Raw genomic sequence first — 72,089 nt, forward strand, 5'->3', positions numbered from 1 at the left:
TATTCTTAGCATTTGTCATGTGTGCCACTAAGTTTGTTGCACCCTGTGGGAGAGTACACATGTGTACTAACCCCAAAGGAGTCTTCATGGTTGTGATATCCCTACTTTCAATTGCAAGCTGAAACTGATCATAACCCGAGTAAAGATCACCCAAATAATAGATCGCTCTCTGCTTACAAAAGCCTTTGCAAATTCATCAACCACAGAATCTGCACCCACATTTCTTTTGGTCACTTTATTGACCGGTTGCATGTCTTGAATAAATCTCAAAGTCCCGTTCTTTCTCGGCACAGTAAACCAACGATTTGAGTAGGGGACTGAAGAAGGCTCCAAGATCTTCATGTGAATCTTTTCATTTAGCAAATCCATCAACTTTGGCAAGTAAGCTTTAGGCACTGGAATAGGCCTCAAGTTCCATGGTACATTGTTGAGAGTGGAAAAAGACTGAATTTTTGACTGATTTTTGTTGTTTTTGAGGTCTGAATGATTGATTTTTGATGGATTTAGAGTGATATATGGTTGTTAGTGGAAGTATTTGAGAGTGTTTTGGATGATATTGATTATGTTTTGGAAGTTCATGATGATTTTTAATGGAGATATGAAGCTCTATGACGTTCTGTTGAGGTTTTGATTAGTTTTGTATAGCTTCTGTTTTGTTCTGATTGTCTTCTGTATGAAGCATGGATTGATGATTGATGAAGATTGAGATCTTTTGGAATCTTATTGAATAGTTTTTGATAGTTTGGAATGGTTTGAGTATGAGTTATGAGGTTTTGATGACCTTCTGTAACCCTCTATAGAGCCTTTGTCTCTGCTCTGTCTCTGTACTGTAACTGTACTGTAGCTGCTCTGGTGTTGTACTGTAACTGTTCTATAGACCTTCTGTAAGTCTTCTGTAGAATGTATGTGTGAATTTGGGAAATTTTTCTAACTTTTGGAAAGGATGAATCTAAGTTCAAAAGAGCTAAAACAAGTGGAAGAAACAGCTTCTAAAGACTGAAGAGAAGACTAAGTGACAGTGACAGTAGTGAGCTGTGAAAAGACACTATAGTAGCTTTGGTGACTCTTCATATCAGACATACCTCTTAGGAGGTGCATCCACGACCTAAGGAGGATTATTGAGAGTTATTATGAGAGTATTGTAGTGAGGAGATGATGTACTATTGATAGAGAGAGAGAGAGCCAGAGATAGTCAATTCTATCAAAATAGTGTAACTGTATATGAGAGATTGAGAGAGAGAACTATGAAGACATTGAAGATGAATAATATGTGATTGATTTCCATTCAAATATGGTGTATTATTCTATGTTCTTTGTTCTATTGAAGTATTTTATGAAGATGTTGAAGATTATGGTTGATTCTATCAAATCCGTGGGAGAAATCTACTATGATGTCGCGTGAAGATTTGTTGTTTTCTTTGTTTTGGTTATCAAAACAATGAAATAAAAGATTGTTGATGTTACAAGATAGATTTTCTTGCAAGAGAATTCCCTTTTCCTTGGTGTTCCTCTTGGGTCTCCATGTTTTTGGTGCGCAGCCGGGGAAACTTGCCATCAACAAGCACCAAAAGAGGCTGAAAATGAAGGAAATGGCATTATCAAGAAAACGAGAATTCAATGGATGTTTGCAAAGTTCCTTCTTCCACTGAAGAGTTGGAATTTATCATAATCAAAGCCACTTTCCATAAGAATTTCATCCCACAATGGCGGAAACATATCATCATCATGATGCATGCTCTATGTGGTGGACTGTTTCCTCTTCCTGTTGAAGTAGCAGAAACTTGCATCTTGGTGGCAAACTGTTTGGGAACAAACCGAAGAGTAGAAGCAGAGAGAATGACCATCCATGGAAGATTTGGCATTCATTGAGAGTTTTCCAGACATCATCAAGTGGGATATTGTGAAGAAGCCTCAGGAGTCTTGGTCTGTGGAGGTTCACGAAAACAAGAATGAAAAGAGTTGAAATTTGTTTGTGGATGCTCAACAGCAAGATACATGGGATGCTTGGTGCACTTTTGTTTGTCCAATTAGCAACCCACTGGAAGTTGGTAGACAGAGTGTTTTTCATAACATACATTGTTGAAACCCTCTGAAGCTGGCATTATTATAATGACGCAACAACGATCCTAAGAAGAATGAGTTTTGATACTTTTAGAATAGAATATCTTCCCCTCTGTAGTGGTTTAAAAGCTGAATTCAGAGATGTTGAAAAGAAGGAAGTAGAGGAGATGTTGGCCAGAGAATCCATCAGAGAGATTGAAGCCCTCTCTGATACTATCCTCTTGAGTCCAGTCCAACTGGTTGAAGCCAACCCCCTGATGAATGATGCAATAAAGAGACAAGCGTTAGAATGAGTCCAGAGGTACGTGAGAAGAGAGAAGGCAAAAATCAAAACTGAGAATGAGCTCGCAAAACAGAAGCCTCCTTTGACGCCCTAAAAGCACTCTTTAGAGAAGTTCCCATGGCAACTCAAGGTCCCCTTCCTAATCAAATTCGTCCTAGAAATATTGATGACAGGCCAGCAAATGTAGTCCCATTGCCAGTTTTTAAGGGAGAGTACAATGAAGACCCTGATCTTCATGTAGTAAAATTAATGGTAGAATATGTGGCTAACAATGCCAAAACCCCTGAGCATTGGTTAGCAATCTTCCTCGCCACTTTCAAGGGTGCGGCATTTCAGTGGTATGAGAGACAAGCAACAAGAACTTTTGGCACATGGGACGACTTGAAATTGGCCTTCCTCACTAAATTCAGGCGTGAAGGTTTTGAAGAGCGGATGCGAGAGGAGTTCATGAACCTAAGTTAGTCCTCTGGAGAAAGAGTAGAAGCTTATGTCTCGCGAATGGAATCCATCCTAAAGAGATGGACTAACCATCATTTGGACGAAGGAATCCAAAAAGGAGTAGTTCTCAGAGGCCTACAACCAGAAGTTCACAAGTTCGTGGAATTGAGAAGACCAGTCAATCTGCAAGCTGTAGTAGTGGAAGGTGCAAGATTGTACGATGAAGTTGAAGCAAGGCTGTCAATGACTCCAGGAAGAGGAGTCTTACTTCCTCCCATGCCTGGAATGATATACCCACCAAATGCAGTCCCAAGGACAGTTTCCTATCCCTATCCCCAGATGCAAACAGTACCGCACTATAATGCACCTAATCCAGTGTGGGCACCGCAGACAACAATGCCTCAAATGATGGTTCAACCACAACAACAGTGGCCTCAAACAGTTCCTCCAATGGTGATTCAACAACAGTGGAACCCTACTAACTAGAATCAACAGCCCCAGGTCTCAACAGGAGCTCTGAGTCAGAGCCAGAATAGAGGACCTTCTAGATCGACCCAACGAGTTTATGCAGTAATTACAGAAGCTTCCCAAAACCCTACCACAAGTACTTCCAGAGGTGAAAATCTGAAGGACTAGTTATCCAACTCAATTGCAAGTATCAAGAAAGAGCTTCTAGATGTGATTATAGAACAGCTACAGACGCTGAAGGTAAATATTGCCAATATATCCACTCATGTGGGAGCGAGAAGAGATGTGATACATTCTAATACATGGTGTGGAAAGTGTCATCAAGCGGGACATTTAGCCACTAGATGTACCCGAAAATCAACCATTCCTGGAGCCTTCTGTTCCTACTGTTTGCGAAAGAACTATACAAAGGATATTTGCTCTTTGAAAGAGATGCATGAACGAAAACAGAAGGATGAAAATGTAAGATTCAACTTGCTAGAATCCAAAATGACAACACATGATATTGGACGAAAGCCTAGGGAATTTGGTCCTAATTTTGGTCCAAGGAGGTTTCCCTCTCAAAGTTATAGAGGACGACAGTGGCGGTGGTCAGAGATCAGAGGTGGAATGTTACAGGTGTGGAGAAAGGGACATATCTCCCCGAATCACCCAAACCCTATACGATCTGTGGATTACAAGCCCTTATGCAGCCGATGCAAAGGTGAAGGCCACACTCCAAAGGACTGTCCAAGTCTAGCCCCTGTAAAGGCCAATGCCACTGATAGCCAACAGAAGGTACAAGAGCCTGCTTCCAATTTGGTCGAGTTGGAAGTTGTCGCTATTACGCACACCAAGAAGAAAGAACCAGTGGTTCAGAATGAACATAAATCTCTTGCCAAGATTGTGAAGTTCAACCTACCTATAGAAAGACAGAGCAATACAGAACAGAACAGTACAGTACAGAGCACTACAGTACCACAAAGAGTTATAGAGACAGTCCCAGAGACAGGACCAGAGGCTGAGGAGATAGATGATACAAAAGCACTTCCAAAAATAAAAGAAGTGCCGATGCAGCAATTGTTAGCAGAAAGAGGAAAGATGAAAATGGGTATAGCCCCCTTCCCCAGCCGGCTAGAGAAGCCTATGGATCCTATCAAAGATTATGACTTGGTCAAGGACCTAGACACTTTTAAACCAAACTTAACATTTCGACAGTTGCTAATGTTGTCTCCCAACTATGGAAAGAAATTTAAAAGCATTTTGACAAGAAAACGTGGACTAAGGATCGCTCCTTCAACAGCGACCAAGACCAATAAGGCCCCGGAGCCTATAAAGGAAGTCGATGTGGCTAATGCCTTCCTAGATCCTGGAACCCCAGAGATTAGTGTATGGATAGAAGGATGCTTTATTTCAGATGCATTGATTGATGGAGGCTCATTAGTAAACATAATGACGGATGTGACAATGAAGAACTTCAACCTACACAGTGGCTTATCAAATTGGCAGACCAAAGTAGAGTCAAACCATTGGGCATCCTCCCATACGTAAAAACAACCCTTGCAGGAAGAGACTATTGGCTGACATACTTGGTGGTCAAAACAAATCCTTATGGGACCTCATACCCTTTGCTGTTGGGAAGACCTTGGCTTTTTGAAGCAAGAGCCAAGATGGACTTGTTCAAAGAAACCCTAACCCTAGGCAGAGGACCCAATAAAGCGGTGTTAAAGCTGTATGGATCGCAAAAAGGCAATGGATCCACATCCATTGAAGTCATAACCGACTTCTCCAATGAGGTAACAGATGGTACATCAGGAGATGAAGAGGCTGTTAAGCAACTCTTTCCTAAGAAAACAGAGACACGGTCCTTAACAATGGGCACTGTAAGCCAACTGCCACGGGATGTAAAGTCCTTGTCCATGGGTGAATACCTCCTGCCTCAACTAGAATCAACTTCTGAAATCACCTCTGACAGTGAAATAGAAGCATGGATGTACTGTTCTCCGTGTTACATGACAATTGCATAGACAGAGCAGAGACAGTACAATTATAGTACAGAGACAGTACAGAGGCAGAGCAAATACAGAGCGGCTACAGAACAGAGACATAGCGAGTACAGAGATAGTCACAGAGATAGAGCCAGAGCCAAAGCTAGAGCCAAAGGTAGAAGTAGAGTCAGAAATGGTGACAGAAGCAGAAGCAGATGCAGAGGCAGAATATCTGTTCTTCTCCTACAGAGCCTCTACAGAAGCAGAGATAGAGCCTCTAGAGGAAGAAGATGAAAATGATGAGGAAGAAAATGAAGTGGGCTATGAAAGTGCAGATGAAGAATTCCCTCTGATAGAGGATGGTCTTGTTGATGTCCCTACTACAGAGACCTCAGAAGCTGAAGATATCCGGTGCAGGATGGAATGACCATGGTGCCATTTGGGTTGACCAATGGGCCACAAAGTATGCAAAATCTGTATAAGCAATGGATTAAAGGCATAAAAATTAACTTCAACAGTGGCTCTTGTCACCCTGACCGTTCAGTCTAAAGAAAAGATGATGATGATGCCCCTTGTCAGCAGAAGCCAAAGCCCTCAGAGCCACGACCTCTAGAAGGTCCGTGCTATGTGACATTCCTAGACGTATCCTCTGAAGATGAATCCCTAAGTCCAGAAGAAATCACTACTCGCACAGAAGCAAATAAAGCTCTGATACCCTTCCAGCAACCTAAACAGACGAATGAGTCATCTGTTCAAAAGGAGGACACTGGTTCTAGTGAAACATCAGACGAGGATACTACTCTCTTGAAAGAGTCAGACCTCTATCAAGAAGCAATCCGTGGGACGTTTATCTGTGAAGTGGAAGGTGATAGACAAGTAATGTTCCTGGATACTGACGGTACTGAACGTCACCTGAACGTGGGTCTCAATCTTCCAAAAGAAGAACCAGTGGTCCTGCAAGACCTATCAAAGAGAACTTAGACGTGTTTGCTTGGTCGTACAAAGACCTAAAGGGGATTGATCCCATAGTATGTCAAAATCACATTGACCTAGAGCCCGATGCCAAAATTATAAGGCAAAGACAAAGGCGTATGAATCCTAATTACTCTGCTATGGTGAAGGCCGAATTATTGAAACTTCTTGAAGCAGAGTTCATTTATCCCGTGGCTAACAGTGAATGGGTTTCGCCCATTGTGGTAGTACCCAAGAAGAACGGGAAACTTCGAATATGGGTCGACTTTTGGAAGCTCAATTCGAAGACGAAGAAGGATCATTTCCCCATCCTTTTTATAGACCAACTGTTGGACACAATGGGGCAGGCTATGAGTTGTATTCCCTCTTGGATGGATTCAGCGGATATAACCAAGTCCAAATTGTAGAAGAGGACCAATCTAAAACAACCTTCACCTTAGAATGGGGGACCTATGCCTATAGAGTGATGCCATTTGGGCCCTATAATTCTCTTGCCACCTTCCAATGAGTAATGATGGCTGCCTTCTAGAATCATCTGCATGATTTCATTGAGGTGTATCTTGATGACTTTTGTGTCTATAGCTTGATTTGAGAGCACTGGAGACACCTAGAACAATGTTTTGACAAATGCCAAGAGTATGGGATTTCTCTCAACCCCGACAAATGTGTCTTTGGTGTCTCGTCAGGAATTTTATTGGGCCATATTGTCTCTGCACAAGGGATTGTAACAGACCTGGCGAAGAGTGAGAAGATTGCCGCCTTAACAGCACCAACAAACCTCAAGCAATTGAGAGGATTTCTTGGCCATGTGGGCTATTACAGAAGATTTATTGCACATTTTGCAACTAAGGCAGCCCCTCTGCACAAGCTCCCAAGGACAGAAGCTGATTTCCTTTGGACTAATGACTGTGAAGAGGCCTTTAATATCCTAAAACAGTGCCTTATCCAAGCACCTATTTTACAGCCTCCTGATTGGACGAAGGAGTTCCATGTGCACACAGATGCATCAATTGAAGGGCTAGGTGTTGTCCTATGTCAAAAGGGCCCCTCTAACTTAGATCAACCAATATATTATGCAAGGCAAAAGGTCACTGATAGGGAATGGAACTATACAGTGAGATAGATCTTGAGCGCTTGGCAATAGTGTTTGCACTGGAGAAGTTTCGACACTATCTACTGTCAACACATTTCAAGTTCTATATGGATCATGAAGCCCTATCCTTCTTGATGAACAAAGCAGATGTTAAAGGAGGACTGATGAGATGGTTGCTCTTTTTCCAGGAGTTTGACTTTGAAGTGGTCACTAAGCCTGGCCGTTTCCATGTCTTAGCCAATCATCTATCATGGATCCCTCAAACAGAAGAAGAGGAACAGGATGATCCAGACCTTCTTGATGCTTCCTTGTTTCTAGTTGAAACAGTTACTCCCTGGTATGTAAATATAGCCAATTTCCTGGCAACTCAACTATTGGGATAAAGGCGCCTCTGCCATGCTGCCCCGTGTATTACTACACTGACAGTACCCGCCACTGCACACTGCAGGTGGCGAGCACCCGTCACGTCACTTTATTCTTTACATTCAAGGAAATAAAGGAAGGCCCGGTCACACATTGTGACTGTTGGAGTTCCCATTTCTTGTTTCTCTCTTTCTTGCTCTTGCTCTCCCGCCATAGCTCGCGTGCAAGCTTCGATCCTTCTCACATTTCAACTGGTATCAGAGCTTGGCTTCCTCTTGCTCGAGCTCAACTCGGTGCTTCTCTACCTTCACATTGACTCCCTTCACGCATTGGGTCTCCATCCCGGCAGCCATAGCCGATCTCCCGAGCTTCCGACACTCCTCGGCTTCCCGAGCTCCCTTCTGGCATTGTTGGGCTTCTTCAGGGCCTTGCCCTTGAGGTATTGCATCAGAGTTTGAAGGGTTTTACTTCAGTTCTCAATTCTAAACAGGTGGAAGAAGAGGGGCAGCCATCATTTGAAGCTTCCCCGGGCAGCCCATCAACAGTTCCCCCTTGTGCTCCATGTGGTTTGAGCCAACTCAAGGATTCTTGGAGCACTACTAGTGCCTATCTACCCTCCCCATTTGTCTTCCCCAGCACATGTGGAAGTCCAGGCCTGATCTGAGATCATGCAGGCTGTGCCCTGCTGTGGCAACACTTTACACACGTGGCATTCCTCTTCCTCCAGCTCCCACTTCCTCCTAGAGCTCATTGGGCACTCAATAACAACCTTGGCCTTGCTCTATGCCCTTTGGTACCGATCTATGGCACTTAACCTTTGAACTTTGAGCTCCACATTTTCAGATAGGCTAAAAATCACAGGTCTACATGCTGTAATACAGGGTAGCCCCTTGCTTCTCATGCTTGAGATCAGTGGTGATGGTCCGATGATGCCCCTTTTGTGCTCGGTAAATGCCTATATGGTTGGGGATGATGTGCCATTGTTTGGATAGGATTTTGGAGCTGTATTGACCCCTTGTTTGCTCAGATTTTTACTATTATACAGTGTTGGAAATAGGGCAGCCACACTTGGCATTGGCATTTGATGCTTATACTCTACTCCGGTTACCTTGTTTGATGCCCGTATGTGGCCTACATGATGCCTAGTGCCTTGGGAATGTATGCACATGATTATGCCATGATTTTGGCCTGAAATATTGGCTGAAATTTCTCAGTTTTGACACTCAAACTTGGCTGTAATAACAGTGGGCTGAAGGTACTTTGGATGCTTTGTCACTTACCTATTGGTACCGGATGTATGCTTTGGGATTTGCCATCATGTATCTGACATTTGGGGACGACTTTGAGCTCATGTTTGAATCTATGGAATGTATTTGAGCTACGCATAAGCTCCACCTTGGTTGGTATTCACTGGCATTTGGACCGACTTGGCATGCTCTTGGACCGCTTATGCCTCATGTCTATGCTTGATAGTTAGGCTTCATACATTACATGCTTTAGTTCGTGATATATGCTGCTTGGTTCGTCTATGCTTTACCGACATTGGGAGCTTTGCCTTGGATGTATTTGAGCATTTCCGACTCAGTTTGATCATTTACTTGGTTGCTATCAGATGTCATTGAGTTGACAGAGATCTTATTTTGGAATTATGTATTGCTCGTTGGTTGCTTCCATCAATTGCTTCATGTATGTCATGCTCTTGGGATGTGTATGATGCATTGACTTGGTCACTTGTCACTGGTACTTTTTCTTGGGTTGCTTGAGCCCTTGAGCTTGTTTGTACGCCTTTTATGCCAGTGGGAGCATCTTGCATGCTTACTTGACCTTGAGCAAAGATTACATGCTATTGGAGCAGTCTATGTCATTGAGCAGTTACAGATGTATTGAGACTTTGGGATTATACTCCGACAATTGGATGTTGCATTGAGTATATGTCTTGGTTCACAGGATGCTTATGAGTTGAGTCTCAATTTTGGATCCGCTTTCTTTTGAGCAAACACCTATTTGTGTCAGGTTTTGGCAGTGCAGGTACATTTTGCCTAGATTGTCTGGGGGTGTGCCTCTTACTGGTAGATGCTATTTGACATCTCTCGGTGTTATGCTCATGCATTTTCACTATCATTTGGCTTTTCTTTGCCCTCTTTATGTCGGCTTTGGACCTAGCATTGTTTAGTTGACATTAGATCCAATTTTGGAATAGTTTGCTCTCATTATTACAGTTCTGAAATTTATTACAGCAAGCATTTATTGGTGGACTGAGCAGTATTTTTTATGCTGAAATATCCTGATTTGGTGTACTGCACCTATTACTAAGTGGGCAGTATCTTTTGGCACACTTTTCTCGCCATTTGGAGCTCATTTCAGTGGATTTTGGGCATTTTCTGCAGTAAAACAGCCAGCAGTTTTACATTATCTGTGCATTTCCAGCCTGCATTATGGCATCCTCTTCGACTAATAATGCCATATGTAACATCACAAAGTTGGATGGTACCAACTACTCTTATTGGAAGAGTCAAATTTGGCAGGTCTTGGTGCAGAAATCTCAGATTAAGCCACTTCGATTGAGCGGGGAGCAGCCTAAAACTCTCGGGGGGGTCACTCATGAATATATGTATATATAACGTGAGTTCAAAATAAGGGGTTTTTAAAACACCATTTTTATACATTTTTTACATATAGAAGGGTGTCATATAAAGGGGTTACTTACACATTGAATAGAAAAGGGTTGTGTTTTATTCAAGAAAAATTCATAGATTAGGATATTTATAAATAGGCCATGAATGCACGTTATATAGAGAATCTATATATAGTGAACCCCCCGAGCTTTGGACGTGGAGGTGAGAGTGGTATGCTTACACTTGAGATATCATCGATCTCATCTTCCAATATGGGCTCAGCATCCTTTAGGTGCTCTTGGGCTTCTTTTACCCATTCCTTGACCTTTTCAATGGCCTTTATTTGGTGCTTTCGGTTGGGGTATTCCCCAACCTTTGCACTCCTCTTCTCGGCCGTCTTTGGAGTGGACGTTTCTACCTCTGCATCTATCACCTTTTTTTCACCAGGCAGCGTCGTGGCACTCTTCATTTTTAATATGACCTTTGCAACAAATTTCTTTCTCCTTTGCACAACTTTTCTTTCCAATTGAGGTTGCATCTAAGTTGTTAGGTCCAGGTAGTGATATGCTGGGCTGTTTTGTTTGTGTGTGTGTCATGACATGCAACGAGATGGGTGTATCCTCTCCGTTAAATGTATCAACTCTAAACAGCCCCAAATGTACAGATGGCTCATTTTCCACACTAGGGGCTGGATTTCATCTAGGGCATTTGGTAAACAAGTAAGTGATTCCACACTCTGGGCATCTAAGATCGGTCTTTTCCCGATTAGCCTGCTCTCATTTGGGGCAATGTGAGGAGATATGTCTTGGGTATCCACAAGTCCAACACAAGATTGGTTTCTCAGTCTTGCCCTCCCAAGCCTCTACCTCTACCTCTGCCTAATGCCATCACTGGTATAGGTTGGTAATCCATAAGGATTGCATTGCCCTCTTTGTCATACGATACATAGGGGTGCATGTAAGGCTCTTTATCGTTCGGCTCCTCCACACAGTGGATTGGAGCATTGCTCAGTGGATGGGTTATGTTGGGTCCAGGTGGTCTAGGTATGCCTATGGGGTTTATCTCCATCCTAAGAATGGCTAGTTGGGCATCATTAGGTGCCAGAAGAGCCAATGGGACTCCCCTTTTATAGAAGTTATGCGGCCTATTCGCTAGGTAAGGTTGTTCGTATGGTTGCGAGTACGAGAGTCTCCTCAGTAGTCAGCAATGAATGACATCCAGATTGAACCTACCGCAATCGGCACACAATCGGGACCTCACGTTCTGACACTCGGCTAGTAGGTGATTTCTGCCACAATACATACATTGGACGTGAGGATGTATTGGTCCTCTTATCATTTCTTGTAATTTGACTAGCTCCCTCTTCATCTCCGCTAGCTCCTGATTTGCATCCGTGCCCTTTCGTTTATCCTGAGTGCTTGGGCTTGATCTTTCACTTGACATTGAAACTCTCTCAGAGTTTCTAGCATTTATCTCCTCGCAAGTCAAGCTCTTGGAGCTTCTCTATTTAAGCTAATCGTCCACTCTGATTGCCTCGTCAAAGACCCTAGCTAGCACATCTCGTTGCAAGCTTGAATTGCCTACCAAGGTCTTATAGGGTTCCTCACTTCATATTCCATTGATAAAGACTGTGGAGACTCCTCTTTCAGTAGGTCGCTCACCAGTTGGGATCCTCTTGAAAAGACTCCACATGTGGGTGATGTAGTCTTTGATGTCCTTGTGTTTCTGCTTGACATTCATTAGCCACACCAGAAGGTTATCGGAGTACTCAAGCTCAGAGAATCTCTTAATGAAGAGACTCTTGAGGTTGTTGAAGTCAATCCGCTCACAGCATCCACAGCCATGTACCAGGTCCTACCCTTAACTCCTAAGCATAGAGCGAAAGCTTGTGAGTGCAAAGTAAGATCTGTGAGGCCATTTGTCTCACAGACTTGCTCGAATTGATCTACGAAGCTATATGTATCATCGTTTGGCTAGTACTTGTCTAGCTACTTAGCCACAACAGGGATTCTCGATTGGCTCTCAGAGCCCTGGTTAACCCCTAATCATGCAAGCAATGAGGTTGCCATTGCAGTAGTGCTCTACTCACCCGACACATTGTCTAGTAGTCACTTCATAAGAAGCTCACTCAATGTGAGATCGCCTTCCAGCGCTCTTTTCCTTTCTGCATCAGGTCCGGTCCTATTTCTACTTGCTAGGGATAGCATTCTCGCTTAATCTCGTGCATTTTTATTTCTGTTGCAAGCTTCTAGCTTGTTGTTCGTGATTGTATGACAGTATGCCTTACAAAGCTTCCCACGCTAGTTTCCTCTCCTCTTTGAGGTCTGCTATGATATCCTTGGATGGCCTACCGTGGTGGTCCATCTGGGTTCACAATTTGTACTTTCTCACCATCTATTGGATTTCATCTAGAAAATCCCTCAAATTGAGCTCATCATTACGTCTATAGTTCGTGCTAGTCTCTACCATATCTGTGGTCTCTTGTTCCACCAGGGTGTCAATGAGGCTGATTAAATCGGGTAGATTCACACCTACAAGGATGTCAGGGCTCCGATTCGTCTAGCTCTTGTGTCACATCTTCATCTTAGACCTATCACTGGGGGTTCTCAATCACCCGTCCAAGTTCCAAGGTCTTCTTCTACTAGTAGGTTCGTTCAGTTTCCTAAGTCTGAGTGAGTTCCTTGTTATTTACAGACAATCCTCAATTTAAGTTCACTTAGTGTGTGTGGTGCTCTTTTCTGTCACTCTATGAAATCAAGCTTTTGGCTTTTCAATGCACTTCAAGTGATAAAATCAATGTGGGGTGCAAATGTAGAATGGAAAATACAGCTCATGCTATTCTCCTTCTCATTCCCAGCCTAATGTGGCTCTAAGAAAATTCTTTGGTTGCTCCTAAGAATTGTCTAGGGTCTTTACTGCTCCTCTATGCTCTATCAGGGTGGAATTGGGGTCTATGAGTTGGTTTTGGCTCTAAGTGGGGTTGGACTCTTGACTAGCTAACTAGAGGTTGCCTCTAGGCCGTAGGTCACAATTTCCCGTGATCTCGGCTTCTATAAGCCCCATCGTTTATCTTTGGGGTTTCTGGAGTTTGGTTCAATTGGTTCTGGAGGGTTCGGATTGAGGAATACAACATAATGTATTTGTTGATTCTCAAGTTTTTGCATGAGTATGGCATTAAAAATTGCAATCATCTTGCAAGCATCATATTAAAACTTGCATGGTGATTTGGTGGTTCAAAATATGATAATCAGTCCAATAACTTATTGGCCTCAGGTTTATACTTGGATTTATTTGGTGCTTCATGGACATCTTGAGGCATTAAATTTATTGAGCATTGCACTGGCTAAAAGCTATGATAGATGCTTTCAATAGAATCCTATCTATTTTACATTTGGGCTATGGCTAAAAGCTATGATTGGCAATTTTATTAGAATCTTCTCTAGTGATTTAATTGGGATAAGCTTTGCACAATTTAGTGGGTCCACCTTTGGCATGATGTTGCGATCCATCTTTGCATGGATTTGTTGAAAATAGACTTAAATAATAAAGCTTCTATCTATGAAGAATGATATACCATATGGTGATACAAGCCTCTTCAGCTAATGCCTACATAATGAATGATTCAAAAGTGGAATTGAAGCACATGTATAGTTTTTGTTTAGGATACACAAAATCCTTGTATAGTAAATCATCTTATGGACCCCTTTATATATATCTATTGGTTAACCCAAATCCATGTTGTATGTTTTTCCAATCCAATCCATGCTAATTAGTCCCACAAATAATGTTAATCATTGCATTGTTGAGTGTCGTGTGTAGATATGTTAATCATTGTGTAGTTGTTAAGCATTATTAGTAGGACCCATGACCCACATATTTGAATTCGATCCATTATGTCATGATAGAAAGAATCTTTGAATATATGTGCAAGCATACTCTTGATATAATGATGTATATCCCATATAAGCACAATTAGGTAGATACTTACACATATAACTACTTCATAGTAGTAATTTGTTACCTTGACACATAAAAGCATTACACATACACACACACACATCCCCCCCCCCCCACCCAAACACACACACACACACAAGCATACACACACGGCTAGTATGTACCTAGACATGCATCTAATAATAAGAGGTTGGGTATGAATGTTGTATTTCTCTTTAATTGATTAACTAGATTTGTGATTTTCTTTACTTTTATGAGAAAATTTGTTAAGGCTTCCTAGATGTCTTGGTATATGAGGATCTACTTTGGATTCTCATGGGGAGTTATAGTTGGATATTACAAACATAATGGCACTCGAGGTATTGGTAGTGTCGCAAATGTTTTGACTTACAATTATCCCAAAGGAAGTTAATAGTTAAGAGACATTGACTGCTTGCATACACTAGACTACTATTTTTTTTGGGTTTACTAGAAAGATACTATAGTAGGGGGATCTCAAATGTTCTTTTATACCATAATTCTTAGCATAATTTGCAAGCATGCATATAATCATTATTTTCATTTTATGATCAACTACTACAAAATAAATTAGTTACCTAGAAATTTACTTGAATTCATCAAAATATAATTACAATATTAGTCAACTAGTTGGGATTAGGGTTGTTTATTCTAGTGTCTTTGTAGGTGTGACTAGGATAACAATCGGGTCATGCATTGACATCTGTAATACGCATTAGATGGAAATGTTCTTATCTTCTTCTTTTGTATGGATACATGTAACACCTGGATTCTTCACCCACATAGGCTTGAAAAGAGCTACTCCTAGGGACTACCTTCAAGGGGTTACAATAATTTGGTATACTTAGAGTTGTTTCAATGGCAACTTATCCTATAGGAGCTGTGTGAGATTACAATTTCCAAATACTTTTTAGATTCGTTTTTTAGCTTTATCCTTTTTATCTATTTCTAATTTATCATTTGATGTGTTTGATTTAGTTTCTTAATTATATATTCAAAACCTTATGTATTTTTATTTTGAAAATTTAAGAACATATTTTATTGTACTCAAATTGATCACTACTTAATAGTATAATTTGTCTAATTTTGTGTGGTATTTTTCTTATAATGATGTAGATATATTCTTTAGTTTATTTCTAATGTATTGAATTACTTATTTAAGGTAATCTATTAACCTTTTAATTATCTATATGATTCAAGTTTTTGTTGAAGGAAAATGTTACTCAAAAAAACACACACACACAGATATATATATATATATATATATATATATATATGTATGTGTGTGTGTGTGTGTGTGTGTGTGTGTGTGTGTGTGTGTGTATCTCCATGCTAGTTAGCATGTGAGTGAGGTGGGAGGCGCGAAAAACAAATCATGACTGTAGGTTGGGGGCACAAGAAAACAAAAAACACACACACACACACACACACACACACTCTCTCTCTCTCTCTCTCTCTCTCTCTCTCTCTCTCTCTCTCTCAAAGAAACCATGCTAGTGAGCAAGCTAGCCTCGTGAGAGCCTTGGGCAGCTGGATTGTGATGGTAGATTAGGGGCATAGGTGACGAGTGGTAGGTGGAAGGAGTAGTTGATGGTATATAGTCGGGGCAGCCAATGGTACGGAGTTAAGTTACATACCGCAAGATGTTGGGAGGCATGCGATACCTTTTTTACAAGGTTATTGCTTATTCTCTCTTTCTCTCTACATGTGTCTTGATTTGGCAAGGTATTGGAGAAGGGGTCCTTTAAAAGGTTGATAACATTGCCTCATTTGTATTGTCTTAGAGGCTATTTATTGTCATCATGATTGTTATGATGATCATGAAGGTTCTCTTTCCACCCTATATGGTGGTCAAAATGATGATTCACCCTTTTCATAAAAGGGTGGTCTGGATTATTGAAGTTGTAACATGGTAGTCATAGCGGAACCTATGGGGCTAGAGGGATTCTTCTAGAAAGATGAAGATACAAGCTAAAAAGCTCATTTATGCATTGTGTATTTATGTTTTGTAATATTGTGTTCAAATAATATATAATATGGTGTCTATATAAGGTTTATTGTAGTAAATTGATAGAAATGGTTGTCTATCTAAGCCATATTCGTAAAAGGATGTGTATGTTACCCAAAATGATTACCTAATATGTGCTTGGATAAGTGTGTGTATGTACATGAAGTAGTTGCATATCTTCATAATTAGATTTTTCTAAATGAAAATTTTTTAGGCTAACTACTCGAAAAATTTTAGGCTAAGTCTCAGGCTAGCGCAAAAAGCATCTTTGATGTGGAGTTGGGCGTCTCGGATGTGCCGAATGGATTCTCCCTCAGGCGGACAAACTTAAATAGCATATCTCATGTTGGGCCACATCAGAATTCACATCAGAACGTGCAGGCAAGTCGTCAGGACTTATCTGAAACCTGCCTTGTACACCGACGTGAAGCGCAAGAACTTGACAGGCGGCTCACGTTAAATATCGGCCTGCCTGGTGATGTGGCCGATATTTAACGTGAGCCTTGACAGGCGACGGACTTTTGATGTGAAACACCAAGGACTTGACGGGCCATCAGGCTTACTTCGAGGGACTTGTGATGTGAGACGCCTCGTGTAAGGGCCATCGGACAAAGATAACAGCTTGAAATCTATCGTCACCACACACACACAGAGAGAGAGAGAGAGAGAGAGAGAGAGAGAGAGAGAGAGAGAGATGGCTTTCTTGCAGCTTGAAACATCTAGGCATGTCTGCATACTACTGTGGGTAGCTGCAAGTTCCAGCTTGATGATCACACCTAGATGTGGTGTTGCATGCCGGCCAGCAGACCAACCGGTCGTGAGGCAGGTGCAAGGACCTTACTGGTTGGAGGCAGAGGGGCTGGAGAGGTCGGACTTGACGGAGGGGCTGACCGAATACGGGCTGCCGTTGGAGCTCACCATGCAGCTGATCATGGCGCCTCCCACCAAGAAGAACATTCTTAATTTTAGCGCCAGCGATGACGATCCCATGATTCCTTCCCAGCTATGCAAGCCCATCAGCAGCAATCATCCTGTGAGTACTAATGCTGATTTTTCGAGTAGTGATGATGAGGAATATGACGATGGCATCATGATTATCCGTCCTTATAACGATGATGGCATGATTATCCCTCCTCACGAGGATGGCTTGAGTCATGATGATGGCAAGATGATCCCTCCTAATTCCTGTCCAACCCGTAATATAATTCCCCCTCTCCAGCCCCTTGTGAACGCCCAGGTGGACATTTGGCAGTGCAGCGTCAATGGCGTCTATAGCGGCAGCGCTCTCGACTCCACTCATGGCGTCAGCTGGCTCCGCGGATACCAAATGACTGACACACACGGCCGCGTCACTTTCCACACCATCTACCCAGGTATGTTCCTGCTCAAAGAAGTGCTGATATAAGCGTCGAAGTGAACATCACCTTCCACACGACATGACCTTAAAATACCCAATTAGCATTTGCCCAATTCCATGCATGGCGCACATTCAGTCGGTCGGTCTTTATTTATCTGCTTATAATTCAGGCTGTGAGTTAATGAGCTAACTTGCCTAAGGATCTCGTTGCCTAGTGCAAAGATAAATTCCAACATATTCAAAGAAGTTCGTGTTGTGATGAATATGGTCCCGCTTTTATATTAATCTTGTGCCAAATATAAATTCTAACATATTCAAACAAGTTCATCTTGTGATGAATATGGTCCTACTAATTTTATATTTATCCAATTATTTTTAAAGTTTGAGAAAGAGTAAATTACAATCAACTTTTGGATTTCAAAGTACACTAATAATTCTATGTATTTCATTCGTACTTACATTATCAGAAACTTTAACACAATCATAAGACACACATGTGCTTTGTACTAATATACACCCAAATAGTATACAATTTCATTACTTCTCAATACAATGATGAGTTTTACCTTGTAAAGGAATAGTGTCTCTCATTTATATTTAGGTTGATATAACTATAAAACAAAGAGGTGCTCTAATGTTATATACCGAATTATTGTGTAATTTCATCACCTATTAATACAATGACAAGTTTGACCATTGTAATCTCATTACAGGTGTGTTATTATATATATATATATATATATTCATATTGTTTAGTTACATAGAAAAGAATATTTGAAATATCGTTATTGTACAAGGGTATTCTGATGTTGAGAACCTTGGAGTCTAGATGTACTCATATATAGTGGCAAGAAAAATGGAGTTATAATAGTATTTGACACTTGGATGGACAGAATGCTTAGAGTGCTTCTACATGAGATGCAACAAGTTTATCTTTTTTCGTGAATGACACAAATTTATTCGTACATAAATTTAGAGGTTGAGTCAAGGTGCGAGATACTAGTACAAGATACTTCCTATATTTAGAGTTTGTATTGGATTAGAGACCACCAATAATTGAACCAAGTAGTCCTTAACACATTATCATGATAAAGGAACCTAAAGTGTTGTCTGAAACATTATAAAATGAGTCAAGACAATTGCATAAATCAGCATCTCGATCTTATAATCAATGATCTCTATGACATACTTTAGTCCACATTGTTATAAAATGAGTCAAAATGCTTACGTAAATCCACATCCCAATCTTCAATCAAGAATCTCTTAAATACTTTTCATCCACATGGACACCCCTTGAAAATCTCCATGTGTGTGCACTTGAATATCTAAGTTGCTTGTGTGGAATATTTTCTATACATAAAAAACTTATGAAACCTTGCTTGTAATTAGTCCCATAATCTATTTGGTATGGATGTTCCTTTCACAATTTCTAAAATAGATCTTAAACTCAAGACTTGCATACCTTAAATCTAAGTAGCCTTAGATTTCTTAAGGTGATATAATTTTATAACAAATTATATTGCAATATACCAAACAAATGAGTTAAATTGATCTTTGCGCGGGCCACATGTAATGCCAAAAAACCTTTGCATAGCACACTTCATTTAGAAATGTATGTTTCTGGATTTTCAAAACTTGATTGGCATTTCCTTCTCTAAAGAGCAAGACCAAAAACTACTGCATCAGTTTTTGTTGACAACTGGACACCTCACGAGACTTCCAACTTGCTTCAAGGAACTCTTGAGATCTAGTTTCCTTTGACTAGTTGGCTTCTGTTGACTCCGTTGACCTTTGACTTTGACCGGAATCTTTTGACCAGGATGGTATGCGTACCGGGCGGTGCATATCCATGTGCGGGTGCGCCTGTTCCAGATTATGAGTGTTCCGGCAGCTGCAGCAGGATCAGCGGGTAAGGAGGCAGAGGGTGGTGGTGATGGCCAGAAGATCCGTCGAGTCGTGGTTTATGACGACACGACGCAGCTCTACTTCGACGACGCGCTGAGCGACGACATCTACGCGCACGTCCACCCTTACAACTCCAGAGGCCTGGAGCGTCCTGTGAGGAATACAGACGACAGGCTCTTCAACCCCTCCAACCTCATCCGCAACATCACCGGCCACCACAGTCCAAAGTATACCAGTAATGGCGCTCCAGAAGCCCCGCCAGGATACAAGGCTTATGTCGTCCTCCGTTTCCCCTTCCAGCAGCCTCTCGTGCCCCCACCTCCATATGCATAACAGCTATGAATGATACATACACATTGAACGTCCACATTACAACCGTTGCTGCCTTCCCCTACATATATACCCACTGGCATTCTTAATTAGCCCTAGTAGCAGGAAGATATATATTCTCATGATGTAATATAGTCAATTTCCATGCTATCCACACAGGGAATTGAGAAGTGTATGTGTTGAATTAGAGCTGATTCAGAAGGTATGAATTGGAACAGTAGAGGTTCTTTTCCGAGTTGTATGTGTTGAATCAGAGGCTAGAGCTGATTCATGTAGACAACTACATACAGAACTGTGTATATAGAGAGAGAGAGAGAGAGATGGTACGCAGGAGCACGAACAGCAGGAATGAACAGTTATGTTTTTTTCATTGCGTTGATTCAGTTATACAAGGCGATGAAAAAAAAATCATTGGTTATTATGTAAGTACATAAAAGTACGTATTTGTTTAATACACCAATACCCCCCCATAAACAAATATGTTAACAATTTGGAAACTCCATTCCAATTGTCTCTGCACACTTGAAGTGTGGTGCACAGCTCAAGCTTTTTGTAAACACATCAGCAGCATTGTCTTTGGAAGGCTTGTAGAGTAGCACTATCTTTCGAGCTTCAACCTGTTCTCTCACAAAATGGTTAGCTATATCAATGTGTTTAAGTTTGTCTGATTGTCTTGCCTTTTGAGATTACTCTATAGCAGACATAGAATTTGAGTATAAAACAATAGGAAGATGAACATGAAAACCGAGTTCAGTTAGAAGGTTGTTGATCCATAAAGCTTCTTTTGTAGCTTCAGATGCTGCCTTATACTCTGATTCAGTGGTTGAGAGACAGATAGTTTCTTGACGCTTACTCCTCCATGATATGGCACCTCCTGAAAGAGTGAAGGCAAAACCACCAATAGAATGCTTTGATTTTCGATCTATGGCCCAATCTGCATCTGTATAGCCAATAACTCGAAGACCACCTGTTGTATTTTCTTTACGAAATGTAATGCCTAAATTTCGTGTAGTATTTATGTATTCAAGTAATCGGTTAGCTAGCAATAGGTGTTCATTTCGTGGAGAATGCATATACCGTGAAAGCATGCCTGAAGCAAAAGCTAAATCAGGACGAGTACATGAGACTAGATAGCGAATACTACCAAGAATGCATCAGCTCTAAGAGATCTTTGGTTTTGCTCTTGGACCTAGGGAATTTGGTGCGTGTCATCTTGCCAAAGATACACGCTTCGCATAAGGAAATGCGGCTCAAGTTAGGTGTAAATCCTATAGCCATCCTATGAGTCTGCATAGTACGCATCGCTTGGACATGAGGATGTCCCAAGCGGTAATGCCACAATAAGGTCTCCTCGTCATTTGAGCCATGGGCAGAATAAAGCTCCATGCTGGGGTGTATCACCTCAAGTCCAAGAGGGTACAACTTGCCTTGTTTAGAACAGATTAAGTGGGTAGGAACACCAGAAGTACCAGGTGTCTTGATTGTCAAGATTGTGGGAGAGAAGGAAGGAGTCTCACTTGTAGCTTTCTTGCTTGCACAATGGGGGAATACACACAAGGGTGGAGGCTGAAAACAGTTTTCCTCTTCTTAGTTTGTGTAAGCCAAAAGAACTCTCTTACAAAGAAATAGAAGAACCCTATATATGGGTCTCAAACCAAACTCAACTAACTAAGGTGGCATACTAACTGAGCCACGAACTAGAGTAGATAAGGATAGCTATCATGTAGCTATTATTCATGGGCGGTGTACCAACCGCATCTGCAACTGACACGTCGGTGACATGAATGCACAATGGTCACCCTGGCATATCACGAGTGGAGCTCGATATCTTAACACTCCCCCTTGAGCTCAATCCCAATTCCTGCACACCAAGTAGGTCTCTGAACTTGCGCAGCTTCTCTGCGCCCAATGCCTTCGTGAATATGTCAGCTACCTGATCCTCTGTGCTGACATAAACTAGATCAATAAGACATAGTAAAACCCTCTCTCGCACATAGTGATAATGCACCTCAATGTGCTTTGTTCTAGCATGATAGACTAGGTTATTTGCCAAGTGTATACTGCTCATGTTGTCACAATAAATGACAACTGGCCCATCTGTAGACTGATGCATATCATAAAGTAGCTTATGCAACCAAGCTACCTCACATGCAGCCATTACTGCACCCCTGTACTCAGCCTCTGTGCTTGACAAGGCAACTGTAGGCTGTTTCTTGCTGCTCCAAGTGACTGCAGCACTCCCAAAAGAGAACACATACCCACTGGTAGATCATCTATCAAAAATACTACCAGCCCAATCAGCATCAGTGTATCCATGCAACTGTATCTATACCCCAGTCTCATAAAATAGTCCATACTGCAATGTGGACTTCACATACCTGAGTATGCGTCTAGCTGCATCCAAATGCGGTTTCCTTGGAGCCTGCATAAACTCACTTACCAATCCAACAGCATAGCTCAAATCTGGCCTGGTAATAGTCATATAAATCAAGCTTCCTACTATGCGTCTGTACATAGTAGGGTCTTCCAGAAGCTCACCTGCATCTGTGCTCAACTTCACATTCTGCTCCAAAGGAACTGAAATAGGCTTACAGCCTGTCATCCCATATTTGGACAGCATGTCCAATCCATACTGCCTCTGCAAGAGCTGTATCCCACTTGGTGATCTAATCACCTCAATGCCCAAGAAATAACGCAGCTCTCCCAAATCCTTCATCTCAAACTTCTGCTTCAATAGCATTTTCACATGAAGGATATCTTCATCACTGTCACCTGTCATAATCAAATCATCAACATAAATGACAAGTAGCATAATACCTTTCTCTATTTTTCTCACATAAAGTGAGAAATCTACCTTGGAAATCTGAAAGCCAATAGTGACAAGATACTGTCCTATCTTGTCAGACCATGCTCTAGGTGCTTGCTTCAAGCCATACAAAGCTTTCTTCAACCTGCAAACAAACTCAGGATGAACAGCATGCACATAACCTGGTGGCTGCTCCATATAGACCTCTTCTTGCAAATCACCATGCAAGAAGGCATTCTTTACATCCATCTGATGTAAAGACCATCCCTTTGATGCAGCCATAGCAATGACTGCTCTTACGGTTGCCATCCTTGCAACCGGACTGAATGTTTCTTCATAGTCAATGCCATATGTTTGTGCATATCCCTTGACTACTAATCTTGCCTTGTATCTGTTCACAGAACTATCTGCATTGTGCTTCACCTTATAAACCCACTTACAGCCAATTGCATTCTTACCTTTAGGCAAAGGTACCAATTCCCATGTAGCATTTGCTTCCAAGGCATCCATTTCTTCATCCATGGCTTTCTCTCATTTTTATTTTCCCATGGCTTGCTCAAAAGAAGTGGGTTCTGGTTCCTGTATCACTTTGACCATATATGCATAGTGAATGGCTGTAAATCCATCATATTTCAGCCTATCCACAGGATACCTAGCTCTCGTAGACCTGCGCAAAGTAGGTTCACTCCCAGGTGCTCTCAAAACATCCCTGGTCTTCCTTACTCCAGGTGTAACAATAGAAGGAATACCCAACTCATCATCAATGCTCTGTTCTGAGCCACTGGATTCACCATCCACATAAGAGTGACCTGCATTCACATCAAACATGGGCTGATCAACCTTCTCTTTTCCTTTTCATGATACCTGCATACCACTATCTGCATTGCTTTGAGAAGATTCTCCTGATCTCAATCTGCCTGTCCATGGCGAAGAATGTGAACCACTGCTAGAGGACGCTCCAGGTCCACTAATATTTTGTGACTGCTGCTGTGAATTCTGTGCAGCATTACCGTTTTGTGCATCTACATCATCAATCACATTTAGTGGTTTATACCAGCTACTCATCTCATCAAAAACAACATCTTTGCTCACTGTAAACTTACGAGTAGAAGGGTTATAGCATCTATACCCTTTTTGCTGCAGAGAATAACCAATAAAGATGCACTTCTCAGCTTTTGGATCCAACTTGGATCTCAACTCATCTGGCACATGTACATAGGCAATGCAACCAAAAATTTTCAAATGAGAAATATCTGGTTTCCTACCAGTATACCTCTCCTCTGGAGTCATTCCATGTATTGCTGCAGTGGGAGTCCTGTTCATTATGTAGACTGCTGTAGCAACTGCTTCAGCCCAATAAAAATCTGGCAAGTCTTTTTCATTGAGCATGGCACGAGACACCTCTCCAATATGCCTGTTTTTCCTTTCTGCAATTCCATTTTGTTGTGGGGTATGACTGCATGAATATTGCTGCTTTATGCCATGCTCCTGCAGGAACCTTGCAAACTTATTTGAGAGGTACTCTCCCCCTCCATCTGACCTTAGGAATTTTATCTGCATGCCTGTTTCTTTTTCAACCATAGCTTTAAGAGTTTTGAAGTGCCCAAAAACTTCACTTTTCTTTTTCATAAAATACACCCAAACTTTTCTACTATGGTCATCAATAAAGGTGACAAAATAATGACAGCCTCCAAGAGATGCAGCTTTAGTAGTCCACACATCAGAGTGGATTAATTCCAATGGCTTCTCACTCTCTTGAACATGTCTAGGAAATGGTTTCCTTGCCTGTTTTCCAAACTGACAGGCTTCACATACCTTATGCATTTCTGCAACCTTGAATTTGGGCAATCCTGCAATAATATTTTGGGCCTGCATTGATTTAAGTCGCTGTACATTAACATGACCAATGCGTTTATGCCAGATATCAATATCTGCAACTACACCGGTCCCATGTGCAAACATTGCTGCACTCAATTCAGGCATGTCTGCATCCAACGTAAACATTCTGCCATTCTTCTTTCCTTTTGCTATCAAGCGACCTTTATTTTTCATATCCTCAACAAAGCATCCATGAGGATTAAATCTGACCTGCAAGCCCTGCTCAACCATTTGACCAACAGAAACCAGATTCTTGGTGATATTCGGGACATGAAATACATCGGACAGGTATTTCTTTTTTCCATCCTACATAGACAAAGGAATTTTTCCAATCTGCACAATAGGATGTGCAGTATCATCACCAGTCTCCACAAATCCTGGTTTTTCCATTTTCCTTGCATCCTCCATCCATTTTGCATGACCTGTCATGTGGTTTGATGCACCTGAGTCAACATGCCATACATCATTGCTTTCTTCTACACTTCTCACAGAATTGTTCATGTGCTGCACCATAAACAAATGCTCATTTCTGTCATCACCCTGTCTACTAGAAGATGCATAATTCCCTTGTTGCAGTTTTCCATTCATGATGTCATTCTGCTTTTTATAGCAGTCTTTAGCCATATGACCCATTTTACCACAGTAGTAGCATTCAATATTACTGTTTGCATTTTGGCCTCTTTGCCATCCACCACGACCTCTTTGGCTCCCCCTGCCTCTAGAGTTACCACGTCCTCCTCCATAGGATTGGTTTTCTTGAGTTTGCTGCATATTCTGATTTCTACCACGGCCTCCAAATCGGCCTCCTCTACCTCTGCCTCTACCTCTTCCAACATTTGAGTAGAAGATAGCTTCTTTTGAAGTTCCTCCTGAAGAAGATGCACCACCATTTCTCTGCTCCTCAGAAATTAGAAGAGCAATCAACTCCTCAAAATCAGAAAATCTTTCACGAACTGAAATGGATGTCCGAAACTGTCCATAATCCTTACCTAGACCATTCAAGGTCACGGAAACTAAATCATCATCTTCCACTGGCAACCCAATGGAAGCAAGTGCATCTGCAATCTTCTTCACCTTCATGTGGTAGTCATTGATGCTCATATTTTCTCTTTGCACATTATGCAACTCTTGCTTGAGCTGCATTTTCCTGGCTTGAGTATTTGTGCTGTACATTTTTTGACAAAGTATCCCATGCCTCCTTTGGCGTACTTGCATCCTGAATATGCACAATCATAGAGTCTGAAATACTGATAGACAGCCAATACATAACTTTCCTGGCTCTCTCATGCCATGCTTTGAATGCCTGCATTTGCTGTTGATTGGGAACATCAGGAAGAACTGGTTCTTCTTCATTTCCTGCAACAAATTCCCAATATCCTTTTCCCATAAGGAAATTCATCATTCTAAACTTCCATGCTTGGAAGTTGTTCTTGTCAAGCTTTTCAGTTACAATCTGTGAAAGAGAATCAGACGCCATTACAGAATCTTGCAAAAAATTCTGTCACTGCAGAGAACACAGCTTCAGCCTCACAAGGGCAAATCTGCAAAACTGACGAAAGTGGTATTTGACCACACAGTCACTTCCTAGTGACGATTTTGCATCAACAGGTAACAGGGATGATTCTGTAACTCCCAATGTCTCTGCGCACAGGCATACGATGCAATTTCTACAGTAGCTTTTCACGGACAAGTAGAACAGTGGCTGCACAGCATAAAACTGAGCCTTTTCCTGAGTGCGTGCAGAAAACTTTCGCCTCCAAAACAGGCCCCGAAATGGCCTCAAACCAAAAAAAGAAGGTCGCCAAGGGCTAAAGCCCCCTCCCGCAGCATATACTGCCCTCTTGCTTCACCGCGAAGGGCGTCTCAACCTGAGACAATGCACTCTTGCACTTTTCGACTGTGCTACCTGCAGAGATCTGCTCCCAAAACAGAAAATGAAAGCAACACTGCTCCTCTTACCAGAACACCGCGAGCTTGGCTTGCTTTCTTGAGCTCCTTACCACGAACAAGGCTCTGATACCATGTCAAGATTGTGGGAGAGAAGGAAGGAGTCTCACTTGTAGCTTTCTTGCTTGCACAATGGGGGAATACACACAAGGGTGGAGGCTGAAAATAGTTTTCCTCTTCTTAGTTTGTGTAAGCCAAAAGAACTCTCTTACAAAGAAATAGAAGAACCCTATATATGGGTCTCAAACCAAACTCAACTAACTAAGGTGGCATACTAACTGAGCCACGAACTAGAGTAGATAAAGATAGCTATCATGTAGCTATTATTCATGGGCGGTGTACCAACCGCATATGCAACTGACACGTCGGTGACATGAATGCACAACGGTCACCCTGGCATATCACGAGTGGAGCTCGATATCTCAACATTGATGACACAGTAATTGTGTTGGAATTCCACACTAGTGCCATGTTTGGTTAGCTCATCAACTGAGAGAAGGTTCTTTGTTAGGCTAGGGAGATAATAAATGTCAGGGACTATAGTAGTGGTGCCATTGGGTAGCCGCAAGTGTAGAGATCCTTTATTAGCAGCTTTATAGATAGAGTCATCACTAAGTCAAACCTCAAATGAAGAGGATACAGAGTGGCAATCATGGAGCCAAGATTGGGTTCCCGTCATATGATGTGTAGCTCCAGTATGAAGATACCAATCATCAACATGAGAGTTGGAGGTAGCAATGGGAGCACAGACATGCATATTGGTTACTTCATCACTCAAGTCATCAACCCCATAGGCTAGGTTTGCATTCATGCGAGAGTTGGAAGGGCGAAGTTGACGCCTCTTTGTGTGGCATTGGCACTCAGTATGACCTCTATGATGACAGAAGTTACAGATAGGGATAGTGTGAGTGGAGGCAGAAGCACCTTGATTATTACGAAAGCAAGGAGTTGAAGAGAAGTGCTTGAATGGCTGGCGTGATTGTCTAGAGGAGAAGGGTCGTAAAGGTGAATTAGGTTGGGAAAGCAATTGAGATTGGCAGGAGTTAAATTGTCTAGGGCGAAATCGAGAGAGTGGACGAGAACCACCAGCAAGCATGGCTAAAGGTATAGTGGGAGAGGTGGTTGAGGAGGCGGGTGGAGTTCTTCCCCGATTGCGGATTTGATCTTCCTGTCTTATGTTAGCCAACAAAGTTTTGAGTTTTAAATTAGGTGTGTTAGAATGTTGTGAGACAAATGATTGCCATGTATCAGGTAAAGCTGCAAGAAGTATGTTTACTTGAACCTCCTCGGGGAGATGTAGGCCTGCAAATAGTAGGTTGTCGTTTGCAGATTGCCAAGCTTCGAGGAATGCTTCAGTTGTAGGGTAATTCATCATCTGAATCTCGTTTAGTTGCTTGTGAAGGAGGACACGTGAAACAACTTACCCCTTTTGTGAATTTTGAAGGCAATAGTTATATCCCCTTTTAAATCTAAAATTTGAATCGAATGTGCATTTTCATGGCCCCTTCTATACAATTCAAATTAAAACATGATACTACCATAGTGACTACTTCTCCAACTCAGCTCTTCCAAATGGAAAACCATGCATTGAGCATCATGTATCCTTTTACCTCATCAAGTGGAGCATTATGAGCATTCATTGCTCATACAAGATCCCAAGCAACTACCACACTAGTTAGGCAGTTACCCTCATCTACTCTTTACATCCACACCCTTGATTGTGGTTTTGTAATTTGAGTCTCACTTTTGAATGAACTATTGGGCCAAGTCAAACAAACAAACATCCACCAAAAAAAATCATTGCCTTCATGATCATTGCAAGCTTGTGAGCAATCCATTGCAACACCCCTGGTCTGTTGTCTTGATTTCATTGGGGTGACCTCTTGGACAACTCAACAAGATATCCATCACCTCCGTGATCCTCCTAGGTCCTTGAGTAGTCCAGAGTGACACCCTTGGCACAATGCCTTAATCTCGTTGGGGTGGGACTCTTTGGGTCAAGACTAGAGCCTTCCTTTCACTCTCTTTGATCACCCTTTTTGAGCATGAGAAGTAGTGTTAGGCTACCTTAAATTTCCTTTCAAAGTACCATGGTTCTTATATCAGCCCGGCCCCAAAAAATAATTTTGTGTTTGAGACATCACACAAGACATCTCAATAGGACAACTAGCTCAAAATGTTGTATTAAAGTTGATCTTTGTGATTCATTTATATAGAAGGTTTTTTTCAATTGTTGCATTTTAAGAAAACCTAACTACATGGTTGGTAGATGTTTTTTTGAATACAGCCATGATGTGAGACTTTGACTTGATATGCTTTGTGAAAACCGTGTGCAATCCTGATCTTGAAGGGCACAAATGTAATCATTTCTGATCATACTTTTGCATACAACTCTTACTCTCCCTTTATCTTTGTAGTTATTCAATGTTGCCTCAATAAGCTCAAAATCAGATCCTGTATAATTTCAAGTCAAGACTCTCACAAATTAATCTCCAAAATGATTAGAAATTAGCCCTAAGATACATATACAAAAGTGATTTTAAAACAAACCCAAACCTTACTAAAGCTCAACTCTTTCATAAACCAGTAATTATCGTATATGAAAATAACATTTTACTAAAGGTTTCAATAGTTAAAAATATGTCACTTATCATTGTGAGTGTTATTAAAAATATCCATCTCCTCTACCTGCAGCTAAAACCACAACCATATTATCTTCCTTGCTTTCTTCTACGTTTTTTGAGCTAGACGTCGCTCCCATCTTCAACCCTTAATTTGTCAAACATCTTATTTGATGCACTTGGCCTTCCAATATATGGGTTCTCATGAAATTAGAAAGACACGAGTAAGCAAATTGCTTGCCAATGACTCACGATCCATAAGGAGCTTTTGTTAGGAAGGTGGCTAAAGTCAGGTTGGCACCTTAACAATAGCTTCCTAACATGAGTGGAAGACAATGATTGGCTTGTCTTCTTGCCTTCTATGCAGAGAGGGGGGTACTATCCATACTAAGATGTGATTTACTACTACACATTGTACCACTTCTATTTTGACCACTATCCATGATAGTTTACAAGGTTGAGTGAGTTGAGCAACCTCTTGATTGCCCTCCTCCAACACTTCTAATTTGCCTTGATGTAACCAATGCCTAATTTTAAGGATTCCCTTTTTTCCAAGATCCACAACTCTTAACTCATAAAATTGGCCACTTTACTCAAGATAGTGAGCCACTTAACTTGAGTAAAGTGTGGCTAATTTTTTGGAGCCATGCACCACCTTGCCATGCACCATTTTACTAGCATATGCTCCAAAGGGAAAGGCTAATAATATTGCAAGGAGAGGAAACAACTTTGGATGCTTTGCCTCACCCGATAAAAGCACCTGTGTGTTACCTATAATCCTCAAACTTGGAAGTTTTCTGGATTTTAATGTGAACACAAGGTTAATTCATATTGATGAAAAGCTATGATAGAATCCACTCCCCCTCCCCCATGCTAGTTGTAAATATTTGTCTCATGAGAACATATATGCCTTTAAGTATTGATCCCCTCCCCCCATCTTCCCCCCACCCATCCCCTTCCCACCCCACACCTCCCCCCCCTGCCTCCCTTAAAAAGTGTGCTTCTAATTTTTTTAAAATAAAAACACCCCTAATGTGAATTTTACATGAGGTGCATTTATAAACCCCTTCTCTTTTTGGAAAACTGTAAGTCAACATAATAAAAATACCCTTTCTTTTGAACTCACGTGGTATATTACATGTTCTATAAGGTGATCCCCCCCCCCCACCCGAGTCTCAAATATGGTTTGCTGCCAGGAATTTGCTCCGACAACATGATCAAAGGGGCGAACTCTGATTGTTACCTTCACACCAGAATCATGCACTTGCAAAGCCACTTGGCAAGTATTTGCAAGTACAACCCTGAACCGTTGGAGCTTCCAAATTTAGCTTCCACTTGGCACTCCCCTGTGTGTCCTGGTTGCTATTTTTTGTTGTTCGGTATGACATCTTTGGGGAAGGTTTCGAAGAAGGTGGTTGAGTGTTGAGAGTGGAAAAAGACTGAATTTTTGACTGAATTTTGTTCTTTTTGAGGTCTGAATGATTGATTTTTGATGGATTTAGAGTGATGTATGGTTGTTAAAGGAAGTATTTGAGAGTGTTTTGGATGATATTGATTATGTTTTGGAAGTTCATGATGATTCTTAGTGGAGATATGAAGCTCTGTATTGTTCTGATAGGTTCTGCATACCTTTTGTACAGCTTCTATTTTGTTCTGATTTTCTTCTGTATGAAGCATGGATTAATGATTGATGAAGATTGAGATCTTTTGAACGCTTATTAAATAGTTTTTGATAGTTTGGAATGGTTTGAGTATGAGTTATGAGGTTCTGATGACCTTCTGTAACCCTCTGTAGAGCCTTTGTCTCTGCTCTGTCTCTATAGTACTGTAACTGTACTGTAGCTGCTCTAGGACTGTACTGTACTGTAACTGTTCTGTAGACCTTCTGTAAGTGTTCTGTAGAATGTATGTGTGACTTTGGGAAAGTTTTCTAAACTTTGGAAAGAATGAATCTAAGTTCAAAAGAGCTAAAACAAGTGGAAGAATTAGCTGCTAAAGATTGAAGAGAAGACTAAGTGACAATGACAGTAGTGAGCTGTGAAAAGACACTGTAGTGGCTTTGGCGACTCTTCATATCAGACATACCTATTGGGAGGTGCATCCAAGATCTAAGAAGGATTATTGAGAGTTATTGTGAGAGTATTGTAGTGAGGAGATGATGTACTATTGATAGAGAGAGAGAGAGAGAGTTAGAGATAGTCAATTCTATCAAAACAGTGTAATTGTATATGAGAGATTGAGAGAGAGAACTATGAAGACATTGAAGATGAATATTATGTGATTGATTTCCATTCAAATATGGTGTATTGATATCTACTATGATGCTGTGTGAAGAATTGTTGTTTTCTTTGTTTTGGATCAAAAGAATGAAATAAAAGCTTGTTGATGTTACAAGATAGATTTTCTTGCAAGAGAATTCCCTTTTCCTTGGTGTTCCTCTTGGGGCTCCATGTTTTTGGTGCGCAGCCGGGAAACTTGCCATCAATAAGCACTAGAAGAGGCTGAAAATGAAGGAAATGGCATTGTCAAGAAGAGGAAAATTCAATGGATGTTTGCAAAATTCCTTCTTCCACTGAAGAGTTGGAATTTCTCATTATCAAAGCCACTTTCCACAAGAAGTTCATCCCACAATGGCAGAAACATATCACCATAATGATGCATGCTCTATGTGGTGGACTGTTTCCTCTTCCTGTTGAAGTAGCAGAAACTTGCATCTTGGTGACAAACTGTTTGGGAACAAACTGAAAAGCAGAAACAGAGAGAATGACCATCCATGGAAGATTTGGCATTCATTGAGAAGTTTCTTGACATCATCAAGTGGTAGATTGTGAAGAAGCTTCAAGAGTCGTGGTCTGTGGAGGTTCACGAAGACAAGAAGGAAAAGAGTTGGAACTTGTTCGTGGATGCTCAACAGCAAGATATATGGGATGCTTGGTGCATTGACAATCTTCTGTTTGTCCAATTAGCAACCCACTGGAAGTTGGTTGTTAACCCCAAGTCGAGATGGTGGAAAATGGTGGAAAATGAAGAAAAAAATGGAAAAATCATGGAAGAAGAGCAAAGACACGCATGCGACCTCTAAAGGCTAAGCCTAGACCAAAGGCGCGATTTTAAATGAAAGGCACCTCAAAAAACTTGGAAAACTCTTGTAAAAGAGCGCCAAGCTCCCTCCTGTGCCATTTGTAAAATATTAGATGGGCATAGGCTAGAGACATAAGGATAGAAGAGGGAAATGGAAAAAGAACCTTGCCACAATGACCGGTCATGGAAAAAAGGGATGGGTGCCCATGGGATTTTAGGGTTTGTACATAAAGTTCAAAAAGTGAATGGAAACTCATTCTTTGGTGTGTGGCTAACAAGAGCTCTCTTCTTCTTCTCTTCTTCTCTTCTTCTTGCTTGTGTGTGCTCTTGAGAGAGGGAGTGTGAGAGGGTGAGGGAGTGAGTGTGTGGGAGTGAGGGATCAAGAGGGTGAAGCTCTTCACCATCTCCTCTTCTCTTCTTCTCTTCTCTTCTCTTCTCTTTCCTCGCGCGTGCGGCTATGGAGGATGGAGCTTGGAGATGGAGGAGACTTGAGGATGCTTGAGCTCACATGAAGAATCATGGAGCTACCGAGGTGTGCAAGGGAGGAGGTTACTCACATCGGCATCAAGGTAAGCTCACTACACTCGTAGGATCGACGATGCGTCGGCTAGGTGAGAGATAGCCATTAGAGCTCGCTTGAAACGCTTGAAGCAACAAGTGGTCCGTGGGTCTTGGCGGTAGAGTGAAAGCTTCCACATTTTGGTTCCATTGCCGGGACCAACGGATTCAAGCTTGAGCACTTGCGCGCCTCATATCGAGCATCGAAATAGGGGATTCATCCCCGAAACGGAGCTTGAGATAGGTAGGAAGTTTGGGTGTTTTTGATCATCAAAACAAGTAAGTATTTTGGGATATTTTCGTTGTTTGATGATTGGAAAGCATGGAGAATCTATTTCAGTTTTTTGCCTTTGATTTTTGTTGCATTTAGCATAGGTTAGAATTAGGAAATCGAATCGGAAAAGGATAGGGTTTACTGTTTCAAAATAGGGAAAAACAGGGCAAAAATCGTGCAAAAATTGATAAAACGCTCGCTAATGATGCCTAAGATCGGCACGTGAGTGATTGGAGGCATCAACACCACACTTGGGAAGGGGTATAAGAGCCAGGAGGCCAAGAGAGAGCTCATTTGTGCCATTTCAGTGAGAGAGAGAGAGAGAGAGAGAGAGAGAGAGAGAGATAGAGAGCTCTAGCCCGCATCGATTCGATCTCATCACCGACGCACTTACCGGCCCGTTTAGGTATATGAATCTCTCACTCTACTCCCCTAGATAGGATCTAGAAGTACATGGCCATGGTGCTTGCCTACATCTGGTGAATCGATCAAAATCGTGTTTGCACGGGTTACGCGCGCCGCATTCGGCCTGTCCGAGTGGCCTTTCCTGGGCCGAGTCCCAGAATCGGCCCTTGGCCCCTTTCACTCGGCCCACTCGGCACTCGAACCGTGGCCGAGGCAAACCGTTCGAGTCAACCCTTTCGGCCGTCCAAGTCAAAACTTTTTGCCATGTGGCACATTCGGCCTCGCCGTCCGAACGACCCGTTCGAGCCTCAAATTCGGCCCTCGGTCACTTTCCACATTCGGCCCTCGGCCCAAGTGCCATTCGGCCCGTCTAAATCACCTTGTCCAAACCTGCCATTCGACCGTCTGAATCAAAACCGTCCGAGTCTAACCCTGAAATTCGGCCCTCGGCCCTGTGCCTCGGCTCATCTGAGTGACCTACTCGGACCCTGCAATTCGGACTAGTTAGTCCAAGTGTAACTTTTTATCAAATTTTTTAAAAATTTGACCTCACCCGGCAAATATGCAGCAGCGCAAACTGTCGAAACCCTTCGGGCACTCAGAACTTGATTCTGACACACGTAATAGGAGAAATCGTAGTGCGCAGCCGCTTGGCAGCTAGAAGTGGGCAGTTGCGAGACCCAAGGACTTAGACGTGGATCGTTGAGCTGTAAAACCTGATTGACCGAAAGAGAACAAGGCGACATACGAGAAAACCCTAAACCTTGACAAAACGGCTAGAAAATTGTTCTACAAGCCTATCAAGCCCGAAACAAGCGAGAGTGCGTAAGACGCTGAGGAATTGCTTGCTGCACTCACATTGAATTTCCGCACTTGAAGTACACTTAAGAAAGCTGAAAGCCTGATTGAGCACAAGTGCACAAGAAACGACACACATACTAAGTGATCATAAATTGAGGTTTGTATTCAATAACTAAAGGAACTCACTCAGATAAACCACTCAAGGAACCCACCAATAGGAGAGGACCCAAAGTGCAGATTAGGACCAAGCAAGGGGCGCCAATGACATGGATTTAACAAGTCTACTGAACCTCATCGACAGCTTGGTGGAGCAAGACAACTCGATAATGGCAGAGGAAAGCTTAGACCACTGGTCTAATGAGGAACTCGATTTGAACGTCTTTCCATATGCTATTCAGCAGTTGGTAAGCAGTTATGACACACACGCCTGGTATGAGCACCACGGTAGGACTGTAGACGCTATCATCACAGATCTAGAAGAGGAAAGAAAGCTAGCCCGCAAAGCATTGCAAAGCTTGGCCGAGTACAATAGGGATCAGCAAGCTAGAAGCCAAAGGCAAAGTGCCAAGTTGCACGAGGTGCAGCGAGTGTTAAACTTAGCAGGTAGGAACTGAACAGATCACGAGAGGGCCCTAGAGGGAAACTTGATGTTGAGTGAGCTTCTCATGAAGTGACTGCTAGATAACACGGCTGCAGAACAAAGTGCCGCGGCACTAGCGACATCGCTGCTCGCAGGACTAGGGGCGAACCAAGGCTCAAAGAGCCAGTCCAAAATACCGATCGTTGCCAAGCAACTCGACAAGTACCAACCCCATGACGACCCATATAGCTTTGTTAAGCATTTTGAGCAATTCTGTGAAGCCAACGGCCTCAACGACCTAACTCAATGCTCGCAAGCGTTCAGGCTTTGCCTAGGCGGCAAGGGTAGACGTGGTATATAAGCCTAGATGCTATAGAGCGAGCCAACTTCAATGGCCTCAAGGATCTCTTCATCAAGAGATTCACCGAGCCCGGGTACTCCGATAACCTACTAGTATGCTTGATGAACATCAAGCATAAAGAGAAGGAGGACATCCGCGACTACGTAACCCATGTGAGGAGTCTCTTCAAGAGAATCCCTCTAGGCGAGCAACCGACTGAAAGAGCAGTTTCGACTGTATTCATCAGCGAAATTCGAGACGAGGAGCTATATAAGGCTTTGGCATGCAATTCAAGCTTGCAGCGAGACGCGGTAGCTAGAGTGTTTGAGGAAGCCATCAGAGTCGACAATCAGTTGAAAGAGCGGAGCTCTAGGAGCTTGAACGTAGAGGAGACCAAATCGCGAGGTTCAGAGAGAGCATCAGCCCCTAGTGAGCGATCAATCCCATCATCCCAAGATAAGGGGAATCTCTTCATGGATTGCTTAAAGTGAAAGCCATCTTCTAGCTCAACCAACGTACCATCTGTCCCACTACGGCTATTTGGTGTCGAAAATCTCGATGGGGAGGCCACACCTATCCCATTGCAGGTCATAACCCGAGCCCAAACGAAGCAGGCCGGCATCTCTCTGCCAGGACCTAGCAATCTTGACGCAGCCTCGATAGGGAAGAAAAGCTGCATGTGGAAAAAGAAGAGATGGAAAGCTAAAGTCACACTAAAAACTGAGAGTGCTACGACTCTACCTGTTGGAAAGAAGGTTTCAGACACGCAGAGGCAGAGACTTCAGCCCCTAAGACGGCCGAAAAGGGAAGCGCTAATGCAGGGGAATATCCGCATCCGAAGCGACAGTTAGAAGCCATAGAAAAGGTAAAGGAATGGGTGAAGGAGGCTCAAGAGCATCTCAAGGATGCTGAGCCCATCATGGAGGATGAGATCGATGATCTCTCCAGTGTAAGTACGCCAATATCACCGCTTCAACGGCATAAGCAACCGCGCCACAAGTAGTACCGCTAAGACCAAGCCTTGATGCTACAGAGCCGCACATCAGTCTCACAGCCATTGGCCAAGGCAATCCAAGTTAAGGGAGAGGCGAGTATCCAACAATCCACCCTAGTGACTACCCCTGTAACACTTAGCCTGGGAGATCTGCTTAGGCAGCATCCTACCCTATGGCAAGATCTTAAGCAGTGGGTCGAAGGGTCACGAGAGCAGGTCACGGCAGACCCTCAAGACCGTGACACAGAAACGCAAATACCGAGTTTGACGCTTCACTCTGTGCCTAAATCCTTGCACGTCAATGCCTTCTAGGAAGGTTCTGAGATGCACGCAATCTTACAAGTCTTAGCACTAGGCGACACAACAAGAAAGGAAATCGTAGACACTGGAGTTGGGGTTAGTGTGCTTAGCCACGCAGTGCTTCAGACTTGGGGAAACCCATCTATCGAAACTGCTAGGTTTAATGTCACACTAGCAAACGGTATGAGAGTAAAGCCATTCGGGGTACTTAAGAATTGGCCAGTGAAGATTGCGGGCGTCCAGTTCTCTATTGACTTTATAGTCATGAAGGGAGTGGACTACGATATCCTACTAGGCCGACCCTGGATGCGCAACACTCGAGTCATCGAAGATTGGGGTAACGGCTTGATCTTCCTTGGCAACAGAACGGATGCCGTAAGGATAGAGATGGATACTTGGAAGACCTCATCGGTCGACCTAGATGCCATCTCTGCTATGCTCAAGGGTAACACTTAGGTCAAGAAGTCCTATGGGCCCTTGACCAAGTATATCCCTGCCCAGAGGATGAGTTGGATTGGATGCACGTTCTTGCTACAATCGACCTGCCATTCTCAGACCATGAGGCGTATGAGCAAACCATGAAAACGATCGGCAAGCCTAGCAACACACTCTCCGTACCAGTCTGCATGATGGTAGGAACCCTTTGGGGAAAGCCTAAGCCTGTCAACTTCCAAGTCCCAACTAACAAAAGGGAACTTCAGGAGATGCTGGAATACTTGACAGACAAGCTAGCTAGCAATTCAGGTGCAAACTTGAAACCACTACAGGATCTCTTAGGTGAATCCAAGTGGCAATGGACCAGAGTGCATGACTTAAACCTCATGTATAATTGGGCCCTACTCCCTGACCAACGACAAGAGGTGTACCAAGCCCTAGGAGATGACGAGCAATCTGATGAAGGGGATTCTAATGACGAATACAAAGACTGCCAATTTTTCAGTGAATTGAGGTTGAAGTAGATATCGTAGAATATGACACTGAAGGACAAGAAATAGAGCAAATACGAGCAGACTCGAAGCCGCAGAAAAGAAATATCTTTAGGATAGAGCAAGGGGTCATGCGCATGGAATGTGACCGCGCCTGGTTGAAACACATAGGAGCCATAGACCTTGAACAAGCAGGCTTAGCCCAGCCAGGGACGACACTAGTCCTTAGGACAGGATCACCATCTGAACTACGCCCACCAGGGGAGACTACCTCTTCTAGCAAAGATGGGGAGTTCGACTCTGAGTCAGAGGTTAGCTCGGACAGTGATCCAAAAATCCCTAGGCTGGCCACGACTGACGCACGAAGGGGGACCTACCCCTCCACCTGAGGTGCAGATGGTTAAGGTAGGAAAATGTAAAATAACCCAGGGATACACGAACGGAAGAACAGTGAAAACCGTAGGACCTCCCTAAGCGCTTCACGAAATTCAAAAAAGGGGATAGGGTAGTAGTCCTGTTAGGTGCCAAACGTCAAGGACAAACTAGCGAACCAATCGAGGGACCAGCCAAGGTCAAGGAGGTGAATTTGGCCCAAGAAGGGAAAATAGCCCGACTAGTCTTCATTGCTGACGACTTGACTGAGGAAGAAGAAACTAGTCTTGTCGCTCTCTTGCGAGAGTACATAGACGTATTCGCCTAGTCCTTGGAAGAGTTGAAGGGGGTAGATCCGAGTGTTGTGACTCACAACATACCCATGACGCCAGACGCAACACCGGTCAAGCAGCGACCGTACCTTATGAATCCAAAACACGCTCATGCTGTCAAAGAGAAAATTGACAAGCTGATGAGAGCGTGATTCATTTACGAAATTGAGCACACAGATTGGGTATCGCCCATAGTCATCGTGATGAAAAAGAATGGAAAAATCCGAGTGTGTGTCAATTACAAGAAGGTGAACGCTACCACGAAGAGGGACAACTATCCATTGCCATACACTGAGCATATGCTCGAGAGGGTGGCAGGCAAGGAAGCCTACAGTTTTCTGGACGGCTTCTCAGGGTACAACCAGGTGCAAGTGCATCCTGTGGACAGGCACAAGACCACCTTCGCCGCTGAGTGGGGCGCCTTTGCTTACATAGTCATGCCCTTTGGATTGACTAATGCCCCTGCCACTTTCCAACGCCTCATGTGCACCATCTTTAAGGACATGCTTCGTAAGGAGTTAGAAGTCTTTGTCGACGACCTGTGTGTCCATTCGACCTGGATCGAACACTTAGACAAACTTTGCGCAGTCTTTGAACGGTGTCGCTTATATCATCTCTTCTTGAACCCCTTAAAGTGCTAGTTTTGGGTAAAACACGGATGCATCTTAGGGCACGTGGTGTCGAAGAACGGCATTGCCACTGACTTCTCGAAAGTTAGGGTTATTGTTGACCTTCCACCCCCAATTAATTACAAGTGAGTTCAATGCTTCTTAGGCCATACGGGGTACTATCGGCGGTTTGTACTGAACTATGCGTTGATCGCCAGACCATTGTACAAGCTGTTGATTGTCTTCGAGTGGACCAAGGCATGCCAACGAGCGTACGAAGAGTTGAAAAAGGCTCTAACCATGGCACCAATTCTACGAGCCCCAGATTGGACCATTACCTTCCATGTGCACATCAATGCTTCTAAGTTTGCCGTGGGGGCAGTGTTGTGCCAACCTAGTGAGCACAACTTAGATTATCCAGTGAGCTTTGCTAGCAGACAACTCATTGAGACGGAAATGAACTACTGGACAACAGAAAGAGAGGGATTAGCCATGGTGTTCGCTGTGAAAAAATTCCGACATTATCTATTGGCCACAACCTTCATCTTTTTCGTGGACCATCAAGCCCTGCTCTATTTAGTAAACAAACCTTGTGCTATAGGACGCATAGCTCGATGGCTCCTTCTGCTCTTGGAATTCGATTTCTCCATGGTTGTGCGGAAAGAATATAATATTGATGAGTTTGGGAATCTCCCAATTTCCATTTTTTGAATACTAAAAAGGTGGCACTCGGATAACATACCCATAAGTTTCTTAAAACCATATGATATGACCTATCATTGGAAAGCGCTTGAAAAATTGAATCTATTGAGCTATAGAGCACTCAATTTGGAGTTATAGTATTCAAGTTATGACAAATCCAAAGATTTGACCATGTGTCCCAAACTTATGGGAAATTCCCATATTTCCCAATATGGTGTTAAAGGAAAACAGCACTACATGGCTGACCATATGCCACGCATTCCCACGGGGGAAGCCGCTGGACAAGGCATCATTGATGAGTTATGCGACGTCCATCTATTCCACCTGTCCAGCGAGAGAGATTTATTTAAGGCTGATCTAACACCATATTGGGTGGACAACATAGTCCAAGTGCTTGAGCACGAACTACCTGAGCGACCAATAGAAAAAGCCCAACTTAGGTGCTTGATCCTTGAGATCCAGCCCTATCAGCTGATTGCAAGCCAACTCTATAGGCTGGGGCAAGACGGATTGCTATGTAGATGTGTGTGTGAGCATGAGATGCACGATGTGCTCTCGGAGGCGCACAGCAGCATCGCGGGAGGACACTTTAGTGGAGACACGACAGCACGGAAGGTGTCGTAGTCTCAACTATGGTGGCCCACGCTTTTCCGCGATGCCACGCAATTCATCAAGCATTGTGACGAGTACCAACGGACAAAAGTCCCGATTCGGAAGGATCAGATGGAGTTGGCCCCAATTATTGCTCGACAACCCTTCAAGAAATGGGGAATCAACTTCATAGGACCCATCAATCCTACGACGTAGTACTCACAAGCTAAGTACATCATTGTGGCCACGGATTACCTCACAAAATGGGCAGAGGCAAGAGCCACACATAAAAACGACTCTAGGACGACTGCCAAGTTCTTATGGGAGCAAGTGATTGCGCGATTCGGCTGCCCCATCGAACTGGTCAGTGACCAGGGCACGCACTTTATCAACGAAGTGATAGCGCATCTCCTATCCACCTTTCTCATTATCCATTGCAAATCATCGCCATACTACCCTCAGGCGAACGGTCAGGCACAATCCACGAATAAGATTCTCGTCAATTTCCTGACCAAAGTAGTCAGCCTCACGCAGTGCGACTAGGACAACAAGCTTATGGCAGCTTTGTGGGCTTACCGTACAGCTTATAAAACGGCTGTCGATCAAACCCCGTTCAGGCTGACCTATGGAGCAGAAGCAATCCTACCCTTAGAATTCTTTGTTCCTAGCCTGAGAATAGCCCTTCAAGAACGATGGGAAGGGAAGGAGGCATGGACGCAACGCCTAGTCGAGCTTGAACGCCTATTAGAGACCCGTCTTCTAGCCACCCATGCACTTATATGTGAGAAGGCCCGTCGCAAGAGTTGGTTTGACAAGCATGTCAAGCAGCGTGATTTTGAACAGGGTGACTTAGTGCTTCTCTACTCCGTTAAAGGACATAAACAGAAAATGAAATTTCGAGACCTTGGCCCCTTCAAAGTTCGTGCGATCAGCCGTACAAGCAATGTCGAACTCGAAACCTTAGACGGTGAGAGAATAGGCTTCTTCAATGGTGGCAGTCGTGTCAAGAAGTACTACCCTCCCACCCCATCCTTTGCACGAGCCCCCGATGTTAGAACCGCCTGTCAAGGTACGAGTGGCCACAATCACTGAGATTGATGACGAGGATGAGGAAGCGGTAGAACCCGCATACCTCCATATAATGGTCACTGCAAAACAAACCTACACTTTCAACGCTCTGATCGATGAGGGAGCAGACTTCAATGTCCTAACTCACGATCATTGGACCAAACTTGGTAAACCACCACTTCAGCCCATGAATGCTAAATTAAGCCCATATGGGGCCCATTCCTATGCACTCCTTGGCAAGTGCAAAGTAGCCATTTCTATCGAGTCTGAGATTGTCTCAATGATTTTTTACGTGTTGCCAAATACTAAAGATGCAAGCCCGGAATCACTGCTAGGGCGCACCTTCAAAAAGTAAACTCACTGCAATGTTGATTATGAGTCGTAGCGCATCCACCTCGCAATGGGCAACGTTCGCATTGTCACAGCTTTCAGTAAGGGCTGTGCGACTTCATCACCGTCCACAAAGCCACCGATAGAATTCTCCATGAACAAATCTACAGAGGGGGGTAGTGCGTAGCCATCACCTCCCAGCATTCAGGAATCACAGCCCACAGTAGCAAAACGTCAGGCTCAACAACCTAGATTTCAATGGAAGCCCAAACAACCATAACCGTCGCCTAGGAGTTGACACTCCCATCCTCGTAGGACCAAAAACTCTAACCCTAGGAGGCCAAGATGCAGTCATAGAAAGTGCCGCATGAACAAGCAAAGATGGGTCCCTAAAGCCCTCTTACGTGTGCAAGGCTACTACGAGGGAAATACCTGGCTGTGGATCCCTAAGGCCCACACGGCCAAAGGCACCATTCATACACCGCCCTCAAGCTTGATCAAACTGCGTCCCATAAACCCTGAAAACCACAAGCCACAGTGCTCTCCTGAACCATAACCATCCGCCTCATCCACGCCTAGGCCCAAGAGAGTCCCACAAGCCTATCGGCCCGAACCGCACACTTCATCACAAAAGTCATCACCCACCGAAGTCAATCCGCCTCCCCAACTCCAACCTGAATGTAGCAGCCTGTTAACCCCAACACGAAGAAAGCAAAAAGAAGTGGAAAAGACGCAGGGCAAAGGCGGAAAAAGGTAGCCCGACTGAAGAAAGAAAAGGAGAAAAGGCCAAAAGCGCAAGGGCAACGTTAAAAGTCCAAGGCAAAGGCAAAAGGGGAAAGGCGCGTTTTAAAATAAAAAGGCGCACCCTGAAATCTTGTAAAAGAGTGCCGCGCTCTCACCCGTGGAATTTGTAAATATAGACGGGCGGTGGAAAGGAAGCTAGGAAGATAGAAGGACAATGGGAAAAAGGGCCTAGGCTATGGCCGGCCATGTAAAAAGGGAAAAAAGGGGATGACCGCCCAAAAGGGATTTAGGGTTTTGTATATAAAGTTGAAAAGTGAATGAGAAGCTCATTCTTGTGTGTGGCCAAAAGTAGCTCTCCTCTTCTTCTTCTTCTTCTTCTTCTTGTTCTTGCTTGAGCTTGTGCTTGAGAGAGGGAGTGTGAGAGTGTGAGGGAGTGAGTGTGTGAGGGTGAGGGACTGGGGGAGAAGCCTCTCCATCTTCTCCTCTCTTCTTCTCTTCTCTTCTCTTCTCTTGTCTTGCTCGCGGCAATGGAGCTTGGAGTGTGGAGCTTGAGGATGGAGCTTGCTTGAAGCTTGCACTAGGATCGTGGAGCTACCGGAGTGCGCGGGAGAGGAGGTAACTCGAACGGCATCAAGGTAAGCTCACTACACCCGTAAGGTATGCATTACGCGTCGGCTATGTGAGAGGTAGCCATTAGTGCTCGGCTTGGAACGCTTGAATCAATAAGCGGTCCGTGGGTCTTGGCGGTTGAGTGAAAGCTCCCACATTTTGGTTCCGTTGCCGGGACATCGGATTCAAGCCTTGAGCGCTTGCGCGCTTCGAATCGAGCATCAAAGTAAGGGGTTTCGCCCGAACCGGTGCTTGAGGTAGATAGGTAGGAAGCGAGGGGGTTGAAGATGGTATTCGATCTCCTTGGCAAGTAGGTTTTTTGCTTTCTGAGATTTATGTTGTGGAATGGAATAGTATAGGTATTTATTTTGTGATTTGGATGCATTTAGGGTAGGAAAAAACAAAGAAAAAGAAAAAAGAAACAGGCAAACAGTAGGGTTTTATGTTACTGTATAACAGGCTAAAACAGGGAAACAGGGGACCAGATTCAAGTTTCTGAGTAGGATAGGGACAGGAAACTAGCTGTAAGGTTCTGCAATGTTGGGAAAGGACCTTAACAGGCCTGGGAGGCCAGGACAGACCTCATTTCCTTGGTTTGCCTTGTGTGTGTGTGAGAGAGAGAACTTCTGGTTCACAGGACGAGGAAGCGCTGCCCCGATTTCTAGGCGTCGGTGATTTGTGCTGCTCCAGGTGAGTCTGGTGCCTTCCAACAAGTGCCCTGATCAGATCTAGAAAGTCTGTGGTGATTGTATGCACCAGACAGTGAGGAGGGGTCAAACGCGCGGGAATTGCACCCGCCGATGCACTCGGACCAACTCACTGTGGTCCGATTCCCAGAATCGGACCACCCGAGTTGGGAGTCGAACCGTCCGATTCCCAGAATCGGACCAGCCCGATCGGACGTGCCACGTGGCACTCGAAGAAATCGGATGCTCGAACCAATCCGTCCGACTCAGAAACTTAGACGAGTCCATAATCGGACCACTCACAATCGGACCAGGCCGTCCGAGTCCCAGAATCGGACCAGCTCAGAATCGGACCAGCCAGAATCGGACCAGCTAGAATCGGACCACCCTGTCCGATCTGATTCCCAGAATCGGACCACTTGAAAATCGGACCACTTTTTGATCCGATCAGACGTGACCAAAATCGGACCACTGGTCCGATCGGACCCACCCAAAATCGGACGTCCGATTCTGATAATCGGACTCCTGAAAATCGGACATCTGAGAATCGGACAAAAAACTGTCAAAATTGGACACGTGTCTAGAACACAAATTCTAATACATCTAAACCCCGAGATCGACCCCTAAGGCTAGGTAGAGCTGAAGGCACATCACAGATCCATAACCGGGCTAAAATTTAGAGCACGTAGTTCAAAATTTGGCTATAAACGGTCCTCCAAATTGCATATGGCATCTACCGTAACGGCCCTGCGGGCCGGGGGGGACTGCCCCCCCGAACCCCCGCAGAGGGGGCTCTGCCCCCTCCGCACCTCCCCCGAGTAGGTTGGAGAGAAAACGCGTGCCGTGACAGGTCCTCCAAATTGGGCCCTAGTGTAGTAATGGCTCTGCACGAGCATGGATTCTCACTTGCAAAAGAGCAACCAAAAGCCCATACCCGGACAGAGAGAAACAGAGACCCTAGAACCTCAATGGGCCAATCTAGCCATCCAGGGCAAAAAGGCCACACCACAAGAACACATGTACATTGTGTTCAAACCGTGTCTAGTCAGAGCAAAATGCAACTTCAGCAAGCTACAAATGCGAAGATGACTAGACATGACACTCTTGACGAGAGATGTACCTTGAATAGCACTACACTGACGATCCAAGACAGCAGTGGAGAATTCACATCTGGTCGTGCAGTCGAGAACTCAAGGGCATTTGTCAGAAGGCTTAAATTTACAAGCCAGGACCCGAAAGATGAAGACATAGTACCACCTGCTTATCTTAGGGTCAAACTCACCACGAAAAGAGAGCATACTATCGATGCTCTGATTGATGAAGGAGCAGATTTTAACATCTTGACCTATGAATCATGGACCCTACTAGGCCAACCAGAGCTCACACCGACTAGTGCAACTCTTAGCCCTTATGGGGGACACCCACACGCACTCATGGGGAAGTGCAAAATCCTTGCGACAATCGAAACAGAAAGCTTGCCTATCCTATTTCATGTTCCTCCAAAAAGTGCTAGCTGCAGGAAAGAAACCCTTCTAGGAAGACCCTTCAAAAGGGCGACCAAGTGTGAGGCTGACTATGTAGCACAAAGGATACACCTGACACTACCGGGTGTGAGGATAGTCGCCACCTTTAGCAAGGGTGACCTCATCAAACCTCAAGGGAAAGGCAAGGAAGGTGATGACATAACAGTCAAGCCTACAAACGAGGGCAAGGACTTGTTGGAAGAGTTGATACAAGCACAGGTCAAACAACGAGAACCAGTGCGTGAGGCCAGGCCTGAAACAAGGTCAAGAGACAATGCCAAGGACGGGCTTTGGACTTACAAATATCGTAGAAGACCCCAAAAGAAGCCCAAGCCTTATAGACAAAGGCATGGATGGAGAGTCAGCACAATGCCACGATGGATATCCAAAGCGTTGCTACGTGCTCAAGGATACTACGCAGGTAACCAATGGATTTGGGTACCAAAATCCCCTGCTAAACCGCCTCCATTAGCTGAAGGCCAGAGTGCCTCAAAAGCATGGCACAGGAGGAAATCTAAGAGAAACTCTAGGTCTCAAGGCAAGAAACCAGACATGACTGTTCGAAGGAAAGAGCCCCAGCCTAGCATGCTAAATAGACAGATCTCATACGTAGCCATTGAGCAGGCACAAAAATCGTTAGCGCCCAAGGAGCCTTTGATTCCCCAAGGGGAGAACAAGCATCATAGGCACAACATTGCTCAAGGCAAGGCTGATCACTCAACAAAGCAAATGGCACAATTGTCTAGTAACCTCGAGCAGATCATTCAGCGAGTGCCAAGTCCACCTAAGAGTCCTAGATCTCCTACGCCCTCTTCTCCCAAACAGACACAGGAAGCACCATAGCAGTTGTCAAGGGCGACTGCTCAATTCCAATCTCTACCTCCATCTAAGCTTCCAACCGTCAAAGAGGTGGGACATGATGCCATCTGTACCTCTCGACCCAAGGATATGCCTGAGCCACCTAATGCGACTAGATCAGCTCATGTTCGATCTACACAAATGAGTGCTCAAAGGCCAATGAAAGACACAGCCACTTCTGATCGCCCTAGGGACTTGACACCGCAATCCACCAAGGGTAGCCAGCCCACTGAACTAGTTGCTACTACTTCCAATCAGGGATCACAGCAGTCACAGCCCTTGGCCGTGACAATGCCCCTTGTGGAACGTGTCCTTAGTAGTTTACATGTGGAGGAGGTGTCGCAACCAAATCCCTCAACAACTCCAGCACTTTCAAAGTGCCTAAAGCCTAGGACAGAGGAGTCGAACACAAGGGGGTTGGTTGAAAAGCTAGACTCTCCGAAAAGAGCGGTAGTTGTGCCCTCACAGCTGGGCAAGGCTATTCAGCAAACCACGGCTATGTCCCATACGGACACACTAGAGAAGGGAAATGCTGAGGCCCGACCAAGCACATCAACGGTCGATATAGCCCAGGGTCTTGAGTCGTTGAGAGAGGCACCTTCATTGACCAAGAAAAAGAGGAGAAAGCAGAGAAAACAACAACAATTACAGGTGGTTGTGGACCCCAAGAACATTGAGACGAAGGGCGCTGGAGAGCTGATGAATAAAGCATCGAGTCCATCCACCAATGAACCCGCTGATGCCTCTCCTAATAGCGGTGAAACCTCAGATACATCTGTGTGCTCTGACAAACCAAAGCAACAGTTGCCATCAACAGTTGCTTACAACACTCTATCCACTGACAATAGAACTCACATTGATCAATCAAGAGTGGATACAACGCTATCACAACAGGGTGACAAATCTATACCAGTCACATCCGAGAAGAACCATGACGAAATAACAGCAAAACCTCAGAAGAAACGTGAGAACCCCAAGAGCATAAGAAAACCTAGCATTGACCGATCTTGCTCATCTAGGCCTGAGCCCCCAGCCATGCTAAAGCCTAAGGAAACTCTTAGAACTTTGCATGAGATAGCAACCGAGCAAGCCCTCGTTGAACGTAGAAGTGTCGCAGAATGCTTAACTGAGTTGGAGGCTAAGCTCAAAGTGATCGCGCGTGTCTACATCCTTGCAGACATGGGCACGATCCCCAAGGAGCAGCTTGGAGATTACTTGACCTTTCCTCTATCATGGGAAGAACAATAACATCTTAACGGGCACTATGACAGGCTCCTGCATGAACATATGCGACTCATCCCTGAGGAGGAGGCTGACGAACTGCGCTTAATCGTCACATTCAATGAAGTGCTCTGCTGACCGAATCTAGTAGACATAGAGCTACTAAAGCGACTGTCAGCAGGCCAAAGTCAATTTGAGCAGCGGTGGTGCGAAAGCTGCGTTGTAATGCCTGAACTAGGGGCTCAGATCATGACGGTCTCAGAAGAGCGATTGGCCAAATGGCGGTCTCAAAGAGACCCAACCTACGTGGCACCAACTTCCCTTCGAGTGCTCATTGACATTCGGGGTACGGGCTTAGCTGGGACTAGGCTACAGGGCCCTTTGATTGATAAGGTTCTCTCACTAAGGAGGAGTTACATATTGCCAGTAGACTCGGTCAAGGAAGGTTCCATGCTACTCGATGTGGCAAAGTATCTATCAGTATTAAGTCAGCTGCCACGAATACTAGATGCGTGTGCCACGCTCGGGTACAACCCCGAGTTCTACACTTAATTCTTATCCTCGTGAAGTGACATGGATTCATGAATATGTATATAAATAAACAATGATTCTTGTGTCACCTTGTATAAACAATATCAACACATGCAAGCAATGATAGTCAAGCGCAGGCAGAAGAGTTGGGTCTGACAGGCTAAGCTCCTCAAGTCCTCTTCTCATCACACATTTAAAAGATGTGTGACCATTCCCTTTCTATACACCTTCTTCCCGTTTTGGTCTACCCTTCGGAGGATGTGCCCTATCCCACTCCATGACAACCAGTCCATGCGACTTAGCATAAACTAATATCCGCTAATGACTGGAGGCCACGCAAACATCAGCATGGGGGCCATTCCTCTACAACAAATACCGCATGCCTCACCCCTCCCCTTCTTGTCATATGCGCTTCATAAACCACACTAAAATCCCTTCCGTGCAAACAATTGTATCATGTACCAAGGCCTAAACCCTTGGATTGCGTCTTGCAGGTTTCCTTTCGCGGCGAAACGCATGGAGAATCATGGAGATCTAGCATGCAAAGACGCTCTCCGCAGAAGGCGGGAGCATGTGGCACGCGCCCCTCCACCGGAGTGCTATGTGCCCACCATCAAGAGGTATGCCAAGAAGCAAGGCCCTAAGCGACATTGCCCAGGGCGAAGGCCGAAGAATCCTCGAGTCACGAAAGTCGAGACTCGAAACACACAACAGGTGGCAGCACTAGTAGTACGCACTCCCAGCTCCTGCTCGGGCCCCAGATGCTCAAAGGCAGAAAGGGCGGCGCGGGAAAGAGAAGAATTTAACAAATTATTTAAAGATATTCTGGAGACGGTAGCGGGCCGGGATTACACCATTCATGTCCCGGCCGACATGTTCCCTGCTCACCCCCACGGGAGTCCCACACCAGCAGAGCCCCAATCACCCGGCCATCCAGACTCGCCCCGCCTCGTACAAATCGAGTAGCCCATAATGCATAAGGGGCTTATCAAATGATAACTGGCCAGGACTTTTTGTTTTTAAATGGTTGAGTGTTCCCGACTTGTTAAGTGTTGACATGTTCCTGACTTGTATGAACTTATCATATCTGCGTTTAATATATGCTACGCCTTTAGCAAAAGAAAAAGCTAATCAAGCGCAGGTGATAAATGTCTAGTCAACACCATAGAATTCAAATAAGTGATATCTCCTTGCATTGCACTGGTTTATTATAGTTGCGGCATACACAATGCATATGCTCTCATGAAGCGACAAGTGGATGCAGGATAATACAGGTCCTTGTGCAAAAATTCTCAATGCCCAATCACCGCAATACCCACAACCCCACAACGAGCCACGGCAAAGCCACGCTGCCGAAAGCACCCTTGCCAATCGCCCACATTGCATGGCCCGCAAAACATTCCTGGGCCACGCCCTCTTTCTGGGTCAGGCTCTATAGTTGGCTCACGGCAGTCGTTACCTCAATTGTACCAACATCGCATGTGCCGCAAGGAGGGTTGCAATATCTCAAGTGTATCTCCCCCTTTCGCCAACTGCTTCTCTAACAGCGAGGCTAGGGCACCATCATCATTGTACTATTCATTTTCTGAGCCTTCGAAGCTTGACATTTTCCAACCCATTGAAAGGCTGATAGCCTCAACATATTGTAATGGTTGTACTCAGGCAAAAAACAAAAAAAAAAGAAAAAAAAAGAAAAGAAAAGAAAAGAAAAGAAAAGAAAAAGAAAAGAAAAGAAAAAGAAGTAAATGGAAAAATAAGAAGCACCCGTGATCACAACACAGCACCTAGGGGTCCTCAAATTAGGTACGTCTGGTGACCTTGGTCGACCGGCTTCGTCCCTAGTCCCCTAGCCCCTTACAATCACCCACAATTGTTCAGGGCACATCAAGGGCAGGACATACCTGAGGAGCTTGTCTTGCCTAGGGTTAGACCTGTCACCCTGACCCACTTGCACAATTTTCTTTTGCACTCTGCCTTAGTACCATTGCAATCAGTGGTGATAAGCACCGCACGATTGGCCATGAAAAGTACACTGTACTCATCAAGCAAGTCCAATAGTTTCCAGCTACTAAAAGTGCGGTGTCCTTGTATTCCATTATGCTACATCATGCAGTCACATTGCAAAGGATGTCTCATATGCCTTCACGCGTACTCCTTCTCCACATGGACAACTTTGCTTCATCCACAAATTGTTATGAGAAACTAGCCCGCGGTCTTCTAACTATGTAATATCTAAGTATGCACGAGCACTCACATAATATTTGCACCGAAGTATATCCACAGTTTGGGTCCTCAAGTCCAGGACAATACTCTAGGCTTACTTAGCGTTCGACTTGTCTCCCAAACTAATCAAAATATGTCTTGTGCACGATGAGAAGCCTAGCACTACCCCTTAAGGAGAGATCACAGGTGAGGTTTTCCAATTGCAGGTATAAGGTATTGTTTGCTCTTCATCAACACTCAACTTTGATACTTGTCCCTTACCATCCAACAAGCCCGCAAGGAATCGTCATGTGCAGAATCCCGAACAAACCAACACTCGTGCTGGCCATCAATGCAATCCCCAACACAGCATAGCCCTACCACCAACTCCAACAACCTTCCACCTGCCACCTTGGCCACCAACAGGCCCCCAGGACCTTCTGCCACACCACCACTAACACTCCTCCACGGAAACCACAAGCGTCCTTGTCACCCATGTCTTCGGTGCATGCTACAGCCTGCTACCTACGATGGTCAGTGCCATGGGACTGGGACTCGTCTAGGAGGGGGTTAATGTTAACCCCAACACGAAGAAAGAAAAAAGAAGTGGAAATGACGCAGGGCAAAGGTGGAAAAAGGTAGCCCGACTGAAGAAAGAAAAGGAGAAAAGGCCAAAAGCACAAGGGCAACCTTAAAAGTCCAAGGCAAAGGCAAAAGGGGAAAGGCGCGTTTTAAAATAAAAAGGCGCACCCTGAAATCTTGTAAAAGAGCGCCGGGCTCTCACCCGTGCAATTTGTAAATGTAGTCGGGCGGTGGAAAGGAAGCTAGGAAGATAGAAGGACAATGGGAAAAAGGGCCTAGGCTATGGCCGGCCATGTAAAAAGGGGAAAAAGGGGATGACCGCCCAAAAGGGATTTAAGGTTTTGTATATAAAGTTGAAAAGTGAATGAGAAGCTCATTCTTGTGTGTGGCCAAAAGTAGCTCTCCTCTTCTTCTTCTTCTTCTTCTTGTTCTTGCTTGAGCTTGTGCTTGAGAGAGGGAGTGTGAGAGTGTGAGGGAGTGAGTGTGTGAGGGTGAGGTGTTAGAAATGCGGGATCTAGAGCATGACATAACCGGAAGCTATGGAGGATGGAAGGTTCAGAAGAATCAAGAGAGGCTGGAGAAGCAATGCCATGCCCAACTGGGCTCTGATACCATGTTAGAAATGCGGGATCTAGAGCATGACATAACCGAAAGCTATGGAGGATGGAAGGAGAAGTGTAGACTCATGATGGAATGGACACTGTTTGTTACACAAGTGAATTAGGTTCCAAGATTGAGACTTGGACTCATAAACACAATCTTGTGTATGTGGACAATGACATTGACACTTTACTGAAATGAAAAGAGTACTATCATTGCAATAAGAAAGGAAGCAAGTACAATGCTTTATAGGAAAGTAGGAAACTGCAGTAGGCACCATTGTGCATATGGGATAAGTTAGCCTGCATGTCCTTGACCCTGAGACTCCATACAAAGAGGCTGTTTGAGTGTGATTGCTGATTCTCAACATGAGGGACCGAGAAGGAGAAGATCTCCATCTTCTCCTCTCTTCTTCTCTTCTCTTCTCTTCTCTTGTCTTGCTCGCGGCAATGGAGCTTGGAGTGTGGAGCTTGAGGATGGAGCTTGCTTGAAGCTTGCACTAGGATCGTAAAGCTACCGGAGTGCGCGGGAGAGGAGGTAACTCGAACGGCATCAAGGTAAGCTCACTACACCCGTAAGGTATGCATTGCGCGCGCGTCGGCTATGTGAGAGGTAGCCATTACTACTCGGCTTGGAATGCTTGAATCAATAAGCGGTCCGTGGGTCTTGGCGGTTGAGTGAAAGCTCCCACACAACCCGTCCATCGTGGCTGCTCCTAATCCAGTTAACATCCAAGCGGCCCAACCACAAACTCACAAACCCTCCCAACTGCCCATCTTCGTTGTCAAAAGCTCTTGTTCTGTCAAACCTCGACCACATGTCGGCCTTACGCCCTCCTATGAACGAAAATCCTTTCTAGCGCTAGCCGCTGACCTCGCTGAGGACACCAGGGATGACGTGGTGGATTGTATTAAACGACTAGATGACACTTTCGTATCACTCACGCTAAGCTACGACCACTTGGACCTAGATCTATTAGAAAAACCCTTTGCAACTGAAGTGCAAAATATGCCTTGCTCTTGGGAAACCTTTGAATTCGCATTCGCAAAAGCTTCTCGTTCCGCTGTGCTGAGTTGATTAACAGCGAAATCTCTAAGGAGCAAGCCATCAAACAACGCCTTATCACGTCATACGATCTATGAACCACTTCTGCTATCACTGACCAAGAAATCGCAGAGTTATTACACATCGTTGATACTGGATCACCTTTCTTGAGGCAGTGGTACGCTCTTAGGTTGCAATGGGAAGTTGAAGGATGTCGCGTAATGACCAACGCTGAGCAATGCCGCGCCATCAAAACAGTAGAGTATGATCCCACATACGTCGCGCCCTTCTCGTATAGAGTGTTAACCACTCTTCGGGGCCGACCCATGGAAGAACACCTCAAAGGACACCCTTACCTCGATCGCTTGTTGACCGAGGAAGAGCTCCATATTGCTAGCCATGTCGACTCTGGTGACTTCCTCACAGATGTTCTCACATATATCACGCATGTGGGAATTCGACCCTTTGATTTGGACCGCACAGCTCAATTGGAATACAATCTAAATTTCTATACTTGGCTCCTTCACAAGTAACTCCTACCCCAACATGCCAAAAGCCCTTGACCTTTTGACCCTCAATCCTAGTAAGGATTCTTCTCAAGATGGAAGGGGAGGGGGTAAGGTGAAATGAATCAGATGAGAAATGAATCAAAGGGGATAAATCAAAGTAAAATCAGTGAAAAGCATAAACATGTATTATGAAAAAACGAAGGGGGTAGGAAAATGGGCAGGAAAACTTTAAAGTAAAGGGCAAAAAGCCCAAGTCTCAAAAGGAGTGAATCAGATGAGAAATGAATCAAAGGGGATAAATCAAAGTAAAATCAGTGAAAAGCATAAACATGTATTATGAAAAAATGGAGGGGGTAAGAAAATGGGCATGAAAACTTTAAAGTAAAGGGCAAAAAGTCCATGTCTCAAAAGGAAAATCTACATTGCTTCTTAATGAGTTCATTAAAAAAGCATAGAGTTTTTCTTTTCCAGCAATCAGCGAATTAATATGTGGAAAGTACTAACGAAAGTTACGATTTATGGCAGGAGCATACAAAATGTCGCAGCAAGACCACGCCCATCGACTCCCATTCACAGATGAGAAAAGGGAGCAATACCGCATCCATCTAGAGAACTGTGCCTTCAACTAGCTCAAATTTTGAACCATCCACAACATAGAAGTTGTGGTGGCCAAGGAGGAAGCAGCCAGTAGGGTGGTTGAACAATGCAATCTCACGAAGTATCTTGAAAAGTTCTCGCAAGAGCCAGACCACCTGAAGTGCGTGGAGTTCCTCAGAACGTACAACCCAGATAAAAAATGTGGTACCATGACGGTGGGCAGAGGAGAATTAACGAGTTCATTCAAAAAGCATAGAGTTTTTCTTTTCCAGCAATCAGTGAATTAATATGTGGAAAGTCTAATGAAAGTTACGATTTATGGTAGGAGCATAAAATGTCGCAGCAAGATCGCGCCCATTGACTCCCGTTCACAGATGAGGAAAGGGAGCAATACCGCATCCATCTAGAGAACCGCACCTTCAGCCAGCTCAAATTTTGAACCATCCACAACATAGAAGTTATGGTGGCCAAGGGGGAAGCAGCCAGGAGGGTGGTTGAACAATGCAACCTCACGAAGTATCTTGAAAAGTTCTCCTAGGAGTCGAACCACCTGCAGTGCATGGAGTTCCTCAGAACATACAACCCAGATCAAGAATGTGGTACCGTGACAGTGGGCAGAGGAGAAGATGCAAAGCAGGTACAGGTCTGCTTAGACCCAGCCTTGGTGGAGAAGGCTTTGGTGTTGGTACCAAAGACAGAGAGGAAACAAAAAAGGGATATTTATGCCATGCTTAAAATGAAGAAGGAAGAGGTGCTCACAAATGACGGCATAAGCATCCAAGACATCCCTGACGTAGAAGTCAAGATGCAAGCCAAGCTGATACATGTGCTCTTCTCCAGCCAGTGCTACAATTCATTGATGCATCGAATTAGCGTACCTGTGTTGGATAATGTAGTAGTCCATACCCTAGACAAAGTATATTGGAACGAGTACATGTGAAAAACGATCGACCAGGCAGCCAAAGCATTGGCCCTAGGAAGTGTACCAGCAGGAGGAGAATCTCCAGCCTCTAAAGCCACAAAAAGAAAGAAAGCCTCCTCCAAAGCCTCCTTCATCGGGTATGGAGGTGTCTTGACTGCACTCATCCAGGAGGCAGTGAATGGAGCACAGGACGTAGAAGAAGAAGAAGGAGAAACACCAGAAAGGTCGCCTCCTCACCAGGACAAGGATAGGTCCACCGATAGAACTGAGACAGAGGAAGAAAGGGAGGGACAGACAAGTAAAAAGACAACCAAGAAGCCCAAGAAGAAGACAATGCAAAGAAAGAAGAAGGATGACGAAGACAGAAAGAAGGAGAGAGAAGACTTGGAAAGGGAAAAGAAAGAGTCCCTAAAAGAGGCAAAGGAGAGAGAGAGGACGAAGAGACAAGAGGAAGAGAAGGAAAAAGAAGAATTACAAAAAGCAAAGAAGGCATCGAAACAGGAAGCAGAGGAGAAGAAAAGAAAGGAAAAAGAAGAAAAAGAGAAAAAAAAGGAAGAGCAGAGAAAAGCAGAGGAGGAACGGAGAAGAAAGGCGGATGAGGAAGAGGAAGAACTAAGAAGGAAGGAGGAAGAGGACCTGGCTGAAGCCACACGCCGGTCCATTGAGCAACAAAGCCAAGCGGATGAATTGGGGAACTAGAGCCCACAGAGAGAAGAAAGGCCAGGGTCTAGCACACAGGTGCGGGAGATTGTGCCACCTGCAGTCACGGAGGGCAAGGGCAAGGCCCCAATTCATCCAATTCCTACCCTCCTAGTGCCTTCCACTGAACCCACCACCATCACCCCTAGCATCCCGACCAGTGCCGACGTGTCAAATTTTGTGGCGTGGATGCAATATTTCATCAACAAAGAGATGACCCAGGGACAGAGCACAGGAATCATGGCCACAGGACAAAAGAGGCCAGCTACTGATGCGGAATCCAAGCAAGAGCCTAAAAGGTAGAAGGTAGAAGTCTCAACCTCACCCATCCACACAACGATGATGCCATCGGCTAACTACGACGAGTATATCGCCGAGCTACTCTCCCAATTGGAGAAAGCTAAGGAGGAACGCAAGATAGCCATTGCTGAGTTGGTAGAGCTGAGAAGGAATCGGTGGCCGCCTTCCCGCTGGATAAAATGAGGATGATAGCCATGCAGCAAAGGGAGATCACAGATCTCAAACAAGAAATGAAGGCTAAGGATGATAGGGAGGAGCACTGGAGACAGCAGCTTGAAAATGAGACAGAGGAGCTAGTGAAAATGCAAAGAGAGCACAAGCTCCTGATAGTGCAATACCAGGAGCTTGCTACGAAATCTGCTCAAGTTGATGCGCTTGTGGAGCTGAGCTGAATGCCAGAGATGAGGAGCGAAAACAAGACATAAAGGAGCAGCAAGAGGAGATCGAGTGCCTGACAGATCAACTAAACTCTGATAAAGAAGAGCAAGAGAGGTTGGTCAGGGAGTTGAAAGACCACGAGCAAAACCGTAAAGCAAGGCGAGAGCTTGGAAGTAATGAACAAAAGAGCATAGGAGTGGGGTGTGCACAATGAAAAGAGGGTGAAGACACTGGTGCAATGCCTTGCTCTGGTAGAGAAGGAGAAAATCATTGCAGAGAGCAAGGCAGAAGCCGCCCAAGTGGCCTTCGATGCTCAACAGAAAGCCTTTCTCGAAACCATCCTGAACACCATCCGCTCAGCGCAAGGAGAGTCATTGGAGGTGACGCAGAGGAAGCTCAGCATCGCACACACAGAGCATTACATGCTGGATTGCAAATGCCACCCCTACCTGCGGAGGTTAGGCTGAGCTTGGACGAGCAACAAAAATACCTATTGCTGGCCGGCCTAACCCCCCAACAGGAAATCAATGCCCTCGGATTCGAAGAGGAAGCACCACAAGGAGAACGGCAGGGGGAGGAAGCAGAACTTGAAATCGACATGAACCGATTCAGGGAGGATGTAGTCCCACAACCCCCCTCGCCGTAGTCTCAAGAGCCACCACAAGAAGACCCATATGCGGAAAGAAAAGCTGCATCTAGGGAAAGACGCAAAAAGCTAGTAGAGGAAGCCAGGAAACAGCTGAGAGCCAAACCAGCTGTGCTGCCATCCGCACCCCTCCCACCGTGCCCTAATGATCTCCCCACGGAATTCCACGCAGAACTGGTGCTGTGGGAGATACAAGAACAAGGAAAGGATCCATTCACCTTTAGTTTTCTCCTACCCAACAGTCTGCGGAGGGTCTTGCCGCTCAAGGTGATGGATGAGGTGATCGCGATCGGTGTGGCCGGTTGGGGAAAAGATGGCTAGAAGAGTGAGAAAAAACCCCGACCTCTTAGGGCACAAAAGCGGCTGATTACTGGCAGAAAAAGTTTTTGAAGTCCCACACTGTACAGGGCTACAAAAGCCAACCCCTGTGGAGGAAGCGAGTATGCGAAATCAGTATACTTGCCTGGATGTCATTTTGTAACACCCTGCCATTCAAGCGGAACAACTCTACCTACATGGCATACCCTCGAAGGGTAGGGGTGGATTTTGATGCCACCCTCCACGGGCGGTACGACTTCCCTATTATTTATAACTCTAATGTAGTATCCTTCGAGCATGCCCTTCTCTTTACCTCCGAAAGCCTAAATGATTCTATGACACACTTTCTTGCGGATTTCTCCTCATACCCTGACCCCACCTTTGTAACAACCTGTAATTATCATAGGTTACTTAAGCTACTCCTTAAGCAGGACCCGACTCCACAAGAGCGTGGCCTACCTCCCCTCTTCTTTGACCCTAACGCTATTGACAGTTGCGCCATGGCTCGTCTTATGATGAGGGCTAGTCTCCTCCCCTCTTTTTGCCTAGCCCTCCTAGAAGATATGAATGACAGCCAATTTACTAGGTGCAATCACCCTTTCCTCTCCACCACTTCTCTTCATGTCCGCATGAATCTGAAAGATTACATGAAAAGTCGCCAGTTTTTTAGCAAATCCATCCGACCCCCTTCCCCTCCTCATTCAGATGAAGACAATTAGGCCTGGCTATCATTCCACTTATATATTTTTTTTTTAAAGCAAAGAAAATAATAACATGAAAGGAAAGGCACACAAGCACTCACTTGTTGCAGAAGCACTTAAAAACCACATAGAGCACTATCACTGCGCCTAGGGGTTCTCAAGTTAGGCATGCTCGGTGGCTTCGGTCGGCCAGCTCCGCTCCTAAACCCCTAGCCCCTTTTGCTTCCCCACTTCATGCTTAGGGCACATCAAGGGCAGGACATACCTAGGAAGCTAACACTCGCCTATGGTTAGACTTGTCACCCTAAGCCACTTGCACTGCACCTCCCTTAACACAAATGGGGTCCTCAAGTGTGGGACATCACCCAGGCTTTCCTACGGTTAGACCCACCTCCCCATTCCACTAGCACAAGCACACTGCACTAACACAGTAAGGTAGACACTCCCCTTACGGAGAGCACCGCATCTTCTCCTTTCAGGCATCACGCAAGTGGCAAACCGCCAACTTCGGAGGCCCCCATCAACCACTCGCTATCCATTTGGCTTCCCCGACCAACATCAGTTTCCACACGCACCTGAATCTACATGTGGCCCTTCCCTTTACACCATCCTTGCCCAAGTGCCTACCACCCTACAACAACACAGAAGTGCCATGGAACTGCACCCGTCTTGGAGGGGGGTAATGTTAACCCCAAGCCAAGATGGCAAAAAATGGCGAAAAATGAAGGAAAAAGTGGAAAAAGCATGGAAGAAGAGAAAAGACACGCAGGTGACCTCTAAAGGCTAAGCCGAGACCAAAGCCGTGATTTTAAATGAAAGGTGCCTCAAAAAACTTGGAAAACTCTTGTAAAAGAGTGCCAGGCTCCCTCTTGTGCCATTTGTAAAATATTAGATGGGCATAGGCTAGAGGCATAAGGATAGAAGAGGGAAATGGAAAAATGACCTTGCCACAATGGCCGGTCATGGAAAAAAGGGATGGATGGCCATGGGATTTTAGGGTTTGTATATAAAGTTCAAAAAGTGAATGGAAACTCATTCTTTGGTGTGTGGCTAACAAGAGCTCTCTTCTTCTTCTCTTCTTCTCTTCTTCTTGCTTGTGTGTGCTCTTGAGAGAGGGAGTGTGAGAGGGTGAGGGAGTGAGTGTGTGGGATCAAGAGGCTGAAGCTCTTCACCATCTCCTCTTCTCTTCTTTTCTTCTCTTCTCTTCTCTTTTCTCGTGCGCACGACTATGGAGGATAGAGCTTGGAGATGGAGGAGGCTTGAGGATGGTTGAGCTAGCATCAAGAATCGTGGAGCTACCGAGGTGTCCCAGGGAGAAGGCTACTCACATCGGCATCAAGGTAAGCTCACTACACTCGTAGGATCGATGACGCGTCGGCTAGGTGAGAGATAGCCATTAGAGCTCGCTTGAAATGCTTAAAGCAACAAGAGGTCCGTGGGTCTTAGTGGTAGAGCGAAAGCTCCCACATTTTGGTTCCATTTCCGGGACCAACGGATTCAAGCTTGAGCACTTGCGCACCTCATATCGAGCATCGAAGTAAGGGATTCATCCTCGAAATGGAGCTTGAGATAGGTAGGAAGTTTGGGTGTTTTTTATCTTCAAAACAAGTAAGTGTTTTGGGATATTTTGGTTGTTTGATGATTGGAAAGCATGGAGAATCTATTTCAATTTTTTGCCTTCGATTTTTGTTGCATTTAGCATAGGTTAGAATTAGGAAATCGAATCGGAAAAGGATAGGGTTTACTGTTTCAAAACAGGGCAAAACAGGGAAAAAATCGTGCAAAAATTGGTAAAACGCTTGCTAGTGCTGCCTAAGATCAGCACGTGAGTGATTGGGGGCATCAACACCACACTTGGGAAGGGGTATAAGAGCCACGAGGCCAAAAGAGAGCTCATTTGTGCCATTTTAGTGAGTGAGAGAGAGAGAGAGAGAGAGCTCTAGCCCGCATCGATTCGATCGCATCACCGACGCACTTACCGGCCCGTTCAAGTATATGAATCTCTCCCTCTACTCCCCTAGATAGGATCTGGAAGTGCATGGCCATGGTGCTTGCCTACATCTGGTGAATCGATCAAAATCGTGTTTGCACAGGTTACACACACCGCATTCGGCCCTTCCGAGTGGCCTTTCTTGGGCCGAGTCCCAGAATCGACCCTCGGTCCTTGTCACTTAGCCCACTCGACCAAACCACCCTCGGACCGGAACTTTTTGCCCCTGTCACTCAGCCCACTCGTCCAAACCGCCCTCGGACTGAAACTTTTTGCCACGTGGCACATTCGACCTCGGCCGGTCCAAACAACCCGTCCGAGCCTCAAATTCGGCCCTCAGCCACTTTCCACATTCGGCCCTCAACCCAAGTGCCATTCGGCCCGTCCGAATCACCTTATCCGAACCTTCCATTCGGCCATCCGAATCAAAATAGTCCGAGTCTAACCGTGAAACTCGGCCCTCAGCCCTGTGCCTCGGCCCATCCAAATGACCTACTCGGACCTTGCAATTCCGACCAGTTGGTCCGAGTGAAACTTTTTATCAAATTTTTCAGAAATTTGACCTGACCCAGCAAATACGCAGCAGTGCAAACTGTCGAAACCCTTCGGGCGCTCAGAACTTGATTCTGGCATACGTAATAGGAGAAATCGTAGTGCGCAGCCGCTTGGCAGCTAGAAGTGGGCAGTTGCAAGACCCAAGGACTTAGACGTGGATCGCTAAGCTGTAAAACCTGATTGACCGAAAGCGAACAAGGCGACATACGAGAAAACCCTAAACCCTGACAAAACGGCCAGAAAATTGTTCTACAAGCCTATCAGGCCCGAAACAAGTAAGAGTGCATAAGACGCTGAGAAATTGCTTGCTGCACTCACATTGAATTTCCGCACTTGAAGTACACTTAAGAAAGATGAAAGCCTGATTGAGCACAAGTGTACGAGAAACGACACACACACTAAGTGATTATAAATTGAGGTTTGTATTCAATAACTAAAGGAACTCACTCAGATAAACCACTCAAGGAACCCACCAATAGGAGAGGACCCAAGACATAGAAAAAACATCAAAGTGCATATTAGGACCAAGCAAGGGGCGCCAATGACGTGGATTTAACAAGTCTACTGAACCTGATCGACAGCTTGGTGGAGCAAGACAACTCGACAATGGTAGAGAAAAGCTCAGACTGCTGGTCTAATGAGGAACTCGATTTGAACATCTTCCCAGATGCTATTCAGTAGTTGGTAAGCAGTTATGACGCACACTCCCCGTATGAGCAACGTGGTAGGATTGCAGACGCTATCATCGCAGATCTAGAAGAGTAAAGAAAGCTAGCCCGCAAAGCATTGCAAAGCTTGGCCGAGTACAATAGGGATCAGAAGCTAGAGGCCAAAGGCAAAGTGCGGAGTTGCGCGAGGTGCAAACTTAGCAGGTAGGAACCAAACAGATCACGAGAGGACCCTAGAGGGGGACTTGAGGTTGAGTGAGCTTCTCATGAAGCGACTGCTAGATAACACGACTGCAGAACAAAGTGCCATGGCACTAGCGACATCGCTACTCGTAGGACTAGGGGTGAACCAAGGATCAAAGAGCGAGTCCAAAATACCGATCGTTGCCAAGCAACTCGATAAGTAGCAACCCCATGACGACCCATATAGCTTTGTTGAGTAGTTTGAGCAAGTCTGCGAAGCCAACAGCCTCAACGACCTAACTCAATGCTCATAAGCGTTCGGGCTTTGCCTAGGCGGCAAGGGTAGGACATGGTATACGAGCCTAGATGCTGTAGAGCGACTCAACTTCAATGGCCTCAAGGATCTCTTCATCAAGAGATTTGCCGAGCCCAGATACTTCGATAACCTACTAGTACGCTTGATGAATGTCAAGCAGAAAGAGAAGGAAGACATCCGCGACTACATAACCCATGTGAGGAGTCTCTTCAAGAGAATCTCTCTAGGCGAGCGACCGACTGAAAGAGCAGTTTCGACTGTATTCATCAGCGGAATTTGAGACGAGGAGCTATATAAGGCTTTGGCAGGCAATTCAAGCTTGCAGCGAGACGTGGTAGATAGAGTGTTTGAGGAAGCCATCAGAGTCGATGATAAGTTGAAAGAGCGGAGCTCCAGGAGCTCGAACGTAGAGGAGACCAACTTGCGAGGTTCAGAGAGAGCGTCAGCCCCTAGTGAGTGATCAATCCCATCATCCCAAGATAAGGGGAAGGCCTCAAATAGTTTCTCCAATGGCGACTCAACAACAGTGGAACCCTACCAACTGGAATCAACAACCCCAAGTCTCAACAGGAGCTCTGAATCAGAGCCAAAACAGAGGACCTCCTGGATCGACCCAACCATTTTATGCAGTAATTACAGATGCTTCCCAAAACCCTACTACAAGTACTTCAAGAGGTGAAAATCTGAAGGATTACTTATCAAATTCAGTTGCAAGTATCAAGAAAGAGCTTCTGGATGTGATTACAGAGCAGCTACAGACACTGAAGGTAAATACCGCCAATATATCCACTCTTGTGGGAGCTGGAAGAGATGTGATGCACTCTAATACATGGTGCGGAAAGTGTCATCAAGCGGGACATTTATCCACTGAATGTACCCGAAAACCAACCATTCCTGGAGCCTTCTGTTCCTATTGTTTGCGAAAGAGCCATACAGAGGATATTTGCTCTTTGAAAGAGATGCATGAACGAAGACAGAAGGATGAAAATGTAAGATTCAACTTACTAGAATCCAAAATGACAACACAGGATATTGGACCAAAGCCTAGGGAGTTTAGTCCTAATTTCGGTCCAAGGAGGTTTTCCTCTCAAAGTTGCAGAGGACGACATCAGAGGTGGAATGTTATAGGTGTGGACAAAAGGGACATATCTCCCCGAATCATCCAAATCCTACATGATCAATGGATTACAAGCCCTTATGCAGCCATGAGAAGGAGAAGGCCACACTGCAAAGGACTATCCAAGTCCAACTCCCATAAAGGACAATGGCACTAATAGCCAACAGAAGGTACACAAGCCTGCCTCCAATCTGGTAGAGTTGGAAGTTGCCGATGTTACGCACACCAAGAAGAAGGAACCAGTGGTTCAGAATGAAAATAACTCTTCTGCCAAGACTGTGAAGTTCAACTTGCCAACAGAGGGACAGAGTAGTACAGAACAGAATGGTGCAATACAGAGCACTACAGTGCCACAGAGAGTTACAGAGACAGTCCTAGAGACAGGACCAGAGGTCCAGGAGATAGATGATACAGAAGCACTTCCAGAAATAGAGGAAATGCCGATGCGGTACGCACTGATATCGAGCTCCACTCGTGATATGCCAGGGTGACCATTGTGCATTTATGTCACCGACTTGTCAGTTGCAGATGCGGTTGGTACACCGCTCATGAATAATAGCTAGATGACAGCTATCCTTATCTACTCTAGTTCGTGGCTCAGTTAGTATGCCACCTTAGTTAGTTGAGTTTGGTTTGAAACCCATATATAGGGTTCTTCTATTTCTTTTGTACTTGAGTTCTTTTTGGCTTACACAACTAAGAAGAGAAAAACTGTTTTCAGCCTCCACCTTTGTGTGTATTCTCCTATTGTGCAAGCAAGAAAGCTACAAGTGAGACTCCTTCCTTCTCTCCCACAATCTTGACATGGTATCAGAGCCTTGTTCGTGGTAAGGAGCTCAAGAAAGCAAGCCAAGCTCGCGGTGTTTTGGTAAGAGGAGCAGTGTTGCTTTCATTTTCTGTTTTGGAAGCAGATCTCTGCAGGTAGCACAACCGAAAATTGCAAGAGTGCATTGTCTCAGGTTGAGACGCCCTTTGCGGTGAAGGAAGAGGGCAGTATATACTACGGGCAAGGGCTTTAGCCCTTGGCGACCTTGTTCTTTTTATTTGAGGCCATTTCGGGGCCTGTTTTGGAGGCGGAAGATTTCTGCATGCACTCAGGAAAAGGCCCAGTTTTATGCTGTGCAGCCACTGTTCTACAGGTCCGTGAAAAGTTACTGTAGAAATTGCATCGTATGCCTCTGCGCAGAGACATTGGGAGTTACAGAATCATCCTTGTTGCCTGTTGATGCAAAATCGTCACTAGGAAGTGACTGTGTGGTTAAATACCACTTTCGTCAGTTTTGCAGATTTGCCCTTATGAGGCTGAAGCTGTGTTCTCTGCAGTGACAGAATTTTTTGCAGTATTCTGTAATGGCGTCTGATTCTCTTTCACAGATTGTAACTGAAAAGCTTGACAAGAACAACTTTCAAGCATGGAAGTTTAGAATGACGAATTTCCTTATGGGAAAAGGATATTGGGAATTTGTTGCAGGAAATGAAGAAGAACCAGTTCTTCCTGATGTTCCCAATCAACAGCAAATGCAGGCATTCAAAGCATGGCATGAGAGAGCCAGGAAAGTTATGTACTGGCTGTCTATTAGTATTTCAGACTCTATGATTGTGCATATTCAGGATGCAAGTATGCCGAAGGAGGCATGGGATACTTTGTCAAAAATGTATAGTACAAATACGCAAGCCAGGAAAATGCAGCTCAAGCAAGAGTTGCATAATGTGCAAAGAGAAAGTATGAGCATCAATGACTACCACATGAAGGTGAAGAAGATTGCAGATGCACTTGCTTCCATTGGGTCACCAGTGGAAGATGATGATTTAGTTTCTGTGACCTTGAATGGTCTAGGAAAGGATTATGCATAGTTTCGGACATCCATTTCAGTTCGTGAAAGATTTCCTGATTTTGAGGAGTTGATTGCTCTTCTAATTTCTGAGGAGCAGAGAAATGGTGGTGCATCTTCTTCAGGAGGAACTTCAAAAGAAACTGTCTTCTACTCAAATGCTGGAAGAGGTAGAGGCAGAGGTAGAGGAGGCCGATTTGGAGGCCGTGGTAGAAATCAGAATATGCAGCAAACTCAAGAAAACCAGTCCTATGGAGGAGGACGTGGTAACTCTAGAGGCAGGGGGAGCCAAAGAGGTCATGGTGGATGGCAAAGAGGCCAAAATGCAAACAGTAATGTTGAATGCTACTACTATGGTAAAATGGGTCATATGGCTAAAGACTGCTATAAAAAGCAGAATGACATCATGAATGGGAAATTGCAACAAGGAAATTATGCATCTTCTAGTAGACAGGGTGATGACAGAAATGAGCATTTGTTTATGGTGCAGCACATGAACAATTCTGTGACAAAGCAACGATGTGTGGTATGTTGACTCAGGTGCATCAAACCACATGACAGGTCATGCAGAATGGATGGAGGATGCAAGGAAAATGGAAAAACCAGGATTTGTAGAGATTGGTGATGATACTGCACACCCTATTGTGCAGATTGGAAAAATTCATTTGTCTATGTAGGATGGGAAAAAGAAATACATGTCCGATGTATTTCATGTCCCGAATATCACCAAGAATCTGGTTTCTGTTGGTCAAATGGTTGAGCAGGGCTTGCAGGTCAAATTTAATCCTCATGGATGCTTTGTTGAGGATATGAAAAATAAAGGTCGCTTGATAGCAAAAGGAAAGAAGAAGGACAGAATGTTTACGTTGGATGCAGACATGTCTGAATTGAGTGCAGCAATGTTTGCACATGGGACCGGTGTAGTTGCAGATATTGATATCTGGCATAAATGCATTGGTCATGTTAATGTACAGCGACTTAAATCAATGCAGACCCAAAATATTGTTGCAGGATTGTCTAAATTCAAGGTTGCAGAAATGCATAAGGTATGTGAAGCCTGTCAGTTTGGAAAACAGGCAAGGAAACCATTTCCTAGACATGTTCAAGAGAGTAAGAAGCCATTGGAATTAATCCACTCTGATGTGTGGACTACTAAAGCTGCATCTCTTGGAGGCTGTCATTATTTTGTTACTTTTATTGATGACTATAGCAAAAAAGTTTGGGTGTATTTTATGAAAAAGAAAAGTGAAGTTTTTGGGCATTTCAAAACTCTTAAAGCTATGGTTGAAAAAGAAACAGGCCTGCAAATAAAATGCCTAAGGTCAGATGGAGGGGGAGAGTACCTCTCAAATGAGTTTGCAAGGTTCTTGCAGGAGCGTGGCATAAAGCAACAATATTCATGCAGTCATACCCCACAACAAAATGGAATTGCAGAAAGGAAAAACAGGCATATTGGAGAGGTATCTCATGCCATGCTCAACGAAAAAGACTTGCTAGATTTTTACTGGGCTGAAGCAGTTGCTACAGCAGTCTACATAATGAACAGGACTCCCACTGCAGCAATACATGGGATGACTCCAGAGGAGAGGTATACTGGTAGGAAACAAGATATTTCTCATTTGAAAATTTTTGGTTGCATTGCCTATGTACATGTGCCAGATGAGTTGAGATCCAAATTGGATCCAAAAGCTGAGAAGTGCATCTTTATTGGTTACTCTCTGCAGCAAAAAGGGTATAGATGCTATAACCCTTCTACTCGTAAGTTTACAGTGAGCAGAGATGTTTTTGATGAGATGAGTAGCTGGTATAAACCAGTAAATGTGATTGATGATGTAGATGCACAAAATGGTAATGCTGCACAGAATTCACAGCAGCAGTCACAAAATATTAGTGGACCTGGAGCGTCCTCTAGCAGTGGTTGACATTCTTCGCCATGGACAGGCAGATTGAGATCAGGAGAATCTTCTCAAAGCAATGCAGATAGTGGTATGCAGGTATCACGAAAAGGAAGAGAGAAGGTAGATCAGCCCATGTTTGATGTGAATGCAGGTCACTCTTATGTGGATGGTGAATCCAGTGGCTCAGAACAGAGCATTGATGATGAGTTGGGTATTCCTTCTATTGTTACACCTGGAGTAAGGAAGACAATGGATGTTTTGAGAGCACCTGGGAGTGAACCTACTTTGCGCAGGTCTATCAGAGTTAGGTATCCTCTGGATAGACTAAAATATGATGGATTTACAGCCATTCACTATGCATATATGGTCAAGGTGATACAGGAACCAGAACCCACTTCTTTTGAGCAAGCCATGGGAAAAGAAAAATGGGAGAAAGCCATGGATGCCTTGGAAGCAAATGCTACATGGGAATTGGTACCTTTGCTAAAGGTAAGAATGCAATTGGCTGTAAGTGGGTTTATAAGGTGAAGCACAATGCAGATGGTTCTGTGAACAGATACAAGGCAAGATTAGTAGTCAAGGGGTATGCACAAACATATGGTATTGATTATGAAGAAACATTCAGTCCGATTGCAAGGATGGCAACCGTAAGAGCAGTCATTGCTATGGCTGCATCAAAGGAATGGTCTTTACATCAGATGGATGTAAAGAATGCCTTCTTGCATGGTGATTTGCAAGAAGAGGTATATATGGAGCAGCCACCAGGTTATGTGCATGCTGTTCATCCTGAGTTTGTTTGCAGGTTGAAAAAAGCATTGTATGGCTTGAAGCAAGCACCTAGAGCATGGTCTGACAAGATAGGACAGTATCTTGTCACTATTGGCTTTCAGATTTCCAAGGCAGACTTCTCACTTTATGTGAGAAAAACAGAGAAAGGTATTATGCTACTTGTCATTTATGTTGATGACTTGATTATGAAAGGTGACAGTGATGAAGATATCTTTCATGTGAAAATGCTATTGAAGCAGAAGTTTGAGATGAAGGATTTGGGAGAGCTGCGTTATTTCTTGGGCATTGAGGTGATTAGATCACCAAGTAGGATACAGCTCTTGCAAAGGCAGTATGGATTGGACATGCTATCCAAATATGGGATGACAGGCTGTAAGCCTATTTCAGTTCCTTTGGAGCAGAATGTGAAGCTGAGCGCAGATGCAAGTGAGCTTCTGGAAGACCCTACTATGTACAGACGCATAGTAGGAAGCTTGATTTATATGACTATTATCAGGCCAGATTTGAGCTATGCTGTTGGACTGGTAAGTCAGTTTATGCAGGCTCCAAGGAAACCGCATTTGGATGCGGCTAGACGCATACTCATGTATGTGAAGTCCACATTGCAGTATGGACTATTTTATGAGACTGGGGTTCAGATACAGTTGCATGGATACACTGATGCTGATTGGACTGGTAGTATTTCTGATAGACGATCTACCAGTGGATATGTGTTTTCTTTTGGGAGTGCTGCAGTTACTTGGAGCAGCAAGAAACAACCTACAGTTGCCTTGTCGAGCACAGAGGCTGAGTACAGGGGTGCAGAAGTGGCTGCATGTGAGGTAGCTTGGTTGCATAAGCTACTCTATGATATGCATCAGCCTACAGATGGGCCAGTTGTCATTTATTGTGACAACATGAGCAGTATACACTTGGAAAATAACCCAGTCTATCATGCTAGAACAAAGCACATTGAGGTGCATTATCACTATGTGCGGGAGAGGGTTTTCATAGGTCTTATTGATCTAGTTTATGTGAGCACAGAGGATCAGGTAGCTGACATATTCACGAAGGCATTGGGCGCAGAGAAGCTGCGCAAGTTTAGAGACCTGCTTGGTGTGCAGGAATTGGGATTGAGCTCGAGGGGGAGTGTTGAGATATCGAGCTCCACTCGTGATATGCCAGGGTGATCGTTGTGCATTTATGTCACCGACTTGTCAGTTGCAGATGCGGTTGGTACACCGCTCATGAATAATAGCTAGATGACAGCTATCCTTATCTACTCTAGTTCGTGGCTCAGTTAGTATGCCACCTTAGTTAGTTGAGTTTGGTTTGAAACCCATATATAGGGTTCTTCTATTTCTTTTGTACTTGAGTTCTTTTTGGCTTACACAACTAAGAAGAAAAAAACTGTTTTCAGCCTCCACCTTTGTGTGTATTCCCCCATTGTGCAAGCAAGAAAGCTACAAGTGAGACTCCTTCCTTCTCTCCCACAATCTTGACACGCACCACCACACGGATAAGACCAAACGCGCGTCCTCGCATGTGAACACCTGCTGGCAGCTCCCGATCATGTGAATAGGCCGCAGCACCCGCACAAACACATGCACACACGAAACCACCGGGCAACAAGGGGCCTACGTGTGGGGGTGGGGGTAGAGTGGTGTAGGGGCCCATAAGAAACGGGGGTGACGGCGGGTGGGGGTGATGGGAAACGGGGCTAGAAGGGCAGTAGTAGGGAAGGGGTAGGAAAGGGGGCTTGCGGGAGGAAAACTGGGGTTAGGGTGGGTAGGGTAAGGGAAAGTAACTGGGGTTAGGTTAGATGGGGGGTTAGGTTAGTGTAACTAGGGTTAGGTTAATCGAACTAGGGTTATGTTAGTGAAACTAGGGTGAGGTTAGTGGAACTAGGATGAGGTTAGTGTAACTAGGGTTAGGTTAGTGGAACTAGGGTGAGGTTAGTGTAACTAGGATTAGTTTAGTGGTAGTTAGAGGAGGTGTGGGAGAAGGAAGCAGGAGGCGGCGGCGGAAGGAGACGTGGAAGGAGAAGGAAGTGGTGGTGGAAGGAGGCTAGGAAGGAGGAGGAAGCAACGAGGCGTGGTTCAAAGCAGGGGGCCCCACGAATGTAGAGGAGGGGACGGAGGGGTCCAAAGCATAGGAGTCATATTCCACCTAGTTAGAAAATGCAGATCATCGAGAATTATGAGGAAAAGAATAGCACCATATATGCGAATTCCTCTATGATGGGAATTTAATGATATACGAAATAGGAAACAAAAGCAATCCCTTTGCTTATGCCTTGGGAGGGGTTGTGGACTCTTTGCAAATTAACATGGGGAGACCAACATGATCATCACCATATATAAAATCCCATCAAATCCAAAGACTTGCTTGAGCTCAAGTCTCTTTAGTTTGTTTGAAAACCTAACTTCCATGAGACATCCATCACATACTAGCTTGAGGATGTCTAAGTGGACACAAAATGCTTCAACCCACCTCCTTCCTACTAGTTGTATCCCCATTCAACATTGTAGAAGATGATAAGCTTCTAAAAAATTGCAATATTCTATGAAATCTATATTGAATGGTGCATTCGAATCAATTCCCCAAAGCGTGGCTTTGTCAACTTGACTTCAGCTTAAGTATACTTGGAGTGAGCTAAACTAGCTCCTTCCCACTTGTGCTACCATGCATAATCTTCACCATTTTAGAAATTCATGATCAGCCACCATGGGGTTGCTACAGTCCTAAAATTTATATGGAAAGTGCCATGAATAGGTCGTGCATCTACCTTCCTTAGATGTATGGATCCTTAGTGATGTGAATCATAAGCTCCTTTGAATGATGCTCCTACAGGAGTCGACGGTCTATATCGTCAAGTGGCCATACACCGGATCGAAAGAACATAAAAAGGAAAAATATGCCCGGAGACGAGGGGAAGATGATAGAAAACTGCGACACGGGTGCCGGGGCAAAATCAGGGTGTTCACATGGGAAAAACACAAAAATGGCTCCAAAAACACATGCGGAAATGAATATTGAAAAATCCGCTCCTCGAAACGCAGGGCAAAAAGAAGGAAAAATGTGCTAAAGAACGTGCCTGACAAACTTATCACAGAAAAACACGGTACCGATTGAGAAAGGATACGTTCTCATGGGAAAAACCCAAAAAAGAACCCAAAAATGGGCTAAAAAATGAATACAGAAAGAACTGACTAGCGAAATGAAGGACAATAAAAAGAGAAAATGTCCAAGGAAAGTGGACGCACAGGGATATCATGTCAAAATGCACTTTGAGTGAAGCTAGAAGGGGTTCACATGCGAAAAACACAAAAAATGGAACTAAACATATATGGAAAAAGTAATAATGAAAAATATAGTGGTCAAAATAGGGTGGAGAAAAAACAAAAAAATGTGGGAAAAGGCTGGCAAGACATAGCAGTCAAATAAAACTGGAATTCCGGTGAAAATAGGGCATATTCACATGGAAAAAGATTAAAAATTAGCATGAAAATGGCCCAAAAATACACAAAAATTAATAATGGATGAACCGTGCATCGGAAGGATAGGGAGAAAAAAGGAAAAAGGTCAGGAGGAAGATGGAGGATAGGGTTGGCACGTCAGATTGTCGTTCGGAAGCAATGAAGGTGCGTTCACATGGAAAACTGGTCAATGTACGAAAAAGATGGCAAAAATCAATAACTCAAGAATTGTCGATCGGAACAAGGGTTGGTAAAAAGGAAAAAGAGTCAGGTCAAAGGGACAAAAAAGGCTGGAAGGTTGGATATGGGTTTCGGTGAATGTAAGATGCGTTCACCTGGAAAAACATCAAAACAAGGGATATAGGAGAATAGGGAAGGAACGGCCTCAAGGGTGGGTTTGAACACGGACGGTTGGGTGGGAAAGGGACCCCATCAAGGTAAAATTAGGTCATGGCATACATACAAGATTAAAGTGAGGCATATGTAGGGGGATATACATCATAAACACGCAGGTATGCATCCCCACACTTAAAACCTTAACGGACAGGGTTAAATACAACAACATAACCTAGTACTCGTCAACTGACTAGACGTGGGTGTCCCCACACTTAAAACATAACGTACACTTGCAATCATAAGAATAAGGCTAGAAAGACTTGGCATGTTTCGCGTATGGTCGAAGGAACCATCACTGCTACAAAAGGATTAGAGTCGGCTGCTACAGGAGGTACCATGGCTTGCTCTAGCGTTCAACCAACATGGCAGGGACCATGCACCAACACCCAAGGAGGTAGCTGGTTGATGAAACCCTTCGGGATAGGTGTCGTTTTGACGAAGGATAGTCACTCAACTCACGAGCACTCAAATGGAATGAGAGAACAGTCGCTCGCCCCATAACTTCACTCGAGTTAATATTGATGGGAACCTAGATCTCACACCCGATTTAGGAATTGACAAGAGGATGGTGCAGAGGGAGTATGCCAGGGTGCACAATTGATGGTGCATCGGTGCATCCAACCCCATCTAGTATAGGTGCAAGCAAGAACGCTAGGGAGCCTTGCAGTACCATGTACAGAACAGAGTGACGTGTCCTGTACTGATGGCAGAGACCCATCCCGTAGGTGCAGAGGGAAACAAAAATGTACTTGACACCAATTGTCGTAACATTCCTGAAACCTCACCTCTCAATACTTGATTGAAGAAACATTCATCACACTCAGCCCACCCTCTGTTGTCTCATGCTTTGTTGAAAGATACAGAGGGCAGCCCATTCCTCAAACCCATTGATATAATCCTCACTGTCACTTGTACAGAGGTTGTATGCCTGGTACATATTTGATAGTGCAAATGTGCATCTCGCTCTCCTGTGCCGAGATGCAGTGCAAGAAGGAAGGACATGGAGCCTTATGGTGCAGTGCACAGTAACAAATCGTGCATTGTGCATTGAGAGGCCCAACCCGTGCATGCAACACTATGTTCACACATCTCACCTCCCATTTAATTTAAAGGGAAAGACTGGTCACTCAGCCCACCCTCTGTCTCACTCCTTGATAGATACAGAGGGCAACCCATACTCACGTCCCCATCCTCTTAGGATGAAAGCTCACATCACTCAAGGAGTTGGTGATGAATATCGTGTCGGCTATTGTTGTCATCAAGGTATTGAAGACGAGGCGTACCCAGGGAGGTAGCCAACAAGTCTGATGCTTCAATGATTTGTAAGAAAGATCATCTGTTAAGAAGGGCAAACGGACTAATATTGCAGAGATAGCGCACCAAGGGAGGTGGCTTCAAATTACTTGCTAGAAAGGTTCTGCGATTGAGTCAGCTATCCTAAACTGCGGGGTGTTACCACCTTTTCCATAGTCAACTTCTCGCCCAAGGGTGTTTTCACCTTTTCTTGGAACGAGGCTTGTTATGACAGAGAATTTCTTCCTTTTCTCCCATAACAGTTTTGTCTGTTTTGTTTTTGTTTTGTTTTGTTTTTTTTTTGTTAATAAAGAGAATGGTATAAATACCATGTGTTAGGACCAACCTTGCCATCGTTGTTGGATCGGACGAGAAGAGAATAAGGTCCAGTTGAGAGGTATCTATGAGGGGATTGCAGAACGAGACCGCCTCATAAGGAGAATCATAAGGGCTATCAGAAGCACAAAGAGAATGACAGTGCGACGTCCAAAAAGGAGAGGGTAGATCGACTGTGATTGTCAAGATCCCCAAGGAGGGAAGTACTTCTTCAAACGATAGCCATTGATCAGGAAAGG

The 72,089-nt window shown here is 44.4% G+C and overlaps 1 protein-coding gene across 2 annotated transcripts; it reads left to right on the plus strand.

Annotated features, from left to right (window-relative positions):
* The first annotated feature begins 16,834 nt into the window (after positions 1-16,834).
* LOC148009133 (uncharacterized) lies at positions 16,835-20,321 on the plus strand. Of its 2 annotated transcripts, XM_087673790.1 has the most exons (3): positions 16,838-17,276; positions 17,463-17,616; positions 19,420-20,321. In XM_087673790.1, exons 1-3 carry the CDS (start codon positions 16,938-16,940, stop codon positions 19,836-19,838), a joined length of 912 nt encoding a protein of 303 aa, XP_087529916.1. In that variant the 5' UTR covers positions 16,838-16,937; the 3' UTR covers positions 19,839-20,321. The 2 variants fall into 2 exon arrangements, with proteins under 2 accessions (XP_087529915.1, XP_087529916.1); XM_087673789.1 differs by having other exon boundaries at positions 16,835-17,616.
* Positions 20,322-72,089: the final 51,768 nt, after the last annotated feature.

The sequence above is a fragment of the Lygodium microphyllum genome, unplaced genomic scaffold, assembly GCF_053477565.2.
Source record: "Lygodium microphyllum isolate KBCC unplaced genomic scaffold, Lygodium_microphyllum_v1.1.10 scaffold_38, whole genome shotgun sequence".
NCBI lineage: Eukaryota > Viridiplantae > Streptophyta > Polypodiopsida > Schizaeales > Lygodiaceae > Lygodium > Lygodium microphyllum.

What these genes read in the sequence shown, in the direction of transcription:
- LOC148009133 (XM_087673789.1), top strand. Translation starts at nt 16,938, where the DNA reads ATGGCTTTCTTGCAGCTTGAAACATCTAGGCATGTCTGCATACTACTG. An exon ending in TTTCCACACCATCTACCCAG is followed by an intron (nt 17,617 to 19,419) that starts GTATGTTCCTGC and finishes TCTTTTGACCAG; the next exon opens with GATGGTATGCGTACCGGGCG.